Below are 72,089 nucleotides of genomic sequence, written 5' to 3' on the forward strand. Positions count from 1 at the left end.
AGAAAATATCTGCTTTGTTGATTTGAACGATAACAGAAATGATTTCAATTTTAATATAAATAAACAAATTTCTTAGAATTCTAATATTTCTAAAAATATCTATTTAAATACCATTTTTAATCAAATTAATAGAATTAAAAGAACATGTAGTAATGTTTATTTATTAAAAAAAAAGTTTTTTTTTTTTTTTTTTTTTTTTTTAAAGTGGCAAACTCTTTAAAAATTTGATAAAAAACAATGGATACCCAACTTAAGTAATAATATTCTATGTGAAATTATTGAGTTAATTGTATGTCATTATAAATAAGTTTATTCAAAACTTCTTGGTTAATTTATATAATTTTATAATTTATATAATGTGCAAATCCATTTCGGGCAATTTCATAGCTAAAAATATGTGCAAAGCGGCAAATCATGTTCCTTTCCCTGTTATATAAATGTTATTTTTCTAAAATCATTAAAATTGTATGACTAAATATCAACCTTAATTATCATAAACTTCTTTAATTATCCAGTATAATATCACCTTGCGCACATCCATTTTCAAGCCAATCTTTGGTAACTAACAAATTAAACGCGCTTCAGTAAGAACGCGCTTTAAAACAAATCCCTCTATTTACGCTTTTACCTCAATTTGCGTTTCTGTTTTTATATTTTACAATCTGACAATTTTATTACGGAAATATTTTAAATCATTCTTTCAAAATTTTCCCGTACATGTAAGTTCATTTGAATTAGCTACTCGCTTTATAGATTTTGTTGTGTGTTTTGTTCAGTTTTTTCTTTACATTTCATTTTCTGCTTTTTGCGTGATATTTATTACTTAATGTGTTCTATTTTGTTTCAAAAAATTTTTTTGAGTGTTCCTCGCACTATTGTATTGATCCTGCAATATTTTTTGTATCAAATAATGTATTATTGTCACTATTTAATCAAGAGTTTCGTATGTAATTATGTGTAGATGCTTTTTTGTTATTATTTATAAGTATGTAATGTTTGCAAAATTTAATTACATTAAGAGCGTCGTTTTTTTTCCCAATGAATTGTAAATAAATTAACTAAATTGATTATTTGGTTCATTTATTTTTAGAAACATCCTGCAATATTCTTTGCATGAAAGAATGTATTATTGTCAATATTTAATCAAGAGTTTCGTATATAATTATGAGTAGATAATGTTTTTAATTTATTATCTGCTAGTATGTAATGTTTGCCAAATTTAGTTATATTAAGAGCATCGTTTTCTTTAATGAATTGTAAATAAATTAACTAAATTGATTACTTGGATCAATTATTTTTAGAAACTTCTTGCAATATTTATCGTATCGTTGTTGTTGTTGTTAATTTACGTCGCACCAGAGCTGCACAATGGGCTATTGGCGACGGTCTGGGAAACATCCCGGAGGATGATACGAAGACATGCCATCACAATTTTGATCCTCTGCGGAGGGAATGGCACCCCCGCTTTGGTAGCCCGATGACCTGCGCGCGAAGTCGAGCACTTTACTGTAGCACAGTTTAACGAGGATCCAATACCGCACACCCTCGGTCCCTACGCAGACTGATCCAAGTGGTCACCCACCCGCACACTGACCGCCGCCAGTGATGCTTGACTTCGGTGATCTGCTGGGAACCGTGTCTTATCGATCAGTCCACTGCGGGACTTATTTATCGTATCAAATAATGTATTATTGTCATTATATAATCTAGAGTATGTAATTATGAGCAGACATTTTTATTATTATAACTTAGTATAATATGGTTGTCAAACTTATCTGACCTACATTGAAAGCGTATTGTTTCTAATGACTTGTAAATAATAAATATATCAAAATGAATAATTTAATAACAATTATTTAATTTATAATTGCCATAACAAAACGTAATTATTTACTCTGTGATCTTTAATAAATTTATAATATCACGATAATTTTACTGCTTTGATGATAATAAAACATAATTACTCTTAAAAAATCAACTTCTTTCAGTTTTAATTATCAGCATCCAGTTATGTTACGGTTTTCTTTAACTCAGAGCAACATTTGTGTGCGCGTATTTTTGTTCAAAATTATATTTGTAACACTTTATAATATTTTTTTGCTTATATAAATGAATTTTTAGCATTTTATTGATACAAACACAATATATATATATATATATATATATATATATATATATATATACATGTGTGTGTGAAACAATAGAGAATAAAAATATCTTAAAAAGGGCGCCGATAGGAGGATTGCCATAGCCGCCATTTTCTCTAGATACGCCTCTGATGGCAATAGCATCATGTAATCAAGTATAACATAAATACTGTAAACTTGATTACATGATGCTCTGTCTCAACTTGAACTGTTATAAAGTTCAATTTAACACCTAATTAAGATAGAAGAAAATTTTCATCTTTTTAAGGTTGAACGAAATCTTCTGAGAATGTACATAATTTGTTTTTAAATTCATCTTCCCTTATACATTAATTTGCGTAAATAATTACACGCACCTTTTCTTACGCATGTTAAAAGATTTTAATTTCCTTAAAGCTTTTAAAAATAAACTTTATTTTAAAGACAAATAACGATGCAGTATATTTAAAAACCATTTTATTCTATTAAAATAAAAAAAAATGTACAATTTTGAAAAGAAACCTAAAACTAATTCTAATTAGATGAGATAAGTTTAGCATAAAGTAGTGCTTTCTTTTGAGTGTCACAGAGCTTTTAAATGTTGAAGCTATAACATCCTGATTTAAAGAAATATGGTTTTCCAAAATAAAGTAAAAACTTCTAGAATCAACTGTTTACCGCTAAAAAAAGGGAATCAAGTTTTAAATATTTCTTCTGAAATCATTTTTTCATTCCGCCTTTAATTTCAAGCAACTAAATGAGATAAAAGGGATTAAAACGTTTATTTTGCTTTCGGCGATTTCTTTAGTAATGAAAGAAAAAAATATATTTGATTTTGAGCGGAAGTGAGTTCTAAAAGATGCATAAATAATTTCTTAACGAATCGGTAGGTAGCATATTTTTAGAGAATATTAAGAGTTATTTTTCATTATGCATTATGTAAAAAAAAATTAAGGGAATCAGAAGAAATAAAAATATAATTTACTGAAACAAAGCGTTTTGAAATAGATAATTATCTATTTTAACATAATACCTTAAGAGAAATTACGTAGATCGAAAACTAATTTCTTTTGTATTTAATTATATATTTCGCCTCGAATCATAACCCAAATGGTTAAAAACATTTTGAAACAAAAAAGAAATTAATTTTATTCAATAGAACTTTTAAAAATATTGGTGGTTGTGTTAAAAATGTGATGTTTGTTAAAAATGTTTTAAGTTATAAAATTTATTGATGTTGGTTAGCAATATAACTTGATGGACAGACTCATGATTAGAGCCGTAATGGCTCAGGGGATAGAGCGTTCGCCTTCCAATAAGGTGACTCGGTCTTGAATTCCAGCCTTGGCTAGTCGATACGAATTCCGCATCCGGCTTGCACCGACCACGATGCTGACATGAAGTATCCTCAGTAGTAGACGGATGAGTTAGAAACCCCTTGCAGTCAGGCTAACCGTGGTAGGTTTTCATCTCCATGTTGCGCTAATGCGGGTAGGTGCCATCAAAAATTCCTCCACGAAGGCAAATTTCTCCCAATACTTGATCCAGAAGTTCCCTTGTCTTCTGGATTTGGTTGAAAATTAGAAGGCTACGGAGTTGAACATTATAGTATAGACATAAACCAAAATAATCTCAAATCTTGTGTCGGCTGTTCAACGACGGTTATAAAATAAAATTAAAAAAAAATTCATGGTTTAGTTTAAAACATCTTGAAATAAAAAGGAAACTTTCTTTCCATAAACTAGCTAAAATATAGGCAGTTAATAAAAAAATGTGTTTTTTGTAAAATATGTTTTAAGTTTCATAAGTAAATGATGTAGGTTATTAACATAACGTGATGGTCATACTCATGGTTACATAAGTGGAAAGTTGACAAATAATTCTGAGTATATAAGAAGTCAATCTAATATTCTAATTCATTAAAACTAGTAAAAATATTTGCGACTGTTTCAAAACTATTTTTTTTAGTTCGGTTTGTATAACGTTCATGCAAAACTAACACAACATGATTGACTGAGTTATGAATAGATAGTTGGAAGGGTTTACAAGATTTTTACCAAACCGACTGTCACAATTTTGTTGTATTGCTAGAATTACTTTTTTTTTTTAACAAATCTTTTTATATTAGTATATTTTCTAAAACTATTTACTCTTAATTTCATGGCAGTTTTAATTTATTCTATGCAAATTTTGCAAAGTGATTTTTTTTAATTTAGTGATTTATCTCAATTTAAACGCAAACACGATGAATATAATTTTTTGTCTTAAAATTTCACTTCTACTTTGGGAATGGATTTTAGCCAAGTAGTTCCAGTACCAAATACAAATTAAAAACCATAAGTCTATTTCAGAGAGTCTAAATATTGCGTAATGTTATATGTATTTAACCTTACATGGTAAACGGAATTGAGCATGATATGTAATAATTCTAGAATGAGCCGGCTGTTCAACGCCGATATGAAATAAAAATAATTAGTTCGAGACCGTCGTGCGAAAAACGAAATAGTTTTTAATACAATTAACTTACCCTGAGTCGTGGAAACTTAGTAAATAGCTCACTCCCAATTGAGGTGACTCAGCTTCGAATCCCAGGGGTGGCTGATTGATACGAATTCTGCTCCCGGCTCGCACCGACCACAGTGTTGACGTCGAATGTTCTTAGTGGCAGACGCATCATGCGTTAGAATCCCCTTGCAGTCGGGCTGACCGTGGGATATTTTCGTGTTTTGTCTCCCCCTGGAACGTAAATGTGGGTTAGTTCCATTTAATAGAACTCCACGAAGGTTGTTTTATCGCAATGCTTGATATAGGCCTCGATACTTAAGAGTTAGAAGGCCCGACCTGAAATATGCTAATTACTTAGTGCAGACAATATTTTGTATTACGAAATCATACACAAAAAGCGGACTTTCTCTGAATAATACCCTTATATCTGATTTTGTTTTTAACGCCTTTAGTACTCATAAAATGTTTAAAAGTACTAGTTGGTGCTTCAGTTATTCAATATGGAATTCTTCGAATACTGTAAGTAAATTTTCATTAAAATTATTATTAGTTGTTCTAAGTTACGTATTTAATAACAGTAAAATTCCGTTATAACGACATTTCAAAGAAACTTGATCTTGTCATCATAAGCAAATATACTTATTCATCATGTTAAAAATAGAATTTAAAAAGATTTTTAAAAAAACATAAATAGAGCACTTTTTATTTTATTTTGAGCAACTATATTTTGATTTAAGATGAATGAACTAATAACATACATTTTTATGCAAATATAACCGTCGTTGAACAGCGGATCCAATTTTGAATTTACGACTCTGGGCTGGGATTCCAAACAGACGACGAGTCGAAGTAGACCTTCCCCGAGTGACGCCTTCCCCTGACGTCACACCGTCCACTGTTTTGAATTTCGGTATTCTGAACTCAGTGGTCAGTGGAGGAGACTTGCGGACTGGTCTACCTTATGAGAAGAGTAGGGGTGAAACTTCTTCCGTGTTATCAGCCAATAAAAATGCTCGAAGCAATGTGATGCACGACATTCACGCGCGACAAGCTATTGAAAAAGGCATTTTGAGTATCTATTATTTGAGATAAAATATTGTCTTTTGAGATTTATTTTATTGCACTAATTTTTGATACTTACATTTATTAAATAAAATTTATATACATCCCTGAAATGATAATGTTTTTTCTTATTTTTGATAATAATAAACATTGACCTATTAGATAAATTTTATTTACAAATCTGATAATTAAAAATCTAATATGTACTATTATTATAAGTATATGTTATTGAGTTGCTATCAGATCTTTGGTTTGTTTATTCCAATAGCGATTAAGACACTAAATTTTCGTACATCGTATTGGCATATCACATGCATGCTTTTTTCTTTTTTTCTTCTTTTTTTTTTTGTTTGAGAAATAAATTTTTAATTGCATTTAATATTATGTGGATAGTAAAAAAGATCCAGAAAAAAAAATTTCAAATATCAGAATTTTTAAATGTTAACAGCAATTTTGCTACATATCACTTTATGTTGCTAAACAGATGGTTTTCACATTGCCTTTTGAAAATTACGAATTTTATTAATTATGATTTAATAGAGGTGAGCGAAGGCTTATTTTATATTTAAGAAGGTAGTATTTATATCACTTCATTTGTGTTGATAATAAAAGAAAGTATAATTTGCAGTTTAAATTCTATTTTCAAGTAAGCTTTTTATTTTGTGCTTCATTATTCTTAGACGGGTGAAATTTGATAAATACCGAACAAATGATGAAAAGATATACATTACATTTCATTATATGGACCTCTTTGTTACATGGAAAATGTTTTGAACTCTCCTTAACAAAACTTTTATAAAATTTTAGCTATAAGAAAAAAATCACTTTGAGAGATTCGAAATATTTAGTTAATAATTTGTCAAGCAATTTATGTACTACATACTACAATTATCCCGTTCAGCAATATTAGTTTTATGTTAAAAAAGATTTTTCAAAACTTTTAAGTATAGTGAATTATAGTATAGTTTCATAGTTATAAAATACTTTATTATTCACTCAAGTATTCGTTTATATCCCATTTTCAGTTTTTATGGTAATATTAGAATCATTGTAGATTTGATTTGAACCTAAAATCTGACAAAAGTGTTTAAAACTTTTTCATTTTGTTGATTGTACGTAAATGCCTTTTTTGGATAGTTGCAAAAAATCTTAATGCACATAAAACCTACGAATCTAATAAACAGTTATGTAAAGTAGCTCTATTTAAATACACATCAGAAGTTGAAGTAATTTAGTCTTAAAACTTATCTTTTTTACTGGAAATAACGCAGACAATATCTACAAGAAATGCAAATTTAACTATTTGAAATTTAAAAAAAATTGAAATTTCTTGAAAAGAATTCAGAAAAAAGTTTCATATAAGCATGTGAGGTTGTAAAATCTTAATTTTTTTTTTTTTTTTTTTTTGAAATTTAAGTTCAAAAATACCTTGTAATCATATCTTTTCCATATTGATTAAAAAAGGAAATACTTCTATGTTAAATTTTTCTACTTTGTTTCAGAAATAATAAAAATTACTTTTTATTACATATAAAGCTAATGAAAATTACAAGTTCTTAATTAAAAATAAATAAATTAAAAGCGTAATTTAACACATTCTATCTGCAGTATCTTTTCGAGATTATAAAAAGTAATTAAAAAATGACACACTTGTTTTTTAATGGAGTAAAAGATTTGCGAAGAAAATTGAGACAATTTCTGGTTATTAATCATCAATATTTATTAATTACAATTTAACTTTAGATAATCTATTAAAATAATAAAAAATTCTACAAAAGTTTTAGTCAGAAAAAATTAACATTTACAATTTTACCTATTAAGTTTATCAAATATACTATTACAACCCCAAAAATACCTATTTTTTCGCATATAGCAAAGAAAAATTCAATTCAATTAGTTAAAAAAAAAAGATAAATATACTAATGATATTGAAAATAAACTAAATTTAACTTGTGTTTCTACTGAAATCACATTTCCTCGCCGTGCTTCTTTTTCTAAGTCCACTCTTAGTTTCATGCATATATACAGTACAAGATTATTCGTTAATCGAAAAAAATCTAAAAATACATCGTCATACCATCACATTTTCTCTGTTTCGATATATCGGTCTCCTCCGAAGACTTAGCCGTGTAAAATAATTAATTATCAATGCATTCCATTTGCTCACCATTACTCTACTGAAAATACCAGTGGTTTTCGCGTCGACCGAAAAGAGCGCTCAACATCCACTAAAACTTGCTTGGAATACCAAAAATCGAGCGATGGACGGAGAAAGTAGAATATCAGGTAATGTGCCCCCTGGTGCGGCTTCCAAAAGCTCAAATCGACGGTCGACTGCGAGCTCAGAATACTACCCCTGGAGCCTTTGTAATTTCGGGTGTCTTGGGGTATTAATCCGTTTTTAGATGCACCTGGACTTCAGCCCCCACCCCTCTAAGAAGCTGCAGCCATGATGGAGGAAATAATGATATAGAAACTTAAAGAAGGGTGGTGCACGTAGGGTTGCACACCCCTTCGTTTTGGCTTACGAAAGGGACACCCCTTCGGGTTGGCGTCCGTAGGGGTGACGCTCCAGCAGAGGTTGAACTGAGGAGTCTTACTTGCTGATAAAAATATCCTTAAATGTATTTTCGTCAAACATGAAGTGACTATTAACTATTTTTCATTATATTTTTAGAGATATGTAAATTGATATATTAAATTATTTTAAAATCAAAAGTTTTAACTATAAGGATAAGATACGATTGCCCGATATTTTTATCATATATAAACTTCAGAGCATGATGACCACATTTTATGTATTTATCTAAATTATTTAAAATCCTTCCTTATCCAAATGCTTTTTTTATATAAATTCCGGAAAAATATGTTATTAATTGCCAACAATGTTTAATTCCCCCCCCCCATTCAAATGCAGCTTTTGCTGAATTTGTAGAGAAAATTTTTTGATTTCCACATCTGGGCTGTTTCAAACTACTATTTTAAACACAAAAGACTTGCTGAATTATTATTGGTTCTTTTGTTTATTTTCAAATTAAGTGACAAAATGCTATAATTTATCATTTATAGACACAGCGGTCGCTGTGTCTTATTGAAAATATAGCGGTGGTACAGAATATTAACAAATCGAATAACCAAGTTGAAAATTGAATGGTATTTTAATTTTATTTACTTTTAATAATTAACAATAGATTAAATAATTATTTTTATAACTTATCCACAATAGCCCCCCTCCCGTGTCTACAGTAGTGTTTAATTATTTTAAACAAAATGATTATTGAAAAAGTATACTTCCAAATTATTAAAATCATAATGTTCGATTTTTTCATTCAAAATGAAGATAAATGTTCGAATTTTGATTAAAAGAATACTACAGGAGTTGCACAAAATAATCGAAAGACTTCGATACTAACACATTTTTTGATATTTCTCAGAAAATACATAGAGAATCAAATAATAAATTTAGATCCTGCGATTTCTTATACATATCAATGAAATTTAAATCTTTTTGAGGGCTGAGGCACCGAGAATGAATGACAAATGGAAAAAATTCTTTTGAACACCCTATGACAAAAAAATGTAGTAATAAATTTGTAACTTATTATTTTGGTTCTTATATACAATAATTGAAATAAACTTCGTAAACGTAGCTTAAATATTTTTGAAAATATAAACATTTTTATAAAAGAAAAAAATTTAAAAAAAAACTTATTTTTTTGCCTTGCGTTTTTTTTAATAACTTTAAAAAAATTCAATAAAATAAAATAAAAAACGTTTGAATCAATTTTAAATTGATTAAAAAATTATTGACATAAAATTTTTTAAAAAAGTTTGTTAAAAACTGCTCCAAATACGTGTAATTAACGTTTTTTTTATACTGCGCATATACGCAAAAAATAACTAAATAAAATAAATAAATAATTTTAAAAATTTTCTTAATTTTGTAGTGAATCTTATTTGACAACTACTTAAGTCCGATTTGAATATCTTAAACAATTTTCTAAGGAGTTTTTTTTTTTCTTTTTAAAAGAAATCTCAAAATAATAAAGGATTTTCCACAAATTTCATTTTGTACTGTTAAACAAGATTTATAAATGACACCGGCTGGAGATTATGCCGATTAAAGTATCTTTTCTTTCGCATGTTTTATTTCCTAATTCCATCACACTTTGTTGTCCAGACTATCATTTGTAGCGTATTATCATTTGTTAAAAAATCTTGTTTAATAGTACAAAATGAAATTTGTGGAAAATCCCTCATAACTTTGAGCTTTCTCTTAAAAGAGTAAGAAAACTACTTAGAAAATTGCTTGAAACTTTTTTCATTTTTAAGATATTCAAATGGAACTTAACTTATTAGTTGTCAAATACGATTCACTGTAAAATTAAGATAATTTTTTTTTAAATTTTTTTCCGCACATGCGCTGTATAAAACAACTACTTCAATTACTCTTATCTGGCGGAGTTTTAATTATTATTTTTTTAATTTTAAAGCAATAATTTCGTTATCAGTTTAAAATTGATTCAAACGGTTTGTTTATTTTTTTTAATATTTAAACTATAGCAAAAAATAATAACAAATTCTTTTTTTATAAAAATTTTCATACATCTCCATAAATATTTAACCAAGGTGTACGAAGTTTTGTCCAATTATTGCATATAATATCCAAAAAAATAGTTATGAGTTACAAATTTATTGCCACATTTTTTGGCACAGATGTTGAAAAACATTTTTTTCCGTTTGTAGTTCATTGTCGGTACCTCAAACTTCAAAAAGCGTTAAACTTCACTGATATGTAGGAGAAATCGTACCAGTTAATAATTTTTAAATTTATGAACTGATTCTCTAAGTATTTATTTTTTAAATATCAAAAAATGCGTTAATATCGAAGTGTCTCAATTATTTTATCACATGTATTTATGATTCGACACATACATATATATAAATTTAAAATAAAATTTTTTATTAACGCATGTCATTCCAAATTTTTCTTTTCATTTTTATTTAATAAAATCTCCTCTCCTAGAGATTACATTATTACACTATTCTTTTCATATCCTTCTTATCTTTATTAAAATGACATAATCAGAAAGCTATAATGGGTAAATGAGATATATAATTTTTTCCCTGTCTTAAAGCATTTTAAAACATGTGGTGAATTTATTTTGCTAAAAATTTTATAACACAAATTAAATCTAAGACACATGTTTATTTAATTTTAATTACATATGAAGTTTTAATGAAAAACAAACTTTTTATTTTAGTGAATCCTTTTGTTTTACATATATACATATCTGTGAATAACAAAATAAAGCGATTGAAATAAAGGGAAAAGAAAAAAAAAAGAACTATAGAAATGAAGATTGGTACTTGGTCAGGTAAGCGAAGAATCACTTTAACTAAACAGAAACTAGCATCCACACAGAAATCGGAACTTTTCTGCTAAAGTTTTCATTCCGGATTCAAAAAATAAAAATAATTTTTTTTGTTGGCGATGATCTCGTAAGGAGATAAAGAATCATGCATAGTACACACGCAGAGCATTCAGAAATCTTCGCTAACAGCTTCTAATCGCTTTCTAAACGATAATAACAGGGGCTTCAATATTCGACGGGTAAGGAAGGGGGAATGAAATTCTCCTCGAAGGAAAAACGGATTAATACCCCAAGGAACCGTAATTTCGAACCCAATCTAGATGACAAAGGAACTCCAGGATCAAGTATTGGGAGACGTTTTGACTTCGTGAAGGACATTTTGATGAAACTAACCCGCATTTGCCTTACATGGACAGGAAAACCACAAAAACACCCCACGGTTAGTCTGACGACAAAGGATCGAACTCTAACCGACGATCCGTTTGCCACTGAGGATAATTTACGTCAGCGCTGTGGTCGGTGCGAACCGAGTGCGGAATTCATATCGACTTGCCATTGCTGGAAACCCGGAGCATCTCATTGAGAAGTGAGCGCTCAATCGCCTGAGCCACCACGGCTTCAAGTAATACATAACCGAATGTGACCGAATTTATAATACGTCGTCAAAATACTAATATTTAAAATGCAAAAGGTGTTTTTTATAACGAGTTAATAATTTTCTGGTATTAAGATAAAATTTTGTGGACTGCCCTTATTCGCTAATTGAAAACTTATAACTTAAATGAACTTTCACTGTCAAAATTTATTGGATTACATTTTATTTTCTTCTTGCAAAAACTTATCAAGTTTTGAAAACCTTTGATTTAAATGTTCCTGTCGTAGACATTTCTTTCTTTCACTAAGTAAGCAACTAAATAATTCATTCAGCAATCTGTAGACAAAGTTATCTTGTCTACTCTAGATATGCATTTTAATCGTTTTCATTTCTAGTCAACCCTTTCATTCATAAAGTTATTACCATGAAGTCAATATTTAATAGATTCGAGTGAAAATCTTTCTCACTGTATGAATGGAAATCTAGAGATCTGAAGTAAACCAATTGAGAGTTTACACAATTGCTAAAACCACGTGTTTTATTTACAAAATACAAACTTATACTGCCATCTAGTTACTACTTTTAGAATTATACCAATCAATATATATGTCTACTCAATAAAGGTACGAAAAATTTAATACGAAATTTAACAAGTGAATATAAATCACAATAATAACAACGTATTTGATTTGTATATAGGGGAGAGTCGGGTAGCCCCGCCCGCAGTCAATTTCGTATGTATAGAGTATTTTTTCAAGTCAATGGGCCATCGGACATTAATTGTTGTATTAAAAAAAGATTATTTTCAAAGTTTCAAGTATTTATGCGGCTGTTAACATGGTAAACAATAGTTTTGAATATATGTTGAATACAGTAGTCATGAAATTAAGAAAAATTGGTTGAATGTTTCGATTAAACTTCATTTTAATACTAAAAAAATTATTTTTTCTATACATACAGCATTAAAGTGTGTAGTCTTAAGTTTAATTTGCACGAAGAAAGAAGTTCATATGTGAAAAATTGCTCGAGTAATTATAAATTTACAAAAAAATTGGATTTCGGGTAGTCCCGCTCACATGTATGTCGGGTATCACCGCCCAATTTTATTTCGTCGATAAAAGTACGGTTGCAGAGATTATTATTTTATTGCTTCAAATTTGAATGTTATATGAATTTTTAGCAGCAAATATTGTTGTTATTAAATGATTGTTATTAAATGATAGAATTCACTAAAAGTATATAAATATGTAATAAATAAAATAATTTTGTGATAAAAAGGATAAATGAGGTTTATCTATTGTCAATACATTGGTAACTTTCATTTACACCTGAAAAAACAGTCAAAAAACATAATTTTTGTAACTGGGCGAGGCTACCCGACACATTTTGAAAAGAGCTGAAAAACATGTTTTTTTTAAATTTTTATTTTTTTAAGTTAAACTATTCTTTTTTTTTTGGTTTATTCTTTTTGCATTATTTAATTAGATGGTAAAACAATAGAAACATGCAAAAATATTGATTATTACTCAATATTATACAGAAATATAAGCAATACTCCTTAAGTGGGCGGGGCTACCCGACTCTACCCTACTGTTTTTCTTTTTCTTTTAAATTTCACATTTTTTTTTTATACTTTCACTTGTTAATCTAATAAAAGTTCAAGGCAGTTATAAGCGGAAAATTTCAGCCCGAAAAATTGAATAGATAAAAATAATATACCGTAAAATAGGATAACTTTTTTTTTAACATCTCATTTAAATTACAATGCAGATCACTGTACTAAACATCTTGGCACTTGCGGCTTTTTTCCCATTCAACTTTAACTTGAACGTGGTGGTTTTTCGATGATGTAGTGGAAAGCAAATGAAGTAAAAGAGTATTCATGTGGATAGATGATCATTGAGTTCTGACAGTGTAGTTATATGCAGTAGTACCCATCTATGTTTGGGTAACTTTGGAATACATAATTTAAAGCTTTATTGAAATCAACTAAAACATTATTCTAGCACACGGAATAGATTTCGTGATTACGAATGGAAACATAAATTTTTTAAGATTACTCTAAAAGTTTAACTATGCAATTCACTTAAATACTTTAGAAGAAAAATCTTTTTTTGAAAAAGTGTTAGATTTTTCTTTTTTATATAGTTATGAATAATTCTATTATTATTGTTATTATTTGCATTTTTTATTAATTCTATTATTAATTTTATAAGTATTATTAATTCGATTATCATTACTAATTGCATTACTATTATTTAAAATTTCACGCTAAAATCAGACTCAATCAAAGTTATTAGAAATTCTGATTGGAAGTAGAATCTTTATTTTAATTTGATTTTTCTTGTACCAGACAAAATCAGACAATTCGACGATATCCAATAAATTGCCATTTTTGGAATTAACTAAAACTAGTGTTCTCCGCTCTCATTGGTATCTGTACTCTTCCTCCTAGAGTAGCATTAGCATACATCCCAGTTTGTTGAAATACTGAAAAACAACATAGTGCAGCACTACGTATATTCTTTGTGTTTCATCATTGAATCAGGCTATTTCTTTTACTGGTATTGCAAAGTGAAAAAAAATTGTCCACATCATTCTTGATAATTACTACCTTCATTACAAGTCGACAAAGTTAAAATACTATTAATCAACACATTCTGGAAGTTGTTAAAGTATTATGAACCTCCTGAATGTTTTGGAAACATTATCAGTTGTAAAAATTACATTACATGACCAACACCCTTCAAGACATGCAAACATTTTAAACGTAAAGGTAAAAATACGAGGGTTGCTATTTATATTTCTGGCCTTGGCAACAGTAAGTGTTGCTAGGCGACCGCAGACGATTTTAATCGAAAGTTTGATATTTTTAAACATAAATTCAGCAGACGATTTACCACTATAGCTTCATTTGTGTTGTTGACAGCAAATTGAAAAGTTCTTCTCTTTCAAAAAATGGAATTGAATCGTGAACATTTTCGTGCCATTATTTTTCATAACTTTCGACGTGGATTGTCAAGACAAGAGTGCTTCGATGAACTTAATTTTTTATTCAGCGATAAAGCGCTATCCTACAGCACTGTAAAAAATTGGTGTAACGAATTTAATCGTGGTCGATGTTCGATCCAGGACGAATCCCGTGCAGGTAGTTCAAAATCCGTTGTTGTGCCAGAAAAGATCGATGCTGTGCGTGAACTGATAAAGCAAGATCGTCATGTGACATATCGTGAGATAGAGACGTCTTTGGACATTAGTATGACTAGCATCAATAAAATATTGCATGAACATTTAAGCGTAAAAAAAATTTGTTCGCGTTGGATCTCGCATAATCTGATAAACGCTCAAAAAAAGTCTCGTGTCGATTGGTGCAAGGAAATGTTGGAAAAATAAGTTCAAGTTACGTGAAAGGCTGTGTAGAACATCTACACAGGTGACGAATCATGGATCTATGCATATGAGCCGGAAACAAAACAGCAATCAACTGTATGGGTCTTCCAAGACATTGGCAAAACCAACAAAAGTTGTTCGAGGAAGAAGCACATAGAAACAAATGATTGCCTGTTTCTTCGGCATTAACGGTCATGTGGCAACAGTGGCGTTAGAGCAACGCAGGACGGTCAATTCCGAATGGTACACGACCATTTGTTTGCCAGAAGTCATCGGAGAAATTCGAAAAAAGTAGAAGAACAGGCGAATCATTCTTCATCGTGACAATGCGAGCTCTCACACATCGACTCAAACAAAGGCATTTCTGATGGAGCGAAAGATCGAACTGATGGGTCATCCGCCGTACAGCCCTGATTTGGCACCCAATGACTTCTTCTTATTCCCACACATCAAAAATAAATTACGTGGACAACGATTTTCGACCCCCGAAGAAGCGGTTGATGCACTCAAAACGTATGTTTTGGAGTTACCTCAATCGGACTGGAAAAAGTGCTTTGAAAATTGGTTCAAACGCACGCAAAAGTGTATTGATCATCATGGAGAATATTTTGAAAAACAGTAAAACCAATTTCGATCCTACATGTTTGTTTTTTCATTAGTAGGCCAGAAATATAAATAGCAACCCTCGTATGGGGATTATTATTAATCAAAATAAAACTTTTTTTTCCAATGCCCTCCCGATTAGCATTCGTCACTCAGGTATCAGAAGGGCAGATTTGTTGGTCCCTCTTTCAGGCGTACCATATTAGCTGAGCTAACGTTACTTCCACAGTAAGAACAAACAACGGCATCAAAATAAAACTAAAATTTTGAAAATTAATCCAAAAAATTTAAATGGCAGAGTCGTCAAAAATAACAAATCGAAAAAGGTAAACAGTTTTGCGTATTTCGAAAGTATAATAAACAACAAAGGAGGAATTGATGAAGTTAAAACTAAATAGATTAAACAAAGTTCAAAGCACTTATGCTGTTCTCCGTGATTTCAGGAAAAACAAAAACATAACAAATTCCGCAAAATGTAGAATTTTCAATATTAAATCTGACCTACTCTATGGATTGGTGACATAGCACTGCAATAAAAATAACGTGAAAAAATTTCAAGTATTTATTAACATCAGTTTAAGAAGAATTTTACGTATCAAAGGGTTCCCTAGAATTTGCAAAGCTGAAATCCTTAGAAAAGCAAAGCAGATACCAATTAAACTAGAATTTAAAAAACGTGAATGGAAATATATTGGTTATGTTCTACATAATCATGAAAAATTTAAAGTAAAACAAGTTTTGAATGAAACCCTCAGGGAAATAGAAAATAAAATAACTTAAAATTCATTGGCGAATGGCGTTATATATCCTCTATGAAAACGAGTTTATCTAAATATTTGATCCAGGAGTTTCATTGTCTTCTGGTATAGGTTCAAAATTGTGCAACTGGCAAGTTGAACATTGATTAGCCGCAAATCGAATATGGACTGTCTGCTAAGCGACCTAGATAAAACGAAGTATTTTTCTTTTGTGGGGATCATAAAAATTAAGGATTACAAGCTGATTAATTTTGACTGAAACCCATAGTTACGGAAAGATTACACCCGGCTTGCACCGACCACAGTGCAGGCATAAAATATCCTCAATTGTAGACGGATCCTCTTGCCGTCAGGTTAACCGTGTGAGGTTTTCCTCTCTATGCAACGCAAATGCAAGTTAGTTCCATCAAAAATATTTCCCAATACTTTATCCAGGTGTTCCCTTATCTTCTGAGTTGGGTTCAAAATTACAAGGCTACGAAGTTGAACATTAGTAGTCATAACTCAAAAATTGGGTCGGCTGTTCAACGACGGCTATAATATGAAAAATAGCATGATTTGGAGAACTAAATCAGAGATGCCGTTAAATAACAGAGCTTACAAGTTTGCTTTTTTTTTCAAATAAAAAACATCATATCTTTATAGTATAAATACTTAGTTTTTCATTTAAAAAAGAAAAGATATTACTTTTTGGCGTACAAATTCAAAAGGATTATTTTTTGTTTCTATTTTGCGTTGAGGAAGACGATAATTAATACTATGTAATTTCATAAAATGTAATTCTTAAATTAAATGGTGCATCAATCTGAGTTCTTAAGAAGTAAGGATTGATAAATGCGTCTTTTAGTGGACAACTTTAATCGATTTTCATCTCAAACAATAAAGCAAAGAAAATCTGATTTAGTTTTCGCAGCCGTTTCAAGACTTTAAGGCGAAAGAAAAAAAAAATAAAGAAGGATTATTTAAAATCCAGATCATTAAAAAAAGGACGTCTTGCACTTAATCCTCTGAAAGTTTGACATTTTTCTTCAAGAGTGCACCTCTTACTATTTTTCGAAAAAAAGTACTACTGTAAATGTATTTTCTTTTATGTCATTTTTTCGAAAACATTTGATTGTAGATTGATAAAAAATTAGTTCTAGAATGACAAAAAGTCAGTTAAACTGTCTATTTGTTTTTAAAAATTTGTGTTTCATACTTATTATGTAAAGACCTTTGAAATTAAATAATAAATTAGTCTGTAAATTGAGTTATTTATTTTGCGTCACCCACTTTTCTTATTACAGTAATTTAAAATGATGGTATTATAAATAATGCTATTTGTACGTGAAAATCCGATCAGGAGAATTTTGCGCAGTGCACACTAACCATGCATGGTAAACCTGTTATGCTCAGTTTCTTTAAAACATTAGTTGAATAGCCGGCCCAATTTTTTGGTTCACGAATACAAATATACAACTCTGTAGCCTTGCAATTTTGAACCCAATCCAGAATATAGGGGAACTCCAGGATCAAGTATTGGGAGAATTACATCTCTTCTTCCTCAACAGATAGCGCTATTTCCAGTACTACTGTTTGTTGAGTGATAACAGTTTAAGTAGCCAGTATCAATGTAAAGCAAATTCGGGTTAGTTCCATCAAAAGGCAAATTTCTTCCAATACTCAATCCAGGAGTTCCCTTATCTTCTAGATTGAATTCAAAATTACAAGGTTACAGAGTACATTAGTAGCCGTAAACCCTAAATTGGGACGGCTGTTCAACCTCGGTTATAAAATAGTTTAAGTAATTATAAATAATGGTTCAAAAAATATTATTTAGGTTAAGATTTACTTGCACATTTCATAATTCGCTAAATAGTAAGTGCTTATATTATTTCCAATTTTGAATTGCTCTTTTTGACTTACATGATAAGCATGATGTATCTAAACTTTACTCGTAACTTAAAAAATGCCGGTAGTAAATGGTAGCTTCTCCAATGTTGGCAGGTATGTAAAATAAAAGCTTCATTTAGTTAATTGAGAGAAGTGATTAGAGAATCAGTACTTTTTGAATTCTCTAACATACAAAGCAACTCAATGCATAGAATGCTGTCAGTATTTTTCAGTTAACAACTAAATATTGCACATTTGTACGTGTTTAACTCTCAACACCTTTTTTAAAGTTTCTTTTCACTGTTGGCTGAACCTGATAGGGGGACCACGCTGAGAAATTATCTTAAGATGCTGAGAAATCGAATCTCTCTATCTTCTAATTCTTTTTTTATATCCGTCATTGACAAAATGTTTAGTTTACGACTACTGATGTTCAACCTTGTAACTTTGAACCCATTCCAGAAGACAAGGAAACTCCTGGATCAGTAAACCCAGAGGTATTGATTTGTTGTGGAAAAATGGAGGACTTAGGGACTCGACAGATATAACGTGATTCAGTCACCATTTACTACACGGGGAGCCTTCAGTTGGTGGGGATCGAATCCACGACCTCTGGCACATGGACTCAGTGCACTACCAACCAGACTATGCCAGCCGCTCTATTTTTGCCAAAATACAGTCTCTGGCCATGTTATTAGACGTACTATAGAATTTTATGTAAAATTATAATTATCAGTTGATATTATACGGCTGTATTATTTTAACTCGAATGAAACCGGTTTGCATTTGTTTATGCTCCTGTATCAATTGGTTACCATTGTAATGCAATACGTTAAAAAAGATCTCTTGAATAAAAACCCATAACATGTATGGTTAAATATTCCATGTAAAGTCATATAATTATTAAAAAACTACAGTGCGTCAAATAATTTGATCTAATTATTATAGTATACTGATATATTGCTTAATATAATACATATTCTATTTTTATATAATCTATCACCTAATTTATATTATATATTGTCTAATTAAGCCTATTGATACGCTAACGTTAACAAGTGCAAACCGGTTTCAGTCACATAAAAACAGTAAAGCTGTATAGTATTACCTGATAATTAAGATTTTACATAGAATCTTATAGTACGTCTAATGATTATGCTAGGGACTGTAGTGATTTTTTTCTAAAATCTAAAATAAGAACTTTGTAAATAGCAGAACTTCGGCCCCTTACTTGGCTTATAATTATTTGATCTTGTAAAAAAAAGTAGTTCGAAAAAAAATCTGACAGTAGAATTATATTTGAATGATTTATTCAATAAAAATTATTCTTCTTTTATCTGAGTAATAACATTGCTTATTCTGAAGGATACAGTTGAGTAAAATAGACAAAACAATTTTAATTCCCTTAGATTTTTCTTTTTAAAAAATATTACCGATTTAAATAAAAAAAACATATTTACAATAACCTTTTATCATCTCAACATGAAATTTAGTTTAACTTCAGCTTATTTAACATTTATATAAAATAAAATCTTTGTTAAGCTCACATATTATCAACAGTAATAGAATGCCTTCCTCTATGACTGTATATCTTCCTAGTGACTGTTTTTTTTTGGGACAAGTGATGAAAAATAAATCACGTAAAATTGCTGCTTTTTCTTCAGGTGTAACAAAACTAAAAAAATTAAGTTGTGACAATTAAATTAATTATTGAAGTTGTGACATATTATATTGTTTCATTAACATTAAACAACTAACACTAAAAAATGGAGTTACATATTTATTATAAGTCAATTTATCGTTTGACGGTGATTGCGCAGTGCACATGATTTGACAGAGAATATGATTTTATTTGCATTCGCTTTTGATCGCAAAAATATGTACAACTATCATGTAGTATCTTTTTCAACAACATTCTCCAGTAAATCAAGGAGAGCTGAAATCTGTGGATTCAATTCATCTTGGAAAGAGTGACTAGTTTTTTGCTCCAGAACTAGCGACTGCAATTCTGTGACTGTACTCAGGAATAGAGGTGACGACCACATTACGATTTCTTTCACGTGATTCCAATCAGCATCAGTAAGTGATTGCTTTAAAATTAGATTCTTCTTAATTCCTCTCTCAGATAGTATAAGTTCATTTTTGTATCGCTTCACTTCATCGATACTGTTATCAAAAGATGCATTCAAAAGTATGGTGGCCCTTTCAAGAAAACCTTTACTCAGTGCATACTCTATACAACTACGACAAATAAGTCGAAATTCTGCAACATTTTCAAGAGAAGACAAGTTGTAATTTATAAATTTTTGTAACACATCGCCTACAATGAACGGCGCGTCTATGAATCGCTTGAAATAATAATTACCCCATTTTCGCAAAATATCTGCTTTAAATTGTTGAATTTCCTCTACCGTCTGGAAATACCAATTCAAGAACTGGTCCACACGCTCATGGTTGGGCAAAAATATTAATGTTAAATAGATAACATCCGGAGACGACATAGCTTTCTTAAATGTTTCAATTCCCACAGATTGATAAACCCATCTCAAGAAGGACTCAGCTGCTTGGATGTTACCATCGCATATCCACTCAATACAAATATGCCAATCACTAAATCCAACAAGCCACGATATTATCAGTTTATTTTGCTCTCTTTGTCCTATAAGATTGATTTTATAGGGATAACATTCTGGTGGCAAGGTAGATTTTGATAACATCACGTGAAGCGAATTCAGATTGCTTAAATAAATAAAACGCTTAAATTCAGGCCGACCAAACATAAAGCAGATAAATAGATTAATCTCTTCTTTGGAAGCATCATTTAATACCCTATCAGCGATGCTTATATTTTCTAATCGCACCAAACGCAACAACACTTTGCAAAGACATTTATTTTTCAGAAAGGATCGTCTTAGTCTTAAAGGACTGGCACACCATATTTCTTTAAAAATCATCATTTCATTTACCCTCCTCTTAAAACTAATATTCTCCATCATACATGCATAAATGTCTTCTTGCAGATTGTCTAATAGTTCAAAAACAGTGGACAAGAATATTCTTCGATAGGGCCAACTTTCGAACAAAAACGTTAATACACCAGAATGATTCCGAAAAAATTCGGTCATTTGAGTTGAACGATTGACACGAGATAATAAAAAACATAAAACATCTACAGTTTCTGAAGAATACTGACAATATATATGGTTTGGAATGCTCATACCTTCAGTAGCTTGTAAAAGCCACTGACTCAAATGATCGTTTTTCTCCTGCTCCGACAATTTTTTCCAAAAATACTTTAGGGCAACTTTGTTACCAATACGAATCGAGAAAGTAATCATATTTACATCAATACTAACCTTATTATCGTATATGTTTTCAGAAGCCATGAGTTCAGTTAGAAAACTCCCTAAATTATTGTCGAGGACACATGTCCAATATCTTATCAAATAATTCCGGTGCCTTCTAAAGCTGTCTCTACTAAATTGTTCTGAAATGTTCTCCCACAAAATTGAAACATATTCCTCTAAACAATGAGAGCAGGCTATCTCATACAAATCACGAATATCTAAGCTTCCATTATCGAATAGTTCCTTAAGGGATTTTACTATGTCAACTGTCCCCTCAACTGTCCAATAAATTGCACCACGCTTCATGTAATACTCACAGAGTTTTCTTTGATGTCTTATCCATCTGTAGTAACTACGAAACAATTCCCACAACTGCCACTGAATGGGTCGAATAACGTATGAGATTTCGCTCCTCAGCGATGAGGGCAAAGAGCTATTGGACAATTTGTTCAATATTCTTCTCTCTAACTCATACATGACTGCGTTATCGTTTGAGGGAGAAGATAAGAAAGAAGATGTCAATTCATTCCTTATATCAGGCGCCGTCCATAGCCCAATTGCAATCGACACTACTGCTATATGCTGCAGGGAAGGAGGTTCAGAAAAAATGTTTATGAAGACGATTTCAGTTGATTCTGTTTTAGAAGTTTTGAGTGTCCAGCTTCCAGATCTCTTTTCTTTGCGGACTCCATCTGTAAAATACAATTTTTAAATTTAGTTTTGAATTAAAGATTCGAATAAAAAGAGAGAACATGATGCTTACGTAATTTATAACGAACCTAAGTCATATATTTAATATGCATGTTACTAGTTAAGGACAAGAGTGGCGCCAGACTTAGCCCGACAGGGCGTCAGCAATGCCCCGACAGGGGGGCTAAGATAATTTTGAAAATAAGCAATAATTTTTAATATGCGAAAAATAATTAATATGACATAGACATATTTGTTCTGATAAAAAATTTATCATGATTCAAATATTAACAAAGAAAAAATATAAAAGTGATATCTGAATAAATAAACAATATATGCACATCCATCATAAGATTCTACAGTGTTCTCAATTAAATATTCTACTCAAACAATGCAACTCAAACAATAAAAAATTTATGCACAACTAGAAAAAATTCCAAAAATTCGAGCTTACTACTACTAATGTTTAATTCCGTAGCCTTGTAATTTTGTACCTAATCCATCAGACAAGAGAACTCCAGGAGCAAGTAGTGGAAGAAATTTTTGCATTCGTGGAGGACGTTTTGATAGCCCGCATTTGAGTTACATGGAGAGGAAAACCACGAAATCCTCCTACGGTTAGTCTGATACCAAGGGAAGAAATGGTCCGCTTACCACTGAGGATATTTCACGTCAGCACTGTGGTCGGTAAAAGCCGGGTGTGGAATTCATATCACTCAGCCATCACTGGGATTCGAACTCGGTGCACCTCATTCGGAGGAGAATGCTCTATCCCTTGAGTCCAACTTTATTGAGTAATAACTCTGCGGCAGGTACCAATTTTCCAATTTTATTGATTGGTACCAATTTTATTGATTTACTTAAATTTAATCACCTTCAAAATGTAAATGGGAATTCAATCGTAATTTTTGTAGAAAAAAAGGAAAATAAACCGTTTTTCCTCTAAACCTGCAATGAATGCAGAAGCAACCACGAGGGTTAGTGAGCAAAATGAACAGGTAGCGGAGCCTTCCAGTTCTTCAAATAATTGTTAAATTACTAGTTATTAACATGCATACTTAAAAAAATACGAAAAACATTTTTCAGTATTAAGAATTAATAATTAAAAACTGCCATCAGCTGGAATAGAGCCCCCGATCTCACAGTTTTGTGTTAGATTTCATAATCATCAGCCCCAAATATACAAACCTGCCTTGTGGATATTTTTTAAAAAATTTTTTTAAATTCAATAAATTAAGTCATTTGGATACTTAACATTCTTGAAAAATGCTTTTCAAATTGATCAGTTCATTTAGAAGTAAACCATAATTCGGCTTATCTTATTCATTTTCAGCTTATGTATATATATACACCAAAAATTATTCAAAACTAGATTAGATATAACTCAAGGACTGCAAACTTAACTGTCGGATATAAAACCTTATTTAAGATTGAAAATGGTAAAACGAGGAAAAATCTACATTCCTCGAATTAAATATTTTAAAAATAGTCTGTTTTTAGGTTATAATATTCGTAATTACCTTAATAAACTTTAATCGTAATGTCGGGGTTCCGCCGATGGAAGACATTTAATATATACACACTAACGCTTTATATCAATTAGTTTTAGAATTACAATTATAGAATAATTATTATAAGATTATTATAAAATTAATATAGAATTAATAATTATTATAGAGTGAAAGGTTTTAAAAGACAAATATTTGTTAATGTTTAATATTTAATCTATGAAAAAACATAACACATATTGAAATCTAACGAATAGCCCCTGATAAATTTCGTGACAAAAAAAAAAAAAAAAAATTGAAGCTTGATTGATTTCCGGATTTTAAAAACACCTTCTAGTTTTACTATTCAATCAAATTGGTTTCGATGTCGCTTGTGACTGTGTCATTCAACTTTTGAAATTTCAATTGTAGACCTAATTGTTCGATATCCTTAAAAAAAAAATTTGTTTTTTTAAGATAAGCAGTAAAAAAAATCATTGCATTGATTTTTTAAATAGTTTTTTGACTAAAATATTTTTTTCAATCTAAAAGTTATGACCATTTTCTTACGTATAACTCATTTTAATACCGCATTCAGTATTTTACTTTAATATACATATTTTTCGATCCCATCCTGAACTGTCTTGGTCTTCTCTGGGAAGACATTTACTCTACTCCTCTTTTGGTCTTTGATTTTCTTCAGGTCAACGGGTTCATAGATCTGGTCTGACTTCGCCAGGCCATAAGAGGATAAGAAGCAACAACAACAACTTTAATATACTGTGTTACTAGTGTTCACGTCACGAAGTCATTCCCGTCTGGCAGGTCTGGAGAATGGGAACTTATTTTTAACCTCTCGAAAACTGTAAACTTTTATTACCATGTTCATTCGATTGTTTAAAACAAATAATTCACGCTCTCAAAAATGGGGTCCCATTCTCAAGATTCGCCAGACGTGAATAAGGAAAGCAAAAATAACCTGAAAAAAAACCCAGTAAAGTATCTTAAGAAAAAATGGAAAATAAAAAAGAGAAAAAAAAATTAGAGAAATCGCGGTAGCCGAGAGTGAAACAGAGAATGAATGCGTTACTAGTCCAACCTTCGCTACATCGCACAAGACAGGGGCAAGCTTCAAAATTTTGACTGAAAGAAATTGGTAGTTAAGATCGTTATCTAGAATGTGATAAGCATTCATGACCTCTTGGAAATGGTCTAGCTTGCAACTGGACATTGAGGAATAAACCACAATAGCAATTGCTTGCTGCACAAAATTACAAGATTTCGAAACTTGAAATTACAAAGGTATGAAAAAAAATGTACAAGGAGTACAATTGAATAAAAACTATTAAATTTTTTTTCGAAAATTTTTCGAATTTCGTTAAACTTGTAAAAAATGCCATTACTCTGAAATCCAAGGGAAGGTAATTGCAAAATTGAAATTTGACGGGCTGAATTTATTTATTTATTTTCAAAATTCTAATTCGTTTGAAAGTTTTTGTAATTGTATTTTTCTCTCTCCAATTGTTTAACTCTTTTTGCTATGCTTTACAATTTGTTTTACTCGGCAAAAACTAACTTGGACACTTAAAGTTACAAAATGTGAAGAAAAATTTCGAGAATTTAAAAAAATTAACAGTCGTTAAATAGTTCAAGAAATTTCAACTGTTAAAATTGTACTACGTGGGACTCTCTGCAACTTACAGAAATGCATTTGCTGAAAAGTCCATTTTCCATTATGAATTTAAGCCAATTTTTTTCCGGAATTTCTATTTTGTCGAAAGTTATTGCAGTTTTAAGTGCCGTTTTTAGCCATTTTTTTTTCCATTTTTCCTTGCTATAAACAATGACTATTGCTTTAGAAAAAAAAGTTTCCCCTCGAGATCTTAATTTTATAAGCTCGCTCTTGTAAACTTTAATAAAATAAGTATAACAAAAAAAAATGTGATTGGTTAGATGTTTCCAGGCATACATTTTAGCATTTGTATTGAACTTTTTAGGCTATATAAATGGGTCAAGAGAAGAAGAAGAAAAAAAACAGTTTCGTATTTGAATTGTTATGTGATTTAAAGTAATCGTTACATATTATTATGTACACAAGTTATACATTTTTAGTAAGTAAAATGACTTCCTATCGTGCCACTCATTCTATATTCTTGAAGTACATTTTTTTTCTCAAGTACAGTTGATTATTTTTTAAATCTAGGTATCCATTCATTTCGTTGTAATTAACATGTTAATAAACTGCTTTGCATAAAATTATACTAATTTGATAGTTTATAAACAAAATGATCTTTTTTTATCAACGTTTAATGGAAATAAAAAACAATGATGAAAAAGAAACAACCACATGAATTGAAAATTGAAGCCTCTTAAATTAATAAAATAAAAAATAAAAAAAATAAAAAACATTTAGTTTAAATTTAACCAATGAGTACTTGATCAAAATCCAATTATACATACTTCTTCATGAACATAAATTAGAATTGTTGCTTAAAATAAAATAAATTCTGCAAAAGGCCATTCCTTTTAAGCACATTCGTAATCATTATCATAACAGACAGACTACAATGAGTACTTGATTCAAAACTAATCATACGTAGTTCTCTGTAAGCATAAGTTAGAATTGTTGCTTAAAATAAAATAAATGCTGCAAATGGCCATTCCTTTTCAGAACATTCATTATCATTATCATAACAGACAGACTATAATGAGTACTTGATTCAAAACTAATCATACGTAGTTCTCTATGAGCATAAGTTAGAATTGTTGCTTAAAATAAAATAAATGCTGCAAATGGCCATTCCTTTTCAGAACATTCATTATCATTATCATAACAGACAGACTATAATGAGTACTTGATTCAAAACTAATCATACGTAGTTCTCTATGAGCATAAGTTAGAATTGTTGCTTAAAATAAAATAAATGCTGCAAATGGCCATTCCTTTTCAGAACATTCATTATCATTATCATAACAGACAGACTATAATGAGTACTTGATTCAAAACTAATCATACGTAGTTCTCTATGGGCATAAGTTAGAATTGTTGCTTAAAATAAAATAAATGCTGCAAATGGCCATTCCTTTTCAGAACATTCATTATCATTATCATAACAGACAGACTATAATGAGTACTTGATTCAAAACTAATCATACGTAGTTCTCTATGAGCATAAGTTAGAATTGTTGCTTAAAATAAAATAAATGCTGCAAATGGCCATTCCTTTTCAGAACATTCATTATCATTATCATAACAGACAGACTATAATGAGTACTTGATTCAAAACTAATCATACGTAGTTCTCTATGAGCATAAGTTAGAATTGTTGCTTAAAATAAAATAAATGCTGCAAATGGCCATTCCTTTTCAAAACATTCATTATCATTATCATAACAGACAGACTATAATGAGTACTTGATTCAAAACTAATCATACGTAGTTCTCTATGAGCATAAGTTAGAATTGTTGCTTAAAATAAAATAAATGCTGCAAATGGCCATTCCTTTTCAGAACATTCATTATCATTATCATAACAGACAGACTATAATGAGTACTTGATTCAAAACTAATCATACGTAGTTCTCTATGAGCATAAGTTAGAATTGTTGCTTAAAATAAAATAAATGCTGCAAATGGCCATTCCTTTTCAGAACATTCATTATCATTATCATAACAGACAGACTATAATGAGTACTTGATTCAAAACTAATCATACGTAGTTCTCTATGAGCATAAGTTAGAATTGTTGCTTAAAATAAAATAAATGCTGCAAATGGCCATTCCTTTTCAGAACATTCATTATCATTATCATAACAGACAGACTATAATGAGTACTTGATTCAAAACTAATCATACGTAGTTCTCTATGAGCATAAGTTAGAATTGTTGCTTAAAATAAAATAAATGCTGCAAATGGCCATTCCTTTTCAGAACATTCATTATCATTATCATAACAGACAGACTATAATGAGTACTTGATTCAAAACTAATCATACGTAGTTCTCTATGAGCATAAGTTAGAATTGTTGCTTAAAATAAAATAAATGCTGCAAATGGCCATTCCTTTTCAGAACATTCATTATCATTATCATAACAGACAGCAACAGGGTGATCATTAAATATTCATTACATTAGTTAAAAGTCTTGTATTTCAAGTTGTAACAATACTTCTCTTTTGAGCTATATATTAATTCTAATTATTTTAATTTGGCACAATATTCATTGGTTTGGTGCACTATTTAAATTTTTGTTTAAATAATTACAAATGTTTATCAGTGTTACAATTGGGTACTTGCACTTTAAGAAGAAGGAGACCTCCTATACCCACACATGGGACTTATGACATCAGCGGCATCATGAACTATGTTTCTCTATGCATATTAGAAAGTTAATTATTGTTAAGTTAATTAATACAGAGCTGTATCGCACATCGAAATTGCTGAAATATAATTCTATCTCAACTACTTTTTTTACTTAACTTAGAGTTATTATTTGTTTATATATTTTATTCTAATCACGATATATTTTTATTTTGAGTACCTGGCAAACTTCTTTGCATAATTAGTTTGTTTATGTTCCGCATGGCTTCGTGCCTGTCTTTGTGTTAAATCTCTGCGTAAATATATAATAAAAGAATTGAAATCTGTGATAAAGAATTTCGAATGAATTGATACTTGAAGCTTGGCTTTCTCGAAATAGAATGGAAAGAACAGTTGCTATCAAAAATGCCACTTTTGATTAATCAATCAGGATCAAGTTACTTGGGAAGTGGTGGACTGCGCTCCGTAATTGTCTCAATTATGACCCCCACCCGTTTCCAGGTAGATCCCTCTTCTCATTGACATGTGAGGGGTGCAATTTATAAAAATCAAGCACTAACTTGACAATAAGCTTTTACTTGGCCAAGAAATGTATCAAAATATATTATGACAAGTTACTAAATTCGAGATATTGCAAGCACGATTAGATTTACAATTAGAATATAATACATTTACTGATAGTATTGCATTTATCAAAACAATTTCATAATCTTTATGGGTTAGTCAATTTACAAATGTGCGGAATTATAAATTTTGGAATTAAAGAACGGGTGAACTTAGCCATTTGCGAATGTTGTGTTATTCTCCTTTCAACTTTTGATTTATTGTGAATAAAAGAATTTGATTAGGACACACTTAAACGCATTATTTTGTTTAAATATAGTACTCAGTGTTTTGTAGTTAAAATTAAGAAACAGTTTCAATCACGAGATTGCTTAAGAGTAAGAATAGAAATTTTTTTAAAAGTTTTACAAAACAACTCCTTTATGGTTTTACTTCATGAAGTAAAAATTAGAATATTGAGTGTAACTTTCTAATTTTGGGAAAATCAAGTTAACATAGCTTCAGTTAATTTTTCTGATATTATAATATTTTATGAAATTTTATCTTAAAATTTGTTGCAAGATTTTCTTATTAACTCTAAAAATAAAGAAGGAAAGTCGAATAATATAAAAATATCAAACAAGATATCAACTTTTATTTTTAAAAAAAATAATTTATAAGAAATTCTTGCAACGCCTTTTATGAAAAAAGTTATATTTAAAAAAAACGTGTACTGAGACTATACTGACTCGACTATCATTAGTTAGAAAGTTACACTCAGTATTTTAAGTTTTGCTTTTCTTAACAAAACCTTCGAAAATTTGTTTTTTTAAGCTTTTTTATTTTATAGGATATATTAGGATTTCTATCAAGTGATTAAAGATTCTGCCTTTAAAAGAAACTTATTTACTGCACTGGATTTTTGACCGCAATTTTATGTGCAAATCAACTGCTTGATGGGGACCATCTATCGATGTTGCTGAGTACAGTCATCAATGTGGGGAGTTTATTATGTCTTTTTTCACCTCTCAAAGGGTACCTCTATATAGAATCGAGTTAACAAGTGTTATATACATTATACTATATAAGTCCATGGTTACATACTACTGAATTGGTATTGATATTATTAGTGTAGTTATAACACATTTTCTTATTGCTTTAGGTACTAGTATTTTAAGAAATTTATTTCTAGTAAATACCTGGTATACAGCACTAACAAAATATAAGTATTTGTTTCTTAAATTAATTAGTTTAATTATAAATTTATGTCGCAAATTATAATTCATTACTGCAATTAATAAAAGTTCTTAGGATTCATGGGGCATTTAGTAAAAAAATATTTAATGTCATAAAAGAAATTAAATATATCTTTACTATGATTGGTAACAGGAACATGGGAAAGATATAAACGCATAACACGAACAACGTGAATAACATGAAAAATATAAAAAATAACATAACTTATTTCTTTTATTCTTTTCCAACGTAACCATGTGTAAAAAGATTAAAAAGCTTAGAGAAAATAACCTATTTTAATACTTATACACCTGCATAAAAGATTTTTATTTAAAATAAATAAATTTAAATGTTGAATTCTCTTCTCAAGTACTGGAAGTATAAAATATCTGCATCGCAACTTTAATAAAAAATAAAAATGTTTTGTTAAAAAACTAGATACGGCTGATGTTTTAGGCATTTAGTTCTCTACACAGAAAAAAATTTTTTAAAGGCATGTAAAATATGAAATAATCGTAGCTTTTAAGTAATAAATTTTTATATTTTCCCAAAACGCATGTTTTGCAAAAAGAAAAAAATGCTCTTAAAAATAGCAATTAATAAAAATAAATGATAAGAGCGAGAGCAAATTGTGTAGCAATTATTCTTTTTTGAAAAAAAGTTTTGAAGTTTTATAAAAAAAAGTTCCCAAAACTAGATTTCCTTAAATTTTTTTTATTTTCATAAACTCGTCGCAATTGCTGATATATTCAAACTTTGATGACGGAAACGTTATTAAATCCACAAATCAAGAATTATAAGCAATTTACATTATAATTCTTATGAAATTGGATCTATATATCTCATTTACGTAATATTTTAAAATATCACTTTTGACTGTAAGTTCATATTCAATAATTGAAGTCAAATAAGTAGTTTGCATTTTACTTCTTATTAAAAAATTGAAATATTATTATAGCATATTTACTTACAATGAAATTAATCTAATTGCATTTCTTAAAATTTTTTGAAAACCAGTCGCAATGGCTGATACAAAAAAATTTTGAACACGTGTGTGAATAAATCAACAAATGCATATTTGCAATGTATTCATAAACTATTAAAACATGAATTTGCATTCCCGATTGCAATACAAATTCCCGATTGCAATTTCACCAAAATTTTTTGTTAAATAATTATATAATCTGCATTATACTTTTTAATAAAATTTAGTAGCTTAAATAAAAATTAATAATTTTTTAATAAAAAGTATTGCATATATAAGAGCGAAATAACATCTCCGTTTTATATTTTTTAAAAAATCGAACAAAACTCTTTTTCCTAAGTTAATAAGAAATACTTTTCTATTTCACATTACAATTAAGTAAATTTTATTACCGAAAATAAATCTTCGCATTAAAAATTATTTATTAGTATTTTATTATATTTCATTTAACTATATATAGAATGGGCATAAGTACTTACCATTATCATTTTCCATAGCATAACTTTCCATCCTTACAATTTTAAACACCTACTCACTTTCGTCTGAGTACACTAAACTATGTTTCTTTTCTTGAGGATCCTTGCACTCATAAGGCTAAACCCCGTACATTTCAGAGCAATTTATTCTTAAGTGCATATGTTGCCCATTCATCAATGTCGAATGCGAATTGTTCACTTCCTTGAATAACCACACCTTACTAACTCTCAAATGAATGGTTTCTTATCTACTTTTTCTATTGCTGCTTTCTAACATAACAATACTCAGGGCCCGATTAACCTCTGAAAATAGGGGAAGCATAATAGAATTTTGGAGCCCCCCTAACTTGAGCAAAAGAAATTTTTGATATTTTTCGCCCATAAACAATACATTTTAAAGAGACAAGAACCATGTGAAAACTATTAGAACCTTAGAAAGGAATACAGAGATCTTATGCAATCATGTTGGGCCCTTCTTTACGTGCTTTATAGTAACAAAAACATGTTAACAAAATTTAAATATTCCAATAAATTAAATTATAAAATTACTTGTTGTTATACGAAAGGTTCTTTGCAAGATTAGTCTCTTATTTTACGCCAATTCGTTTACTAGCGGCAGAACAACACAAAATTCTAATTCAGCATAAATTATTGTTACTGCACCAGAAAAATCATACCAAATAATTTTCAAACATGAAACAAAAATATTTTTCGTACTGATAGATATTTAAAAGTCTTGTGTGTTTAGTTCAACAATAAAAAGCAGAGTAAAATTAATTTGAGCACACATGATAGAGAAAAAAAGATTTTTAAAAAAAAATAAGAAAATTCATAGGTTTATTACCATTACATATGTTTTTTTCTCGCTGTTAAATTCGCAAAATCTTCAATAATATCTGCAAATTGTAACCTATTTGTAATATCGCTCTCTTTTGCCCAAAAGGGCTAAACTACTTAATTTATTATTTGAAAGAGTTGATCTCCACCGATTTTTTATTCTTTTCAATACAGAAAATGAACGTTCTCTAGTGCAGTTATAAGTCACTAGTGCATTTTCAAAAATAAGAAATTGGGCTCTTAATTTCTGTCGTTTGGGGGCCCCCCCCTAGAATTTCACAGGGGAAGCACTTGCTTCCTATGCCTTTTCGGTAATCAGGCCCTGACAATACTTGCTTACTAGTAAATTCACCTTTATACTGAATACTTTTGAGAAATGGACACTGTAACAGAGGAGAATTTTTTATAGCAATTTCTCTGAAAATAAATAATTATTTGACTGCGTAATCTGTTTTTAAAGCTTAAATGGGGAAAAAATTATTGATAGATATCAAAACTACTTAATTAAAAAATTATTTGCAATGAGTTGAATAAAAGTACATTTCCTGGCCAAATTATTTTACGCACTGAAGAGTCTATGTCAAATCTTAATTATGAGGTCATACTATACAGCTTTATTGCTTTTACATGACTGAAACCGGTTTGCACTTGTTTACGTTACTTGGTTGTTAACATTGTAATGCAATACGTTAAAGATAAATACAAATAGGAAGTACATAAAAAATTTCCCGAATAAAAACACATTACATGTATGTTCAAATGTAAAATTATTGCATATAAATACGAGCAAAACAGATAATTTTTAAAAAAACTGCAGTGTGTCGAATAATTTGGTCGAATTATTATAACATACTAATATAATACCTGATATAATAAATATTTTATATAATATACCGTCTAAACTTATCTTATTTTATAATTTAATTAATTAATACACGAACATAAACAAGTGCAAACCAGTTTCAGTCGCATAAAAACAATCAAGATTATATAATATCACCAGATAATTATAATTTATCTTAGAATATTATAGTGCGTCTAGTAATTTAGCCAGAAACGGTAAGCAGCTTATAATTAGTCATTTGATATTATATAAAAGTTTAAGTAATATTTATATAGAAACCAAACTTATTAGCAAAATGAGAATAAAAAAAATGCAAGAATAGAAGATAAAAGGACGGAAAAGAACAGGATTAAATAGCTAATTATAATAAATTTTGCTTTATTTTATATTTTAACCTTATTAATGAGTGTAATATGATTGCTATTGTTCCAATTCAATAATTAATGATAAATAACGGTTAATTTTAATTATTTATGGCGATTATTCTAAGATAATTTTGAAGTTGAATTAATTACAATTATATAATAGATAAATTTATTTCTATTTAAATTATTTATAATAATTTAATGTTAATTATTAATTTCAGAATTTTTTTACTTTAAGTTTTGTCCAGTCGAAGTTATAACCACGCGAATCTTAGTTAGAGCGAGGTTTTGCCCTGAAGTTTTGTCCGGCGAAGTTTCGACCTTGAAGGTCTGACCAATTACTTTTACGAATCTGAATCATATCTGTTAAAATAGCAAGAAAAACTTTCATAATGCAAGAATTAGTTTCAGTCCCCTTTTCAAATAATTATCTAAAGAATAACGCATCTTTCATAAATAAATAAAAACATTTTTAATGCTCAATATACCCTCCCCCCTCTTTACTTCAATTCACAAGTCTGAATCATGTCTATTTAAAACGCCAGAAAAGGTTTCATGATGCAAGGAATCATTTTTGCCCCTTCCATAAAAAAAATATTTCACAAAAATAAACGTTTTTATAAAACACCCCCTAAAAAAGAAATAATTTCCACTCAATATCCCCCTCCATCTTACCTCAATTAGCGAATCTGAATTATATATATTGAATTAGCGACAAAAATTTTCCTGATGCAGAGAATCTTCAACACCTTTACAAAAAAAATTCATATGTAGAATGTATATATATATATTTAAAAGCAGAAGGGCGTCATCTATGGCTAAGAATATGACTTCTGCCACACACGTACAACACAGCCTGTTTTACAGAGAGGACACATTCATACGCCATCCTCAGATCATAATTTTGACCTGCATCGATCAGAGCACGATCAATCTCCGATCCAGTACCTCCCGAGGTATTGATTTGTTATGGAAACTTCTTGGAAGACTTCGTGCCGCCGACAGATTTAGCTTGCATCGGTCACCATTTTGCGGACAGGAACTCACGATCTCTCGGGCATGGCCCCAACTTCCTACAAATCAGGCTATACAAGCCCACTGATTTGCATTTAAATACATTTAACGTTTCTTTTTCTTATATATCCTAAATTCAAGCGGTTTTTTTCTTTAGGGGACCAAATTAAGGGATCAAAAACACGCAAAGATGTTAACACATTTGTTCACATGGATTGTAATCTTTCTGTGATGTACAGTCCGCAAAAAAAAAAAAAAGATATCACCCTGAATAACTTTCGTTCTAATGATCGCATTTTCACGAACCAATTGTCAATCTTAATGGTTTCTGGAGGTGACCTCAAATATGCTAATTAATTAGTGCTAACTATTAATTAAGTTGCGAAATCAGACACAAAAACGTACTTTCTCTGAATAAACATATATTTTTTTTTTACATATTTGGATTTTTAATCTTCAAAATATAGGGGGTAGCCGCAATCTGGGAAATGTGGTCCCCATAGTTTGGGCAGGAGAGCGATTCAAAGTTTGGACCCCTTAATGTTAAATTCACTTTTTGGGTTTTTATTCATATTTTAAAAGCTAATTAAGCAATTAAAAAAAAATTACACCCACTCATAAAACTCATTTACCCAAAGATAATTTCATGAAAAAAAAATTTTTAATAATTAATTATTATTTTTTATTAATTAATTAAATTGAGGATGAAAAATTTTTGAATTATAAGGTATGAATTTTTTTATACCATATTAATCTACACATTTTTCAATTGAAAAATCTAAAGTTTCAACTGTTTTTATTTATTAGGAGCTGAGAAAAATTAAAATTAATTATTTTTAAAAAAATAATTTGGCGACAATGAAAAAATACTTAAATGGGGCGATTAATATTAAAATGTGATAAACTTGCGAGAAACTTGACTTCACATGCGTAGCGTAAAATTTCATTCATATTTTTTTGCCAATAATCGTTTGCTAATCTTTTTATTTTTATATCTTTCAAACTATAAAATACAATGTTTCTTCATAATTTTTTTGCAATTTAGGGAAGAAATTTGAATAAAACATTTTGAATTAAAAACACTTTATTCAAGGAATGCGTAGTTTCATAAAAGCATGCTTCTGATAGAATATGATTATACACCAGAATGTGCTTATTTAATGTGATTATTTTTTTATTTTGTTTTTCAATAACTGATACAATTTCAATAATATACACGCGTATGCATAGATTTGGAATAATATATTTATTAATTTCTTGAATATATATTTTATGAATATTAATAAAATTACGTTGTCAGCATTTTTAATTATCTTAAAACTTCAAGATATCAAGATCTTCAAGATTCCTGTATCAATTGGTTACCATTGTATTGCAATACGTTAAAAAAAAATATAAATAGGAAGTATATAAAAAATCTCTCGAATTAAAACCCATAACATGTATGCTTAAATATAAAAGTATTGCATGTAAACTCATGTAATTATTAAAAAACTACAGTGCGTCAAATAATTTGATCTAATTATTATAGTATACTGATATAATGCTTAATATAATACATATTCTATTTTAATATAATCTATCACCTAATTTATATTATATATTATCTAATTAAACCAATTGATACGCTGACGTTAACAAGTGCAAACCGGTTTCAGTCACATAAAAACAGTAAAGCTGTATAGTATTACCTGATAATTAAGATTTTACATAGAATCTTATAGTACGTCTAATGATTATGCTAGGGACTGTAGTGATTTTTTTCTAAAATCTAAAATAAGAACTTTGTAAATAGCAGAACTTCGGCCCCTGACTTGGCTTATAATTATTTGATCTTGTAAAAAAAAAATAGTTCGAAAAAGAATCTGACTAATCTGAGTAAAATAGACAAAACAATTTTAATTCCCTTTATATTTTTCTTTTTAAAAAATATTACCGATTTAAATAAAAAAACATATTTACAATAACCTTTTATCATCTCAACATGAAATTTAGTTTAACTTCAGCTTATTTAACATTTATATAAAATAAAATCTTTGTTAAGCTCACATATTATCAACAGTAATAGAATGCCTTCCTCTATGACTGTATATCTTCCTAGTGACAGTTTTTTTGGGACAAGTGATGAAAAATAAATCACGTAAAATTGCTGATTTTTCTTCAGGTGTAACGAAACTAAAAAAATTAAGTTGTGACAATTAAATTAATTATTGAAGTTGTGACATATTATATTGTTTCATTAACATTAAACAACTAATACTAAAAAATGGAGTTACATATTTATTATAAGTCAATTTATCGTTTGACGGTGATTGCGCAGTGCACATGATTTGACAGAGAATATGATTTTATTTGCATTCGCTTTTGATCGCAAAAATATGTACAACTATCATGTAGTATCTTTCTCAACAACATTCTCCAGTAAATCAAGGAGAGCTGAAATCTGTGGATTCAATTCATCTTGGAAAGAGTGACTAGTCTTTTGCTCCAGAATTAGCGACTTTAATTCTGTGACTGTACTCAGGAATAGAGGTGACGACCACATTACGATTTCTTTCACGTGATTCCAATCAGCATCAGTAAGTGATTGCTTTAAAATTAGATTCTTCTTAATTCCTCTCTCAGATAGTATAAGTTCATTTTTGTATCGCTTCACTTCATCGATACTGTTATCAAAAGATGCATTCAAAAGTATGGTGGCCCTTTCAAGAAAACCTTTACTCAGTGCATACTCTATACAACTACGACAAATAAGTCGAAATTCTGCAACATTTTCAAGAGAAGACAAGTTGTAATTTATAAATTTTTGTAATACATCGCCTACAATGAGCGGCGTGTCTATGAATCGCTTGAAATAATAATTACCCCATTTTCGCAAAAAATCTGCTTTAAATTGTTGAATTTCCTCTCCCGTCTGGAAATACCAATTCAAGAACTGGTCCACACGCTCATGGTTTTGCAAAAATATTAATGTTAAATAGATAACATCCGGAGACGACATAGTTTTCTTAAATGTTTCAATCCCCACAGATTGATAAACCCACCTCAAGAAGGACTCAGCTGCTTGGATGTTACCATCGCATATCCACTCAATACAAATATGCCAATCGCTAAATCCAACAAGCCGCGATATTATCAGTCTATCTTGCTCTCTTTGCTCTATAAGATTGATTTTATAGGGATAACATTCTGGTGGCAAGGTAGATTTTGATAACATCACGTGAATCGAATTCAGATCGCTTGAATAAATAACACGCTTAAATTCAGGTCGACCAAACATAAAGCAGATAAATAGTGTAATCTCTTCTTTGGAAGCATCATTTAATATCCTATCAGCCATGTTTATATTTTCGAACTGCACCAAACGCAACAACACTTTGCAAAGACATTTATTTTTCAGAAAGGATCGTCTTAGTCTTAAGGGACTGGCACTCCATATTTCGTTAAAAATCATCATTTCATTTCCCCATTTCTTATAACTAATATTCTCCATTATACATGCATAAATGTCTTCTTGCAGATTATCTAATAGTTCAAAAACAGTGGACAAGAATATTCTTCGATAAGGCCAACTTTCGAACAAAAGCATTAATACACCAGAATGATTCCGAAAAAATTCGGTCATTTGAGTTAAACGATTGACACGAGATAATAAAAAACATAAAATATCTACAGTTTCTGAAGAATACTGACAATATATATGTTTTGGAATGCTCATACCTTCAGTAGCTTGTAAAAGCCACTGACTCAAATGATCGTTTTTCTCCTGCTCCGACAATTTTTTCCAAAAATACTTTAGGGCAACTTTGTTACCAATACGAATCGAGAAAGTAATCATATTTACATCAATACTAACCTTATTATCGTATATGTTTTCAGAAGCCATGAGTTCAGCTAGAAAACTCCCTAAATTATTGTCGAGGACACATGTCCAATATCTTATCAAATAATTCCGGTGCCTTCTAAAGCTGTCTCTACTAAATTGTTCTGAAATGTTCTCCCACAAAATTGAAACATATTCCTCTAAACAATGAGAGCAGGCTATCTCATACAAATCACGAATATCTAAGCTTCCTAAGCTTCCATTATCGAATAGTTCCTTAAGGGATTTTACTATGTCAACTGTCCCCTCAACTGTCCAATTAATTGCACCACGCTTCATGTAATACTCACAGAGTTTTCTTTGATGTCTTATCCATCTGTAGTAACTACGAAACAATTCCCACAACTGCCACTGAATGGGTCGAATAACGTATGAGATTTCGCTCCTCAGCGATGAGGGCAAAGAGCTATTGGACAATTTGTTCAATATTCTTCTCTCTAACTCATACATGACTGCGTTATCGTTTGAGGGAGAAGATAAGAAAGAAGATGTCAATTCATTCCTTATATCAGGCGCCGTCCATAGCCCAATTGCAATCGACACTACTGCTATATGCTGCAGGGAAGGAGGTTCAGAAAAAATGTTTATGAAGTCGATTTCAGTTGATTCTGTTTTAGAAGTTTTGAGTGTCCAGCTTCCAGATCTCTTTTCTTTGCGGACTCCATCTGTAAAATACAATTTTTAAATTTAGTTTTGAATTAAAGATTCGAATAAAAAGAGAGAACATGATGCTTACGTAATTTATAACGAACCTAAGTCATATATTTAATATGCATGTTACTAGTTAAGGACAAGAGTGGCGCTAGACTTAGCCCGACAGGGGGTCAGCAATGCCCCGACAGGGGGGCTAAGATAATTTTGAAAATAAGCAATAATTTTTAATATGCGAAAAATAATTAATATGACATAGACATATTTGTTCTGATAAAAAATTTATCATGATTCAAATATTAACAAAGAAAAAATATAAAAGTGATATCTGAATAAATAAACAATATATGCACATCCATCATAAGATTCTACAGTGTTCTCAATTAAATATTCTACTCAAACAATGCAACTCAAACAATAAAAAATTTATGCACAACGAGAAAAAATTCCAAAATTCGAGCTTACTACTACTAATGTTTAATTCCGTAGCCTTGTAATTTTGAACCTAATCCAGCAGACAAGAGAACTCCAGGATCAAGTAGTGGAAGAAATTTTTGCATTCGTGGAGGACGTTTTGATAGCCCGCATTTGAGTTACATTAAGAGGAAAACCACGAAATCCTCCTACGGTTAGTCTGATACCAAGGGAAGAAATGGTCCGCTTACCACTGAGGATATTTCACGTCAGCACTGTGGTCGGTAAAAGCCGGGTGTGGAATTCATATCACTCAGCCATCACTGGGATTCGAACTCGGTGCACCTCATTCAGAGGAGAATGCTCTATCCCTTGAGTCCAAATTTATTGAGTAATAACTCTGCGGCAGGCACCAATTTTCCAATTTTATTGATTGGTACCAATTTTATTGATTTACTTAAATTTAATCACCTTCAAAATGTAAATGGTAATTCAATCGTAATTTTTGTAGAAAAAAAGGAAAATAAACCGTTTTTCCTCTAAACCTGCAATGAATGCAGAAGCAACCACGAGGGTTAGTGAGCAAAATGAACAGGTAGCGGAGCCTTCCAGTTCTTCAAATAATTGTTAAATTACTAGTTATTAACATGCATACTTAAAAAAATACGAAAAACATTTTTCAGTATTAAGAAATAATAATTAAAAACTGCCATCAGCTGGAATAGAGCCCCCGATCTCACAGTTTTGTGTTAGATTTCATAATCATCAGCCCCAAATATACAAACCTGCCTTGTGGATATTTTTTAAAAAAATTTTTTTAATTCAATAAATTAAGTCATTTGGATACTTAACATTCTTGAAAAATGCTTTCCAAATTGATCAGTTCATTTAGAAGTAAACCATAATTCGGCTTATCTTATTCATTTTCAGCTTATGTATAGATAGACACCAAAAATTATTCAAAACTAGATTAGATATAACTCAAGGACTGCAAACTTAACTGTCGGATATAAAACCTTATTTAAGATTGAAAATGGTAAAACGAGGAAAAATCTACATTCCTCGAATTAAATATTTTAAAAATAGTCTGTTTTTAGGTTATAATATTCGTAATTACCTTAATAAACTTTAATCGTAATGTCGGGGTTCCGCCGATGGAAGACATTTAATATATACACACTAACGCTTTATATCAATTTGTTTTAGAATTACAATTATAGAATAATTATTATAAGATTATTATAGAATTAATAATTATTATAGAGTGAAAGGTTTTAAAAGACAAATATTTGTTAATGTTTAATATTTAATCTATGAAAAAACATAACACATATTGAAATCTAACGAATAGCCCCTGATAAATTTCGTGACAAAAAAGAAAAATTGAAGCTTGATTGATTTCCGGATTTTAGAAACACCTTCTAGTTTTACTATTCAATCAAATTGGTTTCGATGTCGCTTGTGACTTTGTCATTCAACTTTTGAAATTTCAATTGTAGACCTAATTGTTCGATATCCTTAAAAAATAATTTATTTTGTTAAGATAAGCAGTAAAAAAAATCATTGCATTGATTTTTTAAATAGTTTTTTGACTAAAATATTTTTTTCAATCTAAAAGTTATGACCATTTTCTTACGTATAACTCATTTTAATACCGCATTCAGTATTTTACTTTAATATACATATTTTTCGATCCCATCCTGAACTGTCTTGGTCTTGTCTGGGAAGACATTTACACTACTCCTCTTTTGGTCTTTGATTTTCTTCAGGTCAACGGGTTCATAGATCTGGTCTGACTTCGTCAGGCCAGAAGAGGATAAGCAACAACAACAACTTTAATATACTGTGTTACTAGTGTTCACGTCACGAAGTCATTCCCGTCTGGCAGGTCTGGAGAATGGGAACTTATTTTTAACCTCTCGAAAACTGTAAACTTTTATTACCTTGTTCATTCGATTGTTTAAAACAAATAATTCACGCTCTCAAAAATGGGGTCCCATTCTCAAGATTCGCCAGACGTGAATAAGGAAAGCAAAAATAACCTGAAAAAAAACCCAGTAAAGTATCTTAAGAAAAAATGGAAAATAAAAAAGAGAAAAAAAATTAGAGAAATCGCGGTAGCCGAGAGTGAAACAGAGAATGAATGCGTTACTAGTCCAACCTTCGCTACATCGCACAAGACAGGGGCAAGCTTCAAAATTTTGACTGAAAGAAATTGGTAGTTAAGATCGTTATCTAGAATGTGATAAGCATTCATGACCTCTTGGAAATGGTCTAGCTTGCAACTGGACATTGAGGAATAAACCACAATAGCAATTGCTTGCTGCACAAAATTACAAGATTTCGAAACTTGAAATTACAAAGGTATGAAAAAAAATGTACAAGGAGTACAATTGAATAAAAACTATTAAATTTTTTTTCGAAAATTTTTCGAATTTCGTTAAACTTGTAAAAAATGCCATTACTCTGAAATCCAAGGGAAGGTAATTGCAAAATTGAAATTTGACGGGCTGAATTTATTTATTTATTTTCAAAATTCTAATTCGCTTGAAAGTTTTTGTAATTGTATTTTTCTCTCTCCAATTGTTTAACTCTTTTTGCTATGCTTTACAATTTGTTTTACTCGGCAAAAACTAACTTGGACACTTAAAGTTACAAAATGTGAAGAAAAATTTCGAGAATTTAAAAAAATTAACAGTCGTTAAATAGTTCAAGAATTTTCAACTGTTAAAATTGTACTACGTGGGACTCTCTGCAACTTACAGAAATGCATTTGCTGAAAAGTCCATTTTCCATTATGAATTTAAGCCAATTTTTTTCCGGAATTTCTATTTTGTCGAAAGTTATTGCAGTTTTAAGTGCCGTTTTTAGCCATTTTTTTTTTCCATTTTTCCTTGCTATAAACAATGACTATTGCTTTAGAAAAAAAAGTTTCCCCTCGAGATCTTAATTTTATAAGCTCGCTCTTGTAAACTTTAATAAAATAAGTATAACAAAAAAAATGTGATTGGTTAGATGTTTCCAGGCATACATTTTAGCATTTGTATTGAACTTTTTAGGCTATATAAATGGGTCAAGAGAAGAAGAAAAAAAACAGTTTCGTATTTGAATTGTTATGTGATTTAAAGTAATCGTTACATATTATTATGTACACAAGTTATACATTTTTAGTAAGTAAAATGACTTCCTATCGTGCCACTCATTCTATATTCGTGAAGTACAATTTTTTTCTCAAGTACAGTTGATTATTTTTTAAATCTAGGTATCCATTCATTTCGTTGTAATTAACATGTTAATAAACTGCTTTGCATAAAATTATACTAATTTGATAGTTTATAAACAAAATGATCTTTTTTTATCAACGTTTAATGGAAATAAAAAACAATGATGAAAAAGAAACAACCACATGAATTGAAAATTGAAGCCTCTTAAATTAATAAAATAAAAAATAAAAAAAATAAAAAACATTTAGTTTAAATTTAACCAATGAGTACTTGATCAAAATCCAATTATACATACTTCTTCATGAACATAAATTAGAATTGTTGCTTAAAATAAAATAAATTCTGCAAAGGGCCATTCCTTTTAAGCACATTCGTAATCATTATCATAACAGACAGACTACAATGAGTACTTGATTCAAAACTAATCATACGTAGTTCTCTGTAAGCATAAGTTAGAATTGTTGCTTAAAATAAAATAAATGCTGCAAATGGCCATTCCTTTTCAGAACATTCATTATCATTATCATAACAGACAGACTATAATGAGTACTTGATTCAAAACTAATCATACGTAGTTCTCTATGAGCATAAGTTAGAATTGTTGCTTAAAATAAAATAAATGCTGCAAATGGCCATTCCTTTTCAGAACATTCATTATCATTATCATAACAGACAGACTATAATGAGTACTTGATTCAAAACTAATCATACGTAGTTCTCTATGAGCATAAGTTAGAATTGTTGCTTAAAATAAAATAAATGCTGCAAATGGCCATTCCTTTTCAGAACATTCATTATCATTATCATAACAGACAGACTATAATGAGTACTTGATTCAAAACTAATCATACGTAGTTCTCTATGAGCATAAGTTAGAATTGTTGCTTAAAATAAAATAAATGCTGCAAATGGCCATTCCTTTTCAGAACATTCATTATCATTATCATAACAGACAGCAACAGGGTGATCATTAAATATTCATTACATTAGTTAAAAGTCTTGTATTTCAAGTTGTAACAATACTTCTCTTTTGAGCTATATATTAATTCTAATTATTTTAATTTGGCACAATATTCATTGGTTTGGTGCACTATTTAAATTTTTGTTTAAATAATTACAAATGTTTATCAGTGTTACAATTGGGTACTTGCACTTTAAGAAGAAGGAGACCTCCTATACCCACACATGGGACTTATGACATCAGCGGCATCATGAACTATGTTTCTCTATGCATATTAGAAAGTTAATTATTGTTAAGTTAATTAATACAGAGCTGTATCGCACATCGAAATTGCTGAAATATAATTCTATCTCAACTACTTTTTTTACTTAACTTAGAGTTATTATTTGTTTATATATTTTATTCTAATCGCGATATATTTTTATTTTGAGTACCTGGCAAACTTCTTTGCATAATTAGTTTGTTTATGTTCCGCATGGCTTCGTGCCTGTCTTTGTGTTAAATCTCTGCGTAAATATATAATAAAAGAATTGAAATCTTTGATAAAGAATTTCGAATGAATTGATACTTGAAGCTTGGCTTTCTCGAAATAGAATGGAAAGAACAGTTGCTATCAAAAATGCCACTTTTGATTAATCAATCAGGATCAAGTTACTTGGGAAGTGGTGGACTGCGCTCCGTAATTGTCTCAATTATGACCCCCACCCGTTTCCAGGTAGATCCCTCTTCTCATTGACATGTGAGGGGTGCAATTTATAAAAATCAAGCACTAACTTGACAATAAGCTTTTACTTAGCCAAGAAATGTATCAAAATATATTATGACAAGTTACTAAATTCGAGATATTGCAAGCACGATTAGATTTACAATTAGAATATAATACATTTACTGATAGTATTGCATTTATCAAAACAATTTCATAATCTTTATGGGTTAGTCAATTTACAAATGTGCGGAATTATAAATTTTGGAATTAAAGAACGGGTGAACTTAGCCATTTGCGAATGTTGTGTTATTCTCTTTTCAACTTTTGATTTATTGTGAATAAAAGAATTTGATTAGGACACACTTAAACGCATTATTTTGTTTAAATATAGTACTCAGTGTTTTGTACCGTTAAAATTAAGAAACAGTTTCAATCACGAGATTGCTTAAGAGTAAGAATAGAAATTTTTTTTTAAGTTTTACAAAACAACTCCTTTATGGTTTTACTTGATGAAGTAAAAATTAGAATATTGAGTGTAACTTTCTAATTTTGGGAATATCAAGTTAATATAGCTTCAGTTAATTTTTCTGATATTATAATATTTTATGAAATTTTATCTTAAAATTTGTTGCAAGATTTTCTTATTAACTCTAAAAATAAAGAAGGAAAGTCGAATAATATAAAAATATCAAACAAGATATCAACTTTTATTTTTAAAAAAAATAATTTATAAGAAATTCTTGCAACGCCTTTTATGATAAAAGTTATATTTAAAAAAAACGTGTACTGAGACTATACTGACTCGACTATAATTAGTTAGAAAGTTACACTCAGTATTTTAAGTTTTGCTTTTCTTAACAAAACCTTCGAAAATTTGTTTTTTAAACTTTTTTATTTTATAGGATATATTAGGATTTCTATCAAGTGATTAAAGATTCTGCCTTTAAAAAAAAATTGCTTCCAATATTTTATTCCCCTTTTTAAATTTGGTATTGACAGCAAAACGCGATTTAAGTTCATATTTGTATTGCATATAATTATAGAGTAAAGCATAAAGCTTATATTAATCTTATATAATTATACTGCACCCTGAACTTACACTTTTTAACCAACTTAAGACGAGAAATTGTCAACAAATATATATTTTTTTAACTTTTTAACCAATATTCTTGAAACAATTACATAGGTGTAATTAAAATTTTGACCGATTTTCGAAACTTTGAAAGCCATATGTCACCTTAAAATGAACTAGACAATTTTTTTTCTTAGTTTATTTATAGTTTGTATTTTAAAATTACAGAAGTATTAAAATTCACAAACCTGTAAAAAAATAATAGAATTTATATTTTTATATATTATAAATGTTTATATTATATATATATATATATATATATATATATATATATATATATATATATATATATATATATATATATATATATATATATATATACACACACACTTTTTTCAACTTCTAAGTTCTAACTAAGAAAAGTTCTGAAGAAATTTTTTATGACATTAGTTTAGTTGTTCAAAATTTACTCATTTGATGAAATTACATAAAAATATAACCTACACCTCCTTGTGAATGATAATATAGAAAATTATTAAGGGCTTTTGTAACTAGCTGGATTTTAAGTACATATAACATCATTGATTTCAAGGTGTTGAAATTAATATATTTAGTGGGGTATGTAAATCAACTATGTCTTTCAAACAGTACCTCAATATAGAATCAAGTTAACAAGTCTTATATGCTACTGAATTGATATTTAATATTATTAGTGGTAGTTACGCCACATTACACTCCCCTTCCAGAATTTTGATCTGTAATACATTTTGATGAATGAATACCACGAGTCGATTAATGCTGTTTTATTTATTTATTAATAGATTTTTCTACTTATATTATTTATCCCATTATTATTTATTAGCCGGGAGAAACTTATTTACTTCACTGGATTTTTGACCGCAATTTTGTGTGCAAATCAACTGCTTGATGGGGACCATCTATCGATGTTGCTGAGTACAGTCATTAATGTGGGGAGTTTATTATGTCTTTTTTCACCTCTCAAAGGGTACCTCTATATAGAATCGAGTTAACAAGTGTTATATACATAGATGTACTATATAAGTCCTTGACTACTGAATTGCTATTGATATTATTAGTGTAGTTATAACACATTTTCTTATTGCTTTAGGTACTAGTATTTTAAGAAATTTATTTCTAGTAAATACCTGGTATACAACACTAACAAAATATAAGTATTTGTTTCTTAAATTAATTAGTTTAATTATAAATTTATGTCGCAAATTATAATTCATTACTGCAATTAATAAAAGTTCTTAGGATTCATGGGGCATTTAGTAAAAAAATATTTAATGTCATAAAATAAATTAAATATATCTTTATTTTGATTGGTAACAGGAACATGGGAAAGATATAAACGCATAACACGAGCAAAGTGAATAACATGAAAAATATAAAAAATAACATAACTTATTACTTTTATACTTTTCCAACGTAACCATGTGTAAAAAGATTAAAAAGCTTAGAGAAAATAACCTATTTTAATACTTATACACCTGCATAAAAGATTTTTATTTAAAATAAATAAATTTAAATGTTGAATTCTCTTCTTAAGTACTGGAAGTATAAAATAACTGCATCGCAACTTTAATAAAAAATAAAAATGTTTTGTTAAAAAACTACATACGGCTGATGTTTTAGGCATTTAGTTCTCTACACAGAAATTTTTTTTTTAAAGGCTGTAAAATATGAAATAATCGTAGCTTTTAAGTAATAAATTTTTATATTTTCCAAAAACGCATGTTTTGCAAAAAGAAAAAAATGCTCTTAAAAATAGCAATTAATAAAAATAAATGATAAGAGCGAGAGCAATTATTCTTTTTTGAAAAAAAGTTTTGAAGTCTTATAAAAAAAAGTTCCCAAAACTAGATTTTCTTAAATTTTTTTTATTTTCATGAACTCGTCGCAATCGCTGATATATTCAAACTTTGATGACGGAAACGTTATTAAATCCACAAATCAAGAATTATAAACAATTTACATTATAATTCTTATGAAATTGGATCTATGTATATCTCATTTACGTAATATTTTAAAATATCACTTTTGACTGTAAGTTCATATTCAATAATTGAAGTCAAATAAGTAGTTTGCATTTTACTTCTTATTAAAAAATTGAAATATTATTATAGCAGATTTACTTACAATGAAATTAATCTAATTGTATTTCTTAAAATTTTTTGAAAACCAGTCGCAATGGCTGATACAAAAAAATTTTGAACACGTGTGTGAATAAATCAACAAATGCATATTTGCAATGTATTCATAAACTATTAAAACATGAATTTGCATTCCCGATTGCAATAAAATAATGATTTATTTCACCAAAATTTTTTGTTAAATAATTATATAATCTGCATTATACTTTTTAATAAAAATTAGTAGCTTAAATAAAAATTAATAATTTTTTAATAAAAAGTTTTGCATATATAAAAGCGAAATAACATCTCCGTTTTATATTTTTAAAAAAATCGAACAAAACTCTTTTTCCTAAGTTGATAAGAAATACTTTTCTATTTCACATTACAATTAAGTAAATTTTATTACCGAAAATAAATCTTCGCATTAAAAATTATTTATTAGTATTTTATTATATTTCAGTTAACTATATATAGAATGGGCATAAGTACTTACCATTATCATTTTCCATAGCATAACTTTCCATCCTTACAATTTTAAACACCTACTCACTTTCGTCTGAGTACACTAAACTATGTTTCTTTTCTTGAGGATCCTTGCACTCATAAGGCTAAACCCCTTACATTTCAGAGCAATTTATTCTCAAGTGCATATGTTGCCCATTCATCAATGTCGAATGCGAATTGTTCACTTCCTTGAATAACCACACCTTACTAACTCTCAAATGAATGGTTTCTTATCTACTTTTTCTATTACTGCTTTCTAAAATAACAATACTTGCTTACTAGTAAATTCACATTTATACTGAATACTTTTGAGAAATGGACACTGTAACTGAGGAGAATTTTTTTATAGCAAATTCTCTGAAAATAAATAATTATTTTTAGGTAAATAAAATGTTTTAAAAAATTCTTTTTTATTATTAACTTCAAAAATATTTTATAAAAATTTTTTTGAAGAAATGTAAATAATGCTAAACACCTATCATTTTTTATTTTAGCTTTCATAATTTTTTCTTCTAGATAAAAATTTTTTTTTTTAAACTCAAAACCCTTCAGCATAATGAAATAAAATTGAGGAATGAAAAAATAAATGTCGAAACTACTTTTTTTTCAATAGTTTTTGAAATAAATTCATTTTTCTTTATTTATACTGATTCATTTTTATTTATATTTGTCTATATATAAGAGTCTGAACTGTTTTGAAAGTTTTTATTTAATGAGTTGATCCCAATTAGAGGGAATGGAATGAATCGTATATGACCTGGAATTTAGGTAAATTTTTTTTTAAAAAATTCTCTTTATTATTAACTTCTAAAATATTTTCAGGAATTTTTTTTTTTTTTTTTGTTGAAGAAATGTAAATAAAGCTAAACCCCTATCATTTTTTATTTTAACTTTCATAATTTTTTCATCCAGATAAAATTAATTAATTATTTTTTAACTCAGAACCCTTCAGTATAATGGAGTAAAATTGAGGAATGAAAAAATAAATGTCGAATCGAAACTACTTTTTTTTTCCAACAACTTTAGAAAAAAATAAATTCATTTTTAATTTTTTTATACTGATTCATTTTTATTTATATTTGTCTATGTCTAAAAGTCTGAACTGTTTTGAAAGTTTTTATTTAATGAGTGGATCCCAATTAGAGGGAATGGAATAAATGGTATTGTGACATTGCGTCACTTATTCTAAATTTTCTGTTGGGATCGTGACCTAAAAATTAGACCGAACCCTGACCCCTCTCCTGTGACGCCTCACTGTCTGTCAACCTTCACGCCTGTGACCTTCGGCAGCCTTTGATGTGAATGTAAGTAAGAAATGTAAATAATGCTAAACACCTATCATTTTTTATTTTAGCTTTCATAATTTTTTCTTCTAGATAAAATTTTTTTTTTTAAACTCAAAACCCTTCAGCATAATGAAATAAAATTGAGGAATGAAAAAATAAATGTCGAAACTACTTTTTTTTCAATAGTTTTTGAAATAAATTCATTTTTCTTTATTTATACTGATTCATTTTTATTTATATTTGTCTATATATAAGAGTCTGAACTGTTTTGAAAGTTTTTATTTAATGAGTTGATCCCAATTAGAGGGAATGGAATGAATCGTATATGACCTGGAATTTAGGTAAATTTTTTTTAAAAAAATTCTCTTTATTATTAACTTCTAAAATATTTTCAGGAATTTTTTTTTTTTTTTTTTTTTTTGTTGAAGAAATGTAAATAAAGCTAAACCCCTATCATTTTTAATTTTAACTTTCATAATTTTTTCATCCAGATAAAATTAATTAATTATTTTTTAACTCAGAACCCTTCAGTATAATGGAGTAAAATTGAGGAATGAAAAAATAAATGTCGAATCGAAACTACTTTTTTTTCCAACAACTTTAGAAAAAAATAAATTCATTTTTAATTTTTTTATACTGATTCATTTTTATTTATATTTGTCTATGTCTAAAAGTCTGAACTGTTTTGAAAGTTTTTATTTAATGAGTGGATCCCAATTAGAGGGAATGGAATAAATGGTATTGTGACATTGCGTCACTTAATCTAAATTTTCTGTCGGGATCGTGACCTAAAAATTAGACCGAACCCTGACCCCTCTCCTGTGACGCCTCACTGTCTGTCGACCTTCACGCCTGTGACCTTCGGCAGCCTTTGATGTGAACATGTGGGAGAACGATAGCTGCGGTCACCGTTTGCGAATAATTGTAATTTAATTTTTCACTGTTAATCTTTTCACTTCAAGTCATTTTTTAGACGAAGCAGCTCCTCCCAACATCAGAGCTGAGTAAAGCGGACCATCAAATGCAAGGCCTCGAATCACGCTCGACTAAGAGTACCACAATAACGGCAGATGAGACTTGTGAGCACACAAGCGCCAAATCCAAACTCCCAGGGCGGAAGCGCCAAATTTACAGCAGGAGTGGCAGAAACATAGCAGTTCGCAGCGAGTCCCAATGGCAATAGCATCATGTAATCAAGTATAACATAAATACGTTAAGCTTGATTACATGATGCTCTGTCTCAACTTGAACTGTTATAAAGTTCAATGTAACACCTAATTAAGATAGAAGAAAATTTGCATCTTTTTAAGGTTGAACGAAATCTTCTGAGAATGTACATAATTTGTTTTTAAATTCATCTTCCCTTATACATTAATTTGCGTAAATAATTACACGCACCTTTTCTTACGCATGTTAAAAGATTTTAATTTCCTTAAAGCTTTTAAAAATAAACTTTATTTTAAAGACAAATAACGATGCAGTATATTTAAAAACCATTTTATTCTATTAAAATAAAAAAAAATGTACAATTTTGAAAAGAAACCTAAAACTAATTCTAATTAGATGAGATAAGTTTAGCATAAAGTAGTGCTTTCTTTTAAATGTCACAGAGCTTTTATATGTTGAAGCTATAAAATCCTGATTTAAAAAAATATGGTTTTCCAAAATAAAGTAAAAACTTCTAGAATCAACTGTTTACCGCTGAAAAAAGGGAATCAAGTTTTAAATATTTCTTTTGAAATCATTTTTCATTCCGCCTTTGATTTTAAGCAACTAAATGAGATAAAAGGGATTAAAACGTTTATTTTGCTTTCGGCGATTTCTTTAGTAATGAAAGAAAAAAATATATTTGATTTTGAGCGGAAGTGAGTTCTAAAAGATGCATAAATAATTTTTTAACGAATCGGTAGGTAGCATATTTTTAGAGAATATTAAGAGTTATTTTTCATTATGCATTATGTTAAAAAAAAATTAAGGGAATCAGAAGAAATAAAAATCTAATTTACTGAAACGAAGCGTTTTAAAATAGATAATTATCTATTTTAACATAATACCTTAAGAGAAATTACGTCGATCGAAAACTAATTTCTTTTGTATTTAATTATATATTTCAGCTCGAATCATAACCCAAATGGTTAAAAACATTTTGAAATAAAAGAGAAATTAATCTTATTCAATAAAACTTGTTAAAATATTGGCGATTGTGTGAAAAATGTGATGTTTGTTAAACATGTTTAGAGTTATAAAATTTATTGATGTAGGTTAGTAACATAACGTGAGGGACAGACTCGTGGTTAGAGCCGTGATCGCTTAGGGGATAGAGCGTTCGCCTCCCAATGAGGCGAACCGGGTTCGAATCCCAACGATGGCTAGTCGATACGAATTCCGCATTCAGCTTGCATCGACCACGGTGCCAACGTAAAATATCCTCAGCAGTAGACGGTTTGTGGGTTAGAGTCCCCTTGCCGTTAAGTCTAACCGTGAGAGGTTTTCGTGGTTTTCCTCTCCATGTAACGCTAATGCGGTTTGGTGTCATCAAAAAGTCCTCCACGAAGGCAAATTTCTCCCTATACTTAATCCAGGAGTTCTCTTGTAGTGATGGGCAATAACAGGTATTTTCAAATAACAGATTCCAGCTGTTCCGATACAAAATAATACCTGTTCCGAATACCTGTTCCAAAATAACAGGTATTAGAAAAAAATCTTCTACTTTTTTATACTTAAAAGATAGTTTAAAATGTTTTGTAATTATTATTACGATCCTTTTGTTAACTAATCTCTTCATTCTAACACCACTTTCGTAAAATTATTTATATTTTCTGACATAATGAATTTGGTGAATTTTACTGATAGTGATTTATAATTTCATTTACTTAAATACCTGAAAGTAGTCTAACTGCATACATTGCAACCTAGTTCAATGCAACTTTTTTAAATAATTCGAATAACATCATTTTATAGTTTCAAACTAAAAAAAATAAATGTTTACTAAAATGTAATTGATTCAGTTTTACCAATTTGCACGAGCTAAAACATTTTACAAATTAAATACAACTAGAGTATAATCCGATATTTTTTTAAACATTTATTTAAAAAAATTAAATTTGCAAAATAAACACCAGTATACGAATTTAGCATAATTTTTAAAGAAACAAGCCTTTTTATAACAATTCCAAACTTTTCTTGGATAATTTAAATAATATTTTCCTTATAAAACAATTAGCACATTAATTTAAAAATATCACATACTATGTACCCCTTAATGATAATTTTTATGTCAAATAATATTCAAACCATTAAGGGACAAAAATTCGCCTAATTAACAGTAATAGATTTTTTCCTTTCCTGCAGAATATTATCATTTAAAAATATATTATTTATTTTCTTCAAAAATTCAAAATAAATCAATCTTTTAAGCAACAAAATAATAGGCAATGCCAGAGACACATCTATTTGTATGCGAGTGGACGAAATTCAGCGAAATAACAAATCACTCTTCACGTAGAACATTGGTTGAATTACCACAACAAATATTTACGAGGGAAGTAAAGGACACGCCTTCATTTAAAGATATTGAGAGAGTCAATTCGCAACCGCGGAGGTCACGGTCGACCTCAAAAACGAAAGCGGAAAAAGAAACCCGCAGTGAAAGTTAGGGAGGCGGGGGGCCAATGGCGTAAAGAGGTGTCTGGATTCTCGAAGTAAAACTCCTTGGTTAGATGTCCCCCAAAAGACAAACGATGATTGTAATTAATGCAATAAATACAGTAGTCGGAAAAAAGAGAAGAAAGAAAATGGAGCATTTTTATGTAAATGTAGGCCGTAGTTACTCTATAGTGAGCAATTTACCATTTCAAAAAAAAAAAAATATTCTGAATTTTTCATTAAATGTATAAAAAAAATACATTTAATGACCCTTAAAACTCTAGTACTAAACTTCATTATTAAATCACATTCATAAAATATTTTGCTTAACCCGAACATCCATCAGATAGTTTCCTAATATATATAAAAAAAATAGCAATGTAATTAGTCTTAGAGTCCATAATCGACAACTTTATGCTTCCTTTGGCTGAAAGTAAAGAATTGTTTCTTCTTTTTTTCATATAAAAGAAAATAGAAATATTTACATATTATTCTACTACCCTTCATCTTCTCTGTACTATTGTACTATCCCTTCATGCTTCGTCATAAGTTCAGCATTTTAAAGTAGACGAAGTAAAAAAGGATAAACATTGGGAGAAAAAATATAGTGTTTGATAATAATATAATTATCAAACACTATATTATCAAACACTATAGCTTGCATACAAAGAAGTGTTTAAATATAGCTTGAATTCGCATACTAAATATAGTTTTAACAATTTTAACACCAACTTTTTATAAGGGAATAAAAAGTTAAAATATTTATTGTCTTAAAAAAAAAGTTTAAAAAAATGCGAAAGAGAGAGTGTAAGACTTAGGAGAGAAGAAATTAGACAATAAGACTCATATTTTGTAGGAAAATTTCGTGAATTTTTTTTCTATTTAATTTGTAGGAAACATGAAAATAAGGAAATATGGAAAATGCAATTGTAAACAACCTGCCCCCCCCCCCGTATGCCTGAAAACCCAAAGGTTATGGAAGACAGGTCACCGTGCCCGGCATTGCTGCAAATTAGCTTAAACTGCAAAATAGTAAGAAAGTCTGTGACAAAATACTAGCTTGTTCCTAAATACTAGCCTGTGACAAAATACCATCTGTTCCAAAAATACTAGGCTGTGACAAAATATCGCCTGTTCCAAAATACTAGCTGTGACAAAATACTGCCTGTTCCAAAATACTAGCTGTGAAAAAATATCGCCTGTTCCAAAATACTAGCCTGTGACAAAATATCGCCTGTTCCAAAATACTAGCTGTGAAAAAATATCACCTGTTCCAAAATACTAGCCTGTGACAAAATACTGCCTGTTCCAAAATACTAGCTGTGAAAAAATATCTCCTGTTCCAAAATACTAGCCTGTGACAAAATATCGCCTGTTCCAAAATACTAGCCTGTGATAAAAATAACAGGCTGTTCCGATATAGCATGTTTAAAATATTAGGTGGTAGTTTTATTAATAATACAGACACAGAAGTAGAACCACAAGAGGGAGGGGGGGCTAGCAGTAGACTATCAATAATTTTATATTTTTAAAATTTTTTTTATTTTTTTATTTAAACATTAGAAAGGCTATTTTTTATTAAGAAATTTAAGACTCCCTAAATGTATTTTAACAATATAATTGCAGAATAATCATTTCCTTAGGAGTGAAATAAAAAAAAGCATTTAATGATTTACTTCGGACGCAAAATAATTTTAACGAAACGAAATTTAAGTACTATTATTAATGTATGATTGGAATTAATATTTAAATTTAAGTTTATAGAACGAAATTTGATTTTATAGGAGCTAAATTTCATGACTTCCATTGCAGCTCTTTTATTTTTTAGACAAAGGAAACACAGAAATTGAGACTTACCATGATTTCACATATACGTTACAAAACTTATCGTATGGTACTAACGTCCCACAGTGGACTGATCGTTAAGACACGGTTCCCATCAGATCACTGAAGTCGGCTGCAGTCTGTGTGTGCGGGTGGGTGACCACTTGGATCAGTCTGCGTAGGGCCCGTGGGTGTGCGGTATGGATCCTCGATAAACTGTTCTACCGTAAAGTGTTCGAATTCGCGTGCAGGTCGTCGGGTTACCGAAGCGGGGGTGCCATTACCTCTGCAGAGGATCAAAATTGTGATGGCATGTCTGCGGATCATCCTCAGGGATGCTTCCCAAACCGTCGCCAATAGCCCATTGTGCAGCTCTAGTGCGACATAAATGAACTACAATTTATGCTACTCGCACGAGAAGTTTTTAATTCTTGCTGATACAAGTAAACAATTTTTTAAAGTCTATAAATTGCTTCTAAGTTTAGAAATATCATGTTTACACTTAGGAGAAAAAAAGACTGTTGAAAAAATTGTGTTCTATTGATCGGATTTCACGTTTTAAGTGCTATCTGTAATAAGTCAAATTCTTTAACTAAATCGATCTTTCGTTCGATGAATTTGGGTTATTTGTTTTTCCTTCTAATTCTATTTAGGCTTGTTAATTTCACTTTTTACGTATTCTATGTAAAAAAAAAAAAATTTAAACGAATTAAATTTTTTTATTCATTATTATAAAATTTCTTTAACTAAGGGAAAGACAATGTAATCTTTTTAAAATTATTTCTTAATTTTTACTGATTTGTTTAATAATGGTTGAAAAAATTTTGAATACCAAGGCACATTAACTCATGTATCATTTTAAACTATGTAATTTTAAATGACACAATGTAAAATTCGAATGAAGTCATGTCTTTTTGAAATTTTTTAACTTAGAAACAATTTGATCAGTAATGTTCAAATTTTGCATTTTAAAATTACACAGTTAAAATTATGTAAAATTTACATATCTTAAATTTTAGTTTTCTTCTAATTATTACTAAACTAAACAAAACTCAACGGCGCGACAGCCCATAGAGGGCCAAGGCCTACTGTGCACTTCTCAGTTTTCTTGACCATGGGCTCCGGGGTGCAGGAGCAGATGTTCCGGTTCGGTGGTCAGCCGAACGCGGAACCCCCAGTGTTTAGTTCCCAAGCATGCTTGGTACTCATTTATCGAAGAGATGAAAGGCTGAGTCAACCTTGCCCGGCCCAAGGATCGAACCCAGGACCTGTGGCACGGGGGAGCAAGGCTTTACCACTCAGCCACCGGGGGTCTCTAATTATAAATAACAAACAATAATAGATAATTATTTAAAATTAATTTTTACATTCAATTTTCTTCGGATAAAAATTTTTTATAATTGTGTGATCGAGGCCGGGATAGCCTGGTCGGTAGGGCGCTGGGCCCATATCCAAGAGGTCGTGGGTTCGATCCTCGCCGGCCGAAGACTCCCCGTGTAGTAAATGGTGACTGATTCACGTTAAATCTGTCGAGTCTCAAAGTCCTCAATGTTCCCACAACAAATCAAAACCTCTGGGGGTACTGATCCAGGAGTTTCCTTGTCTTCTGGATTGGTTCAAAATTACAAGGCTACGGAGTTGAACGTTAGTAGTCGTAAACCCATGAAATTGGGTTGACTGTTCAACAACGGTTATAAAATAAAATAAAATAATTGTGTGATCAATTTCTGAGAATAGATTTCTGCCATAAAATTTCTTGAGATATGGCGATAAACTGGAAAAAAAGTGAATAATAATACTAATTGTACTTAAACTTAGGATTTAAACAAGCGCTTTGTTGCTTAAATTGTCGGGACCATACTTTACAGATAGTGACTCACCCCCCCCCCCCAAATCAAAATTTGTTGAATTAAAGATATTGTTATTCGTGTAAAACAGTTTTTGTGTCTGATTCGATTCTGTGTGCCTGATTCGAATATTTAGCATATAAATATATAATAATTTAGCATAATATTTAGCATATTTAGCTAATTAGCATATTTAGGGTTAACCTTTATATATATAGTTCAAAATGAAGATAAAACAAAGGAAAATTATAGACATATGAAAAAAGGGGGGGGATAATAATGAAAAAAGGATGAAATTTTTTTAAAAAATCCGGAAAGTAAAAGATATAATCTTTTCATCAGCCCACATGATTATATCCGCAAAAAAGAATGCTATCTGATATTGTATCAATATAAACAAAGCAAAATATATTAATACAATAGTGTGAGGAGCACTCAAAAATTTTTTTTACAAAAATTATAACAAATAAAATAGAACACAATAAGTAAAAATAACACGTAAAAACAGAAAATAAAATAAAAGAAAGAACAGTATAAAACAAAAACTATAAAGCGAGTAGCGAAATCAGATGTACTTACATGAACGGGAAATTTATATATATATATATATATATATATATATATATATATATATATATATATATATATATATATCACCTTAAAATATCTAATAATAAATAAAAATCTTCCGCAGCAAAGGTTGTGCTTCTCCCTTTTCAAAAAAAAAAAAAAAAAAAAAAAAAAAGAAATGAGTTCAAAGTTTCCAAGATACGAGGAGGGGGGGAATTCATAGAGTGGCTCACGTTTCATAGGCGGTATTTGTTATAAATATTATCGTAGAATGTTTTTCAGAACCTATTCAAGACTGCCTAGGCATAGTTTTTGAATGCAGTTCTAGTGACACCACGAAATATGTAAAAAAAAAAAAATAATAATAAAAATTTTTAAAAAAAAACTATATACTATAGGAATATTAACTATTGAACTAGAGAAAATAAGCTATGGATAAACATTTTTCGAATAATTCATTTGAATTTAGCAAAGTTACTCGTTAAATTATTAGGTTGAAAGCAGCTCTGAAAAAAATTATAATACTAGAAATGCAAAACTTGTATAGACCCTCGCAATGTCTGGCTACGACACTGTAATAATAAATAAAACGTGATTTTTTTTATTATTATAAACTCTACAAAGATTGCTAAAAAACAGTTTAACATTTTAAAAAAAGTAGAAAAATAAATTTTTGCCAAGATAATTGAATTAAAATTTTTGCCTGGTATTTTGGAACAGGCCTTTTGAAGTAACCTGTTATTTTTATAACAGGTATGATTAAATAACAGGTTCCAAATACCTGTTCCTGAAAATATTGGACATCTCTATTCTCTTGTCTTCTGGATTAGGTTCAAAATTACAAGGCTGCGGAGTTGAACATTAGTATAGACGTAAACCAAAAAATTGGGTCGGCTGTTCAACGACGGTTATAAAGAAGAAGAAAAATTCATGGTTTAAAACATCTTGAAATAAAAAGGAAATTATTTTCTTTCCATAAACTAGCAGAAATATAGGTAGTTTATAAAAAAATGTGTTTTTTTGTAAAATATGTTTTAAGTTTCCTAAGTAAATGATGTAGGTTAGTTAAATAACGTGATGGTCAGACTCATGGTTATATTAACGGAAAGTTAACAAATATTTCTGAGTACATAAGAAGGTCCTACGAACCATCTTTGGTGCTATCCTCGATAACAACAACTGGAGCAAAAGATATAATTTTGAAGTATATAAGATCTTTAATAGTGATGATATCATTAAATCTATTAAACTAAGTAGAATGAGATGGGGCGGGCATGTAGTGAGAATAAGTCCAGAACGAACCGCATTAAGAGTCTTTAATGCAACCCCCTCCAATAAAAGGTCATGAGAAAGGCCCAAGAAGAGATGGAAAGACTGTGTGGATGAGGATTTTGTGGATGAGGACCTAAAAGTAAAGGACTAGAAATCAATTGCTGGGAAAAGGGCACAATGGGAAAAGCTTCTGAGGAAAGCCCAGGCTCACAAAGGGCTGTCATGCCAATGCTGATGATGATATAAGAAGTCAACCAATATTCTAATTCATTGAAACTAGTAAAAATGCTTGCGACTGTTTCAAATCTATTTTTTTAGTTTCATTTGTATAAAATTCCATGAAAAACTAACACAACATGATTGACTGAGTCATGAATAGATAGTTGGTAGGGTTTATAACATTTTTACCAGACCGACAGTCACAATTTTGCTGTATTGCTACAATTACTTCTTTTTTAAAACAAATATTATTATATTTTCCTATTATTATATTTTCTAAAACTTTTATTTACTCTTATTTTCATGGCAGTTTTAATTTATTCTAGTGATTATTTGTATTATAGTATTATTCTAGTGACAATTTAGTGATTTATCTCAATTTAAACTCAAAAACGATGAATATTATTTTTGGCCTTAAAATTTCACTTTCTTTCTATGCCAATTAGTTCCAGCACCAAATGCTTCATCATTAAATCATTATACCTATTATTTTAAATTTAAAATCATAACTCCGTCTCTCTCAGGGATTCAATAAATCACGTGATGTTTTTTGTGTTTAACCTTAGGAGGTAACGGAATTGAGCATGATAGGTGATAACTCTAGAACAGTGTTTCCCAAAGTGTGGTACGCGTACCCACAGGGGTACGGGAACAGTTTAGCTGGGGTACCATGAAAAAGCTAGCCATGAAAATTTACGACTATGCATTTTCTATTGGCTGTTTTTTGCAGAGTTAACAGTTAATAATTAGTGGTGTCAACAGCCAGTTGTGATTTTTAACTTTTGCGCAATTTTTTTTTAATTAAAAAATATAATCATTTTTTTATTAGTGGTGCACAGCGTGACGAAAAATTTAGAAAGGGTACACAAAAGTCATAAGTTTGGGAAACACTGCTCTAGAATGAGCCGGCGATATAAAATAAAATTACAGTAAAACTTGTGTAAGTTGGCCACTTGTGGTGCATTGTTTTAGTGGTCAACTTATAGAGGGGGTGGGTCATTGTTTACTTTTTCTTTTCCTATATCATGTTGGTATATATTGAATTTTTTTTTTACTTGACTTAAAAATTTTATTCAGAAAATATGCAAATGAATATGTTAAGAAATGTGTTTAAACCTGAATGAACTTCAATTTGATACATATAATTCTAATATTTAACAAATTTTTTTTTAAAAAATTATTTGGTTAGTTATGCATGTGAAGTGCTTAATAAATATAATTTCTTAAAATATCAGAGCACGAAAACATGTAATTTGAAATCTTTCACAAAATAAAATTATTTGGACACTTTAGAATTTATTTACTACACTTAAAGATCAAAGATTCAGAGTATTCATTAATTCAAATGCTCACTATTGCAACAGTAAGAGCAACTTTTCAACTAACACACCTGTTTTCATTGAACGGATGAAAGAAATGGTAAAAAGCTAACTCCTTACAGTTTCCCCTGATGGTCAACTCACAAAAGGGTTTAGATTAGTTTTTTACACTATTTCACCAAACAAGTGAAATTTTAACATACATTGCCAAAATGACAGAAAATTTTCTGAATTTTTTTTCTGGTCAACTTATGAGGTTTTTAGAATAGAATTTCATAATACTCCTAGACAAAATTGACTTATTTCAGTGGTCAACATACAAGATAGACAGGTGGTCAAGTTACAAAGGATTTGTTCCTTTATATTATATAGGAAAAGTTCCGTTCTTGATAATTGAGGTCAACTTATGCAGGTGCCCAACTTACAAGGGTGGTCAACTTGGCAGGTTTCACGTGTGAAAACGAAATATTTTTTATTACAACTAACTATCTTACCATGAGTCGTGTAGACTTAGAGAATAGATCACTCGCTTCCCAATAACGTGACTCAGCTTCGAATCCCAGAGGTGGCTGATTGATACGAATTCTGCTCCCGACTCGCACCGACCACAGTGTTGACGTCGAATGTTCTTATAGTGGCAGACGCATCATGGTTCTGAATTCCCGTGCAGTCGGGCTGACTGTGGAAGATTTTCGTGTCTTGTCTCTCCATATAACGTAAATGTGGGTTAGTTTCATTTAATAGACCTCCACGAAGGTTTGTCTAATCTCAATGCTTGATCCAGGGTTTGATGCTTAAGGGTTCGAGGACCGGACCTCAAATATTCTATAATGCAGACGATATTTTGAATTACGAAATCATACACAAAAACGTACTTTCTCTGAATAATACCTTTATATATCTGACTTAGTTTTTAATGCCTTTTGTACTCATAAAATGTTTAAAATTACTAGTTGGTGCTTCAGTTATTCAATATGGTATTCTTCGAATACTGTAAGTAGATTTTTATTAAAATTATCGTTAGTTTTTTAAGCTATGTTTCTAATTACAGTAAAAGTCCGTTATAACGACATTTAAAAAAGAACATGAAATTGTCATTAAATCATTATAAGCGAATAGGATTAGTCACTATGCTAAAAATAGCATTAAAAAGATTTTAAAAAATTAAATAGAACACTTTTATTTTATTTTGAACAACTATATTTCGATTTAAAATGCATATCTAGAGTAGACAAGATAGCTTGGTCTACACATTGCTGAATGAATTATTTAGCTCCTTACTTACAAGGGAAACTAGGGAAGTGTGACTCGCCAATTTTAAAATAAACTAGTGGGATGTATGCCTTATGAGGAATAATTTTAGGGGGTAACATTCGTTTCGGCCCATAGAAGGTTCTGCAAGTGATAAAAAATAATTCAATATATAGAACAATCGGTATTTTATTACTTCAATGCAGACTATTAGTTATTGTAATTTTCTCATACTCCAATTAATTTTGTGGAACTTACTTTCACGTATTATATAATGCATATTTATTCTCAAAATTGATTTTGAAAATTTTATATATCTGTAGTTTTTCAGAAAAACCTGTTAGGTTAATTTAAAAAAAAAAATTGACATCAAATTTTTTTACTTTTTTTTTCTTCAAAAATTTTCCAAATTAATTGGAGTATGTAATTGCAAATCAATCAATTAATTAATTAATTAATATTTAACTAATAATTAATAAATTAATATTTAATTAATAATTAATATTTATTTAATAATTAAGTAATTTGCTAATTGATTTATTAGTTAGAAAATTAATTAATTAACCAATTAATTACAAATTAATTAGAGTATGAGACAATTACAATAACTAATAGTCTGCATTGAAGTAATAAAATATCGATTTTTCTACACATTGAATTATTTTTTATCTCTGACAGGACCTTCTATGGGCCGAAACGAATGTTGCCCCTTAAAATTATTCCTCATAAGGCATACATCCCACTAGTTTATTTTAAAATTGGCGAGTCACACTTCCCTAGTTTCCCTTGTTAGTGAAAGAAAGAAATGTCTACGACAGGAACATTTAAATCAAAAGTTTCCAAAACTTGATAAGTTTTAGCAAGAAGAAAATAAAATGTAGTACAATAAATTTTGTCAATGAAAGTTCATTTAAAATATAAAATGACAATTAGCAAGTAACAAACAGAATTTTATCGTAATGCCGGAAAATTATTAATTCGTTATAAAAAGCAATGTTTTATATTTTAAATATTAGCATTTTGACGGCGTATCGTAAAGTCGTCGGTGGACTAGTTGTAACATATCATAATCATTATATCGAGGTTTTACTGCATTTTATGTATTTTTTGAGGCCGTGATAGCTCAGGGGATAGAGCACTCGCTCCCAATGAAATGCCCCGGGTTCGAATCCCAGCGATGGCTTGTCGATACGAATTCCACACTCGACCACGCAAAATATCCTCTGTGGCAGACGGATTATGGGTTAAAGTCCTCTTGTGCTCAGACTAACTGAAGGGATTTTTCGTGGTTTTCCTCTCCATGTAACGCAAATGCGGGTTAGTTTTAATCAAAAAGTCCTCCGCGAAGTCAAAATTTCTCCCAATACTTAATCCTGGAGTTCAATTGTCTTCTGGAGTGGGTTCAAAATTACAAGGCAACAGAGTTGAACGTTAGTAGTTGTGAACTCAAAATTGGGTCAGCTGTTCAACGACGGTTGTATATTCATACATTAAAAAAAATTTATGTTTTTTGTTTATTCATCTTAATCATTAAATCGTTCATTAATCTTAATCGTCATTTTATGTTTTCCAGTCAAAATTTTCCTAGCTATCACCATGAAGTCAATATTTAATAGATTCGAGTGAAAATCTTTCTCTCTGAATAAATAGAAATCTAGAGATCTGAAGTAAAACGAATGAGAGTTGATACATTTGCAGAAACCACGTGTTTTATTTACAAAATAAAAACTTATACTGCCATCTAGTTACTACTTTTAGAATTATACCAATCAATATTTATATCTGCTTTATAAAGGTACGATGTAAGAAAAATTTTATGCGAAATTTAATAACTGAATATAAATCATAATAGTAATAAAGTATTTGATTTATGCATATACTTTTTTTTTAAAATAATATTTATTTATTCCATTTTTACTTCGTAATCGAATAAAGTTTCAAGGCAGTTTTAAGCGTTAAATTCCAGCGCGAAAAGTTTAAAAGATAAAAAAAATATACCGTAAAATAGGATAACTTTTTGAGATTATGTTTCTCGCATCTCATTTAAATTGCATTGTAATCCACTGAATAGTTTACAAAATATGTCTGCACAACTATTTTTTACCGTGTGGTAGATAAAACTTTAATCTAAATGGTTAAGAAAATTTAAAAAAAGTCACCGCCTTTGTTGGAGTAACTTTGGAATATCTAATTTAAAGCTACATTAAAATCAACTAAAACATGATTCTAGCACATGGAATAAATATCTTGATTACGAATAGAGACATAATATGTTATTATTTTCATTTTTTACTAATTCTATTATTAATTTTCATAGTATTATTAATTCGATTATTATTACTAATTGCATTGCCATTTAAAATTTAATGCTAAAATTCTGACTCAAAGAAATTATTAAAAATTTTGTTTGGAAGTGGAATCTTTTTTTTAAAATTTGATTTTTCCTGTACCAGACAAAATCAATCCAATAAATTGCCGATTTTTGGAACTGGTGTTGGTAACTCTCATTGTAAAAACTGACAACTCTCATTGGCATCTGTACGCTTTCTCCCAGAGTAGCATACATCCCAGTTTGCTGAAATACTAAAAAAGAACATAGTGCAGCACTATGCATTTTCTTTGTGTTTCATCATTTAATCAGGCTATTTCTTTTACTGATATTGTGAAGTGAAAAAAATTGTACACATCATTCTTGATGATTATTAATCATCAAGAATGATCTTCATTATTAATCAACAAAGTTAAAGTACTATTTAATCAATACACTCTGGAAGCTATTGAAGTACTATGAACCTCTTGAAAGTTCTGCAAACATTATCAGATGCAAAAATTACATTATATAAGTAATCCATGCCGGCCAACAATCAGAATCCTTCTAGGTGAGTTTAGATGTTAGACTTTCTACAATCTTCTTGATTGTTATTAATTGGTTTTTGAAGAGAATGAAAGAATGAGATCAGAGAATGAAAGGGTTATAAGATGGAACTTTGCAGAAATTCTTTCTGATATTGATTTCACTGACCTTTATCGACCAACACCCTTCAAGACATGCAAACATTTTAAACGTAAGGAAATATCAATTTTTATCAAGCTTTGCCCGCGATTCAAACCCAGGAACTTTATGATGTGAGGTCAGCTCTCTGACAACTTAACAGTCCGGACGGCCTCAATATAAAACTAAAATTTTGAAAATTAATCCCAAACAATTAAATGACATAGTCTTCCAAAAAAACAAATTAAAAGAGGTGAAAAGTTTTGCGTATTTTGAAAGTATAATAAGCAACAAAGAAGGAATAGAATAAGTTAAACTAAATAGATTAGACAAAGTTCAAAGCACTTATGCTATTCTCCATGATTTCTGGAAAAGCAAAATTTTAACAAGGTCAGTAAAATGTAGAATTTTCAATGCCAAATCTGACTCTACAGATTGGTGACATAGCACTGAAATAAAAATAACATGAAAAAATTTCAAGTATTTATTAACATCAGTTTAAAAAGAGTTTTACGTATCAAGTGGTTCCCTAGAATTTGTAAAGCTGAAATCCTTAGAAAAGCAAAACAGATACCATTTAAACTAGAAATTAAAAAACACAAATGGAAATATATTGGTTATGTTCTACATAATCATGAGAAATTTAAAGTAAAACAAGTTTATGAATGAAACCCTCAGACGTACGGCGTTATATATCCTCCATGAAAGTGAGTTTATCTAAATATTTGATCCAGAAGTTTCATTGTCTTCTGGGATAGGTTCGAAATTGTACACCTGGCAAGTTGAACATTGATTAGCCGCAAATCTAATATGGATAGTCTGCTAAACGACCGAGAAAATAAAGTATTTTGCTTTTGTGGTGGTCATAAAAATTAAGGATTACAAGCTGATTAATTTTGACTGAAACCCATAGTTATGGAAAGATTACACCCGGCTCGCCCCGACCACAGTGCAGGCATAAAATATCCTCAGTGGTAGACGGATCATAGTTCTCTTGCCGTCAGGTTAACCGTGTGAGGTTTTCCTCTCTATGTAACGCAAATGCAAGTTAGTTCCATCAAAAATATTTCCCAATACTTTATCCAGGTGTTCCCTTATCTTCTGAGTTGGGTTCAAAATTACAAGGCTACGAAGTTGAACATTAGTAGTCATAACTCAAAAATTGGGTCGGCTGTTCAACGACGGCTATAATATGAAAAATAGCATGATTTGGAGAACTAAATCAGAGATGCCGTTAAATAATAGAGCTTACAAGTTTGCTTTTTTTTTCAAATAAAAAACATCATATCTTTATAGTATAAATACTTAGCTTTTCATTTAAAAAAGAAAAGATATTACTTTTTGGCGTACAAATTCAAAAGGATTATTCTTTGTTTCTATTTTGCGTTGAGGAAGACGATAATTAATACTATGTAATTTGCTTATTCATAAAATGTAATTCTTGAATTAAATGGTGCATCAATCTGAGTTCTTAAGAAATACGGATTGAAAAATGCGTCTTTTAGTGGACAACTTTAATCGATTTTCATCTCAAACAATAAAGCAAAGAAAATCTGATTTAGTTGTCGCAGCCGTTTCAAGACTTTAAGGCGAAAGAAAAAAAAAATAAAGAAGGATTATTTAAAATCCAGAGCATTAAAAAAAGGACGTCTTGCACTTAATCCTCTGAAAGTTTGACATTTTTCTTCAAGAGTGCACCTTTTACTATTTTTCGAAAAAAAGTACTACAGTAAATGTATCTTCTTTTATGTCATTTTTTCGAAAACATTTGATTGTAGATTGATAAAAAATTAGTTCTAGAATGACAAAAAGTCAGTTAAACTGTCTATTTGTTTTTAAAAATTTGTGTTTCAAACTTATTATGTAAAAACCTTTGAAATTAAATAACAAATTAGTCTATAAATTGAGTTATTTATTTTGCGTCACCCACTTTTTTTATTACAGTAATTTAAAATGATGGTATTATAAATAATGCTATTTGTACGTGAAAATCCGATCAGGAGAATTTTGCGCAGTGCACACTAACCATGCATGGTAAACCTGTTATGCTCAGTTTCTTTAAAACATTAGTTGAATAGCCGGCCCAATTTTTTGGTTCACGACTACAAATATACAACTCTGTAGCCTTGCAATTTTGAACCCAATCCAGAAGACAGGGGAACTCCAGGATCAAGTATTGGGAGAATTACTTCTCTTCTTCCTCAACAGATAGCGCTATTTCCAGTACTACTGTTTGTTGAGTGATAATAGTTTAAGTAGCCAGTATCAATGTAAAGCAAATTCGGGTTAGTTCCATCAAAAGGCAAATTTCTTCCAATACTCAATCCCTTATCTTCTAGATTGAATTCAAAATTACAAAGTTACAGAGTACATTAGTAGCCGTAAACCCTAAATTGGGTCGGCTGTTCAACCTCGGTTATAAAATTGTTTAAGTAATTATAAATAATGGTTCAAAAAATATTATTTAGGTTAAGATTTACTTGCACATTTCATAATTCGCTAAATAGTAAGTGCTTATATTATTTCCAATTTTGAATTTCTCTTTTTGACTTACATGATTACGCATGATGTATCTAAACTTTACTCGTAACTTAAAAAATGCCGGTAGTAAAATCTACGTTATTTGACTTCTCCAATGTTGGCAGGTATGTAAAATAAAAACTTCATTATGTTAATTTAGAGAAGTTATTAGAGAATCAGTACTTTTTGAATTCTCTAACATGCAAAGCAACTCAATGCAAAGAATGCTGTCAGTAGTTTTCAGTTAGCAACTAAATATTGCACATTTGTACGAGTTTAACTCTCAACACATTTTTTAAAGTTTCTTTTCACTGTTGGCTGAACCTGATAGGGGGACCACGCTGAGAAATTATCTTAAGATGCTGAGAAATCGATTCTCTCTATCTTCTAATTCTTTTTTATATCCGTCATTGACAAAATTTTTAGTTTACGACTACTGATGTTCAACCTTGTAACTTTGAACCCAATCCAGAAGACAAGGAAACTCCTGGATCAGTAAACCCAGAGGTATTGATTCGTTACGGAAAAATGGAGGACTTAGTGACTCAACAGATATAACGTTGATTCAGTCACCATTTACTACACGGGGAGCCTTCAGTTGGTGGGGATCGAATCCACGACCTCTTGCACATGGACTCAGTGCCCTACCAACCAGACTATGCCAGCCGCTCTATTTTCGCCAAAATACAGTCCCTGGTTCACATCGCCAAATTAGAGTTCCTAACCATATTATTGGACGCACTATAGGATTTTATGTAAAATTATAATTATTAGTTGATATTATACGGCTGTATTATTTTAACTCGAATGAAACCGGTTTGCATTTGTTTACGCTCCTGTATCAATTGGTTACCATTGTAGTGCAATACGTTAAAAAAGATCTCTTGAATAAAAACCCATAACATGTATGGTTAAATATTCCATGTAAACTCATATAATTATTAAAAAACTACAGTGCGTCAAATAATTTGATCTAATTATTATAATGTACTGATATAATGCTTAATATAATACATATTCTATATTTGTATAATCTATCACCTAATTTATATTATATATTGTCTAATTTCACCAATTGATACGCTAACGTTAACAAGTGCAAACCAGTTTCAGTCACATAAAAACAGTAAAGCTGTATAGCAGGGGTTCTCAACCTTTCAGTATTCGCGGCCCAGTTTTCAATCATAATTTTCATCGCGCCCCCCATTTACAGTAAAATGTATACAACAATAATGTACATTGAGTATTTTGAATTCTGTCTTTAAAATATTTTTAACTAACTGCCAAAACAAAAGTAAAGTAAAAGCCAGCAGCAATTAAGATTGCAGAAACTATGTTTGGAGTTAATTTTTCAAAAGAATTACCGTCCTCTTTCAAACGATACTGTTGCTCCTCGAATTGGTGATACAGCTGAAAATGTAGTGTCAGCTTTTCTCGATGTTGCGTGACAAAATGTTTTCAATACAGTTTGATGAAGCATAATAAAGATGCTCATTTAATTGTCAATGTTTAATTTTGTGATAATATGTCAGTAGTAAAACTACTTTTCTGCAAATCAATAGAACTCAAAACAACAGCGCCATTATTTGCTATTTCAAATGAAGTTATGAATGAGGCAAACATAGAATGCAAAAATTGCATCGGAATATGCACCGATGGTGCTCGTTCAATATCCGGAAGGTTCGAAAGTATACAAGCACTTGTAAACTTGTAAAAAATCGCCTCCATGCGTCTAGACACATTGCATGATCCACAGAGAAGCTTTGGTTTCAAAAGAAATGCGTCCCTGGTTTTAATATTGTGTTAACTATGGTTGTAACGATTGCAAATTATATAAAAATGAGAGCCCTGAGATAAAGAATCTTTTCCGCTCTTTGGGCCCAAGGAAGTCACTAAAAATTATTAATTTCTTTTTTAAATTAGTATGCTTTGATTAAGTAAGGTGGGTAAGCCAAAGGTGGTCAGTGCTCCTAACGTAGCCCACCCCTCAAAGTAAAATGAAATTTATTTTGAATCATAAGACGTCCCTGCTGCATTGTAAATCTTGTATCTGAGGTGCACGAGGCTGAATTGGAAGATATTTCCTTGAATGGCCTCCACTCTATGAAGTGATTTAATTTTTTGCAGTTGTTCTAATTTCCGGGTGAGAAGATATTGTAATTTATATGTGTTCAAATTCTTAGAACTTTGAAAGTTTATTTCCTTTTCTTTAACCGCATTACTTTAATTCTAATTAATCTATCATATTAATAGTTTTAAGTCGTGCTAATGGTGACCATATGCATGTATCAAGGTGACCCGACACTGGTGCCATCTTGGGGACACAGGGGCCACCTTCGGAAACAAACGTGAAATCTATAAAAGAGTTCATTATAAATCATTACGTAGCATATTATTTCTCAAAGAGGAATGATTGAATTGAATGCCAATTGATTTATTTCATTTTAAGCAAATATGGAACTTTGGTATTTTTTAAACTTTTATAATATTTTGAAGTTCTCTGCATTTTAGCAGAAATTGCGATATTTTGTTACAAGTTTTTTGTATTGTTTGCATTTCAAAGTAATTTTTCAGGTATTTTTATTTTTTATTTTTCTGGTAATTATGAGTGTTTTTGTGGTCGATTCTGGTATTTTCTTGTAAATATGGGTATTTTTTATACTAGTTATGGGTTAGGTTAGTTAACTCTAGTATGGTTATTTAATTCTTGTTAGTTAATCCTTTTGAAAAAATTGACTCAGTAATAAAGATTAAAAGAATCGCTAGTGACTTCACACAAGAACTATCAATGTAAAATCAATAAACAAATTATATACTCTGAAAAAACAAATATCTTTTTCAAAATCGGAAAACTTGTTCCTACTAACAAGACACTTAAAGTGCCTTTTTAAAAAACGTTTGCCAGTATAAATGTTTTTTCTAAGGATAATTTGAGTAAGTGAAAAAGTGATTTCAATATATGGCTCATCTTTGGAACCTGTGGGAAACTTTAGGCGCAGAAACTACAATTTTGAAATTGTACTATAAAAGAAATGAAATTTTATTTTACAATTAAAAGTATACGTGATATATATTAGAGATAGGTGTAAGATGTTACAAAAAAAATTTCAGCCACACAGACTTAACCAGAAAATTAGGAAAAATCCTCAAAGCAATGCCATTTTTGGCTCCCTACCTTAAGTTGTGATTCAATAAGTTGTTTCACTTTAATAAGTTATTAAATATGTCGAAATGTATTTTGTTTTCTATGTGTTTGTGCGCTTTCCTTTCATACAGTTAATCAATTTTTTTTAAATAATATTTTCTCTTGAATATTCTCGCGCCACCCCTCTAGTGTGCTCGCGCCCCCCTAGGGGGCGCGCCCCACAGGTTGAGAATCACTGCTGTATAGTATTACCTGATAATTAAGATTTTACATAGAATCTTATAGTACGTCTAATGATTATGCTAGGGACTGTAGTGATTTTTTTCTAAAATCTAAAATAAGAACTTTGTAAATAGCAGAACTTCGGCCCCTTACTTGGCTTATAATTATTTGATCTTGTAAAAAAAAGTAGTTCGAAAAAAAAATCTGACAGTAGAATAATATTTGAATGATTTATTCAATAAAAATTATTCTTCTTTTATCTGAGTAATAACATTGCTTATTCTGAAGGATACAGTTGAGTAAAATAGACAAAACAATTTTAATTCCCTTAGATTTTTCTTTTTAAAAAATATTACCGATTTAAATAAAAAAACATATTTACAATAACCTTTTATCATCTCAACATGAAATTTAGTTTAACTTCAGCTTATTTAACATTTATATGAAATAAAATCTTTGTTAAGCTCACATATTATCAACAGTAATAGAATGCCTTCCTCTATGACTGTATATCTTCCCAGTGACTGTTTTTTTTGGGACAAGTGATGAAAAATAAATCACGTAAAATTGCTGATTTTTCTTCAGGTGTAACGAAACTAAAAAAATTAAGTTGTGACAATTAAATTAATTATTGAAGTTGTGAGATATTATATTGTTTCATTAACATTAAACAACTAACACTAAAAAATGGAGTTACATATTTATTATAAGTCAATTTATCGTTTGACGGAGATTGCGCAGTGCACATGATTTGACAGAGAATATGATTTTATTTGCATTCACTTTTGATCGCAAAAATATGTACAATCATGTAGTATCTTTCTCAACAACATTCTCCAGTAAATCAAGGAGAGCTGAAATCTGTGGATTCAACTCATCTTGGAAAGAGTGACTAGTTTTTTGCTCCAGAACTAGCGACTGCAATTCTGTGACTGTACTCAGGAATAGAGGTGACGACCACATTACGATTTCTTTCACGTGATTCCAATCAGCATCAGTAAGTGATTGCTTTAAAATTAGATTCTTCTTAATTCCTCTCTCAGATAGTATAAGTTCATTTTTGTATCGCTTCACTTCATCGATACTGTTATCAAAAGATGCATTCAAAAGTATGGTGGCCCTTTCAAGAAAACCTTTACTCAGTGCATACTCTATACAACTACGACAAATAAGTCGAAATTCTGCAACATTTTCAAGAGAAGACAAGTTGTAATTTATAAATTTTTGAAACACATCGCCTCCAATGAACGGCGCGTCTATGAATCGCTTGAAATAATAATTACCCCATTTTCGCAAAATATCTGCTTTAAATTGTTGAATTTCCTCTACCGTCTGGAAATACCAATTCAAGAACTGGTCCACACGCTCATGGTTGGGCAAAAATATTAATGTTAAATAGATAACATCCGGAGACGACATAGTTTTCTTAAATGTTTCAATTCCCACAGATAGATAAACCCATCTCAAGAAGGACTCAGCTGCTTGAATGTTACCATCGCATATCCACTCAATACAAATATGCCAATCGCTAACTCCAACAAGCCACGATATTATCAGTCTATCTTGCTCTCTTTGCTCTATAAGATTGATTTTATAGGGATAACATTCTGGTGGCAAGGTAGATTTTGATAACATCACGTGAAGCGAATTCAGATTGCTTGAATAAATAACACGCTTAAATTCAGGCCGACCAAACATAAAGCAGATAAATAGATTAATCTCTTCTTTGGAAGCATCATTTAATATCCTATCAGCGATGCTTATATTTCCTAATCGCATCAAACGCAACAACACTTTGCAAAGACATTTATTTTTCAGAAAGGATCGTCTTAGTCTTAAAGGACTGGCACTCCATATTTCTTTAAAAATCATCATTTCATTTACCCTCCTCTTAAAACTAATATTCTCCATCATACATGCATAAATGTCTTCTTGCAGATTGTCTAATAGTTCAAAAACAGTGGACAAGAATA

The 72,089-nt window shown here is 29.9% G+C and overlaps 3 protein-coding genes across 3 annotated transcripts in view; all 3 read right to left on the minus strand.

The window, feature by feature from the left end:
• Positions 1–20,053: 20,053 nt before the first annotated feature.
• On the minus strand, positions 20,054–31,654 carry LOC147802494 (uncharacterized). Its single transcript, XM_087153014.1, has 2 exons — positions 31,374–31,654; positions 20,054–22,325 (listed from the first exon to the last, which is right to left on the minus strand). The coding sequence occupies exons 1-2, from the start codon at positions 31,402–31,404 to the stop codon at positions 20,176–20,178; spliced, it is 2,181 nt and encodes a 726-aa protein (XP_087009140.1). The 5' UTR covers positions 31,405–31,654; the 3' UTR covers positions 20,054–20,175.
• Positions 31,655–36,690: 5,036 nt separating this feature from the next.
• LOC147802495 (uncharacterized) lies at positions 36,691–48,153 on the minus strand. The gene is made up of 2 exons (XM_087153104.1): positions 47,994–48,153; positions 36,691–38,978 (listed from the first exon to the last, which is right to left on the minus strand). The coding sequence occupies exons 1-2, from the start codon at positions 48,022–48,024 to the stop codon at positions 36,820–36,822; spliced, it is 2,190 nt and encodes a 729-aa protein (XP_087009230.1). The 5' UTR covers positions 48,025–48,153; the 3' UTR covers positions 36,691–36,819.
• A 22,179-nt stretch (positions 48,154–70,332) lies between these two features.
• The window catches only part of LOC147802496 (uncharacterized), a 2,778-nt gene continuing 1,021 nt past the window's right edge, over positions 70,333–72,089 (minus strand). Inside the window, exon 1 of the mRNA XM_087153020.1 lies at positions 70,333–72,089. This exon is cut by the window's right edge and continues 1,021 nt beyond it. Within this exon, the coding sequence (XP_087009146.1) occupies positions 70,924–72,089 (1,166 nt within the window). The 3' untranslated portion in view covers positions 70,333–70,923.

This window comes from Parasteatoda tepidariorum, chromosome 10 (assembly GCF_982258835.1).
Source record: "Parasteatoda tepidariorum strain Cologne lab strain chromosome 10, Ptep-v5.0, whole genome shotgun sequence".
Lineage (NCBI taxonomy): Eukaryota > Metazoa > Arthropoda > Arachnida > Araneae > Theridiidae > Parasteatoda > Parasteatoda tepidariorum.

Bases quoted from the DNA above. Each gene is read 5' to 3' on its own strand.
- LOC147802494 (XM_087153014.1), bottom strand. From the start codon at position 31,404: ATGGAAAGTTATGCTATGGAAAATGATAATG. The intron at 22,326-31,373 runs GTAAGTACTTAT...TGTATTTTACAG, and splicing joins TGCTATGGAAAATGATAATG to ATGGAGTCCGCAAAGAAAAG.
- LOC147802495 (XM_087153104.1), bottom strand. From the start codon at position 48,024: ATGGAAAGTTATGCTATGGAAAATGATAATG. The intron at 38,979-47,993 runs GTAAGTACTTAT...TGTATTTTACAG, and splicing joins TGCTATGGAAAATGATAATG to ATGGAGTCCGCAAAGAAAAG.